At 46.1% G+C, this 72,089-nt stretch overlaps 2 protein-coding genes across 2 annotated transcripts in view; both read right to left on the bottom strand.

Annotated features, from left to right (window-relative positions):
* The window catches only part of LOC147979407 (uncharacterized), a 10,303-nt gene extending 7,922 nt beyond the window's left edge, over positions 1-2,381 (bottom strand). Inside the window, exon 1 of the mRNA XM_087515195.1 lies at positions 2,257-2,381. Coding sequence (XP_087371321.1) covers positions 2,257-2,381 — 125 coding nt within the window. The remainder of the gene's footprint in view (positions 1-2,256) is intronic.
* Positions 2,382-32,520: 30,139 nt separating this feature from the next.
* On the bottom strand, positions 32,521-42,812 carry LOC147979406 (uncharacterized). Its single transcript, XM_087515194.1, has 2 exons — positions 42,688-42,812; positions 32,521-33,121 (listed from the first exon to the last, which is right to left on the bottom strand). Exons 1-2 carry the CDS (start codon positions 42,810-42,812, stop codon positions 32,521-32,523), a joined length of 726 nt encoding a protein of 241 aa, XP_087371320.1.
* Between the last annotated feature and the right edge of the window lie 29,277 nt (positions 42,813-72,089).

Here is a 72,089-nt window from a genome sequence, read left to right as displayed (position 1 = left end):
CCACCGTAAAATACTTATGCTCTTGAGAGAAGCCACTAGTGAAACCTATGGCCCCCGGGTCTATCTTCATCATATTAATATTCCAATACTTAGTTATTTCCTTTGCTTTTTACTTTGCTTTTATTTTACTTTGCATCTTTATCATAAAAATACTAAAAATATTATCTTATCATATCTATCAGATCTCACTCTCGTAAGTGACCGTGAAGGGATTGACAACCCCTTATCGCATTGGTTGTGAGGAGTTATTTGTTTTGTGCAGGTACGAGGGACTCGCGCGCAGCCTCCTACTGGATTGATACCTTGGTTCTCAAAAACTAAGGAAATACTTACGCTACTTTGCTGCATCATCCTTTCCTCTTCAAGGAAATCCAACGCAGTGCTCAAGAGGTAGCAACGCTCGTGCTGATCCGCTGAACATGGATATCAGAGAAGTTCAAACTAATATTACCACTTCTATGTCTGGTTTTGAAACCTCATAATTTTTGCAAAGGGGTTAGCCACTGAGAAGTCATGTATGGGGTTGACACAATGACTTCCGATTACTCTGTCATCTGAAGTTCCAAAATGAAATTCAGCATTTTCCGAGCCTATTCCATTCTGCCGCAGCTGCCGAGAAAGTCGATGATGATAGGCGGTGGCAAGCGGAAGTAGCGAAATGCGGTGGGGTTCGCTGGCAGCCTGGCGGCGGCGAGCTAAGTGGTTGCTGCCGTGATAGGAAGTGCCATGCATAGAGGCGGAGGATCTTGTGCAGGTGTGACTGGGGACCGGAGGGGGTGGCGGGTGGGGTGAGGGTTTTTGTGATGTGGGGATAGTGAGGGTTTTCTTTTTCCTTTTTTGAATTGGGTGGTCTGGGTTTTCTGTCCCACAATGTATTTCGGAGGCAATGGTTTGCTAGAGCCAACCGTGTGTGATTGACGCAACAGGCAAAATGAAATTCATTCCATGCGGTTCCAATTTTGGGAACCGTGTGTGATTGATGTACTACCTCCATCCTGGTTTATTTGTCCCATTTGTAATTTGTACCAAATTTTGACCAAATATTTAACTAAGAAATGTTTATGCATGTCACGAAAAATTATATCATTGAACACTATGTTCAAATACGCATCCAACGAAATAATTTTTGCTGACCTGAACTAACATTTTGTCAGTTAAATCTTTGGTAAAAATTTAATACAAATTACAAAGGGGACCAATTGTTGGTGCAACCAACCCTAGGTCTGTTGCCCAGACTGTGCACAGGCACGGGAACGAGATTGAAGCACCAGCCCTGACCAGAGTTTAAGAATCCCAGAAATTCGAAGGACCAACATGCAGATCAGAGGGACCAAGATCAAACAAGAGAAGCAGGATATCGTCAAGAGAAAATCCTCCTTTTGCCGGGTAAGAGGGCCTGACAAGGGGCGAGGCCACCCCCAGAAACAGACAACCAAAGCACCCTGGCAGGGCCTCCCGGGGCTTACGGAAGCAAAACCACCTCACCAACCACTCTACCACGACCCACGTCGTCGATCGATGCTGTGTCAAGCCACAAAGTGTTTAAGTGGCACCCATTCGCCACATGGCAGCCACTTTCTATAGGGGAAACTCTCAGAAAACACCCGTCGTGTGACGTGTCAAGCGAGCAGGCTCCGAGCTGGCAAGATAGCCCAACAAGCCTTGTCACGCAACCAACGATGTGACATTGAGCGGCGCATTTAATGCACCCTGTCAGCCCGTAGAGTTAGGTATGATAACACTGTTTGCTGTCTTATCAGTTCGTAATGACTACTTTTGCCACTGTGGTAACCCCTTGATCTATAAAAGGAGGCCCATGGTAACCGTACAAAGGGATAGAAGATTGGATAACTCACACCCCCGTACACGCGTAGCCACTTCTGCCTCAAGGCAACCCTGCCGGGCAGGTGTACTATGCTCCGCCACCACCTTTCCACCATCAATCGACCAAAGTAGGAGTAGGGTTTTACGCCTCACGAAGGCCCGAACCTGGGTAAAATTGCCCGTGCGATCTCTGTCGTGCTGCCCCACGCTCGTCTGCTCTTTGTGTAACATGTCGCCCCCTGCCGAACCAGCAAGGGGCCTCCAGGTCCCATAGGTGGCCGTGGTTTCCCGCCACATCTTTGGCACGCCAGGTAGGGGGCTCGCTTGCGCGAACCTGAAGGTGTGTGCAGCGCGTCGACTTTACCAGCGTCTTCATCTTTGACAACGCCATCGACCATGGTGCCCAAGAAGAAACACGGTCCTTCGGCTCACCCAACCACCTTGAAGGCTCCGCCGCTCGCGGCCTCCAGCACTGCGGGGAGAGCGGAGGCACACGAGGACGCGGACGCTGCTGGGGGAATAGTCGTAGCAGGCGGCACCGTCACCACTTCCCCCATGGGCGACGGAGGAGCAAGAGGCGCCGGAGGAGAGTAGCATCGACAACACCCTGACGGCCACGCTCCCTAAGGTACGGGTGAAGGGGTTACTCCATCTGCGCCCCTTTCCCACGCCGATAGGCACAGCCGCAGCAACGACGCCCACACCGTGAATCGCCACCCTCCAATCGCTCCCACCACGGGTGCAGCCACCGCGTGTGCACTCCCTCTGGGACGGGTCGACCAACCGGCTGCGCCCGATGGAGCCACTGGCCATCAAGCGCCTTCGCTGCACCACGACCTAGTGGTCGCCTGCAGCAGCAGCGGGGGCACAGTACTGCCGTTGTCGGCATCGTCAAGAGCCCAGCAATGGCACGGTCGACTTCATCATTTTCCATGCCAAGTCCGGCTTTAGAGGCCATGGCGCGGGCCCAACTGCTACTGAAGTTTCTGCCAGCGGCCGAGCAGATGGATGAATGGTGTGCCTCCATCCAAAGTCGGCTCAGCTTCGCAGAAGCTGGGGGCTCATGGCGAGCTGGCCCACTGCAACCTCCCCAAGCGACAGCAACAGCTCATGCCGCTGACCGCACAGAAGGGGACATCCCCATGGTGCAGTCCCACCATGGCAGCCAGCATGAGCGCAATAGAATCAAGAACCCGACGATGTCTCGATGGCCTCTTCTGACCCTCGATCACGTCCAGGCGAACGACGAACCCCGAAGGATAGGCGGAGAGGGTACATGTGCGTCGTCGTTGAGCACCGCTGTGACGACCTCCGCCGGACCAATGGGTACGGCGGCCCTGGCATCGACGAGCATGTGCTCGGTATTGGTGGGTGCCTACCTTTCGAGGTTGGCTTCCCTGCCTTTACTCGTGAGCTACGGCAAGTCCGTTGGCCGTCCGTTCACACTTTCAAGCCGGAAATACCCAAGAAGTATGACGGGAGGTTGAACCCGGAGGAGTTCCTGAGCATCTACACCATCACTGTTCAGGCTGCCGGGGGAAGAGATGAGAAGGTGTTTGCCAACTACTTCCGTTTGGCCCTCAAGTCCAATGTGAGGTCTTGGCAGATGCACCTACTAGAGAACTCCATTTCGTCATGGACTGACTTGTGCCACGAATTCGTTGGCGCCTTCATGGGTGGCCATCAAGAACCCAGCAGGCCCAGCGACTTGCAGGTTCTTCGACAGAAGGAAGGAGAAACACTCTGTAAGTATTTACAGAGATTCAGCAAAGTTCATAGAAATATCCCAAATATCCATCCAGCAGCCATAATAGCTGCCTTCCAGTCTAATGTGTGCAACCGTCGTATTAATTCCAAGATGAACATACGGTTGCCCAAGACTGTGAAGGATCTTTACACTCTGGTAGATAACTGTGCTCGGATGGAGGAAGGAAGGAAGTTGCCCTAAGAGGAAGATTGCACCAATGTTGATTTAGAGGATGAGGATTAATCAATGATAACCCACAAGTATATGGGATTGCAATAGTTTTCGAGGGTAGAGTATTCAACCCAAATTTATTGATTCGACACAAGGGGAGCCAAAGAATATTCTCAAGTATTAGCAGCTGAGTTGTCAATTCAACTACACCTGGAAACTTAATATGTGCAGCAAGGTATAAATGGAGTGTTCGGTTGCTAAGTGTTAGTAACTCGAAATAAAAGCTACGGTATAAACGGAGACTAGCTAAAGGTGAGCTGACGATATGTGTTGGAAGTGTTTCCAATGTTGATATGATCAAGCATCGCACGCTCCCTCTACCATTGAGATTGGTGTTAAACCTAAATAATGGTTATTTGGTGTTTGCGTTGAGCATAGACATGATTTGATTATGACTATCGCAATACGGTTATTCATTTAAGGAGAATAATTGTTACTCTGTTTATTTGAATAATACCTTCAATGGTCTTGCACCTAAAATGAATGGTTTATTGAATCTCGGTCGTAGTGATACACATGTTCATGCCAAAAGATATAAGATAGTAATGATAGTACCACCTACTTGTGGCACTGCCACGTAAGTCATATCGGTATAAAACACATGAAGAAGCTCCATGTTGATGGATCTTTGGGCTCACTCGTTTTTGAAAAGTTTGAGACATGCGAACCATGTCTATTGGTGTATATGCATGAAGAAACTCCATGCAAATGGACCGTTTGGACTCACTTGATTTTTAATCACTTGAGACATGCAAATCATACCACATGGGCAAGATGACTGAAAGCCTCGTTTTCAGTAAAATGGAACCAGAAAGCAACTTGCTGGAAGTAACACATTTTGATGTGTGCAGTCCAATGAGTGCTGAGGCATGTAGTGGATATCGTTATGTTCTTGCTTCATAGATGATTTGAGTAGATGTTGAGTATATTTACTTGATGAGTCACGAGTCTGAATTATTGAAAGGTTCAAGTAATTTCAGGGTGAAGTTGAAAGATCACCGTGACAAGAGGATAAAATATCTATGATATGATCATAGAGATGAATATCTGAATTACGAGTTTGGCGCAGAATTAAGACATTGTGGAAATTGTTTCACAACTAATACAGCCTGGAACACCATAGTGTGATGGTGTGTCCGAACATCATAACTGCACCCTATTGGATATGATGCATACCATGATGTCTCTTATCGAATTACCACGATAGTTTATGGGTTAGGCATTAGAGACAACCGCATTCACTTTAAATAGGGCACCACGTAATTCCGATGAGATGACACCGTATGAACTGTGGTTTAGAGAAACCTAAGCTGTCATTTCTTAAAAGTTTGCGGCTACGACACTTATGTGAAAAAGTTTCAGGCTGATAAGCTCGAACCCAAAGCGGATAAATGCATCTTCATAGGACACCCAAAACAGTTGGGTATACCTCCTGTCTCAGATCCGAAAGCAATAAAGGATTGTTTCAAGAATCGGGTCCTTTCTCAAGGAAAAGTTTCTCTCAAAATATTGAGTGGGAGGATGGTGGAGACATGATGAGGTTGTTGAACCGTCTCTTCAACTAATGTGTGGCAGGGCACAGGAAGTTGTTCCTGTGGCACCTACACCAATTGAAGTGGAAGTTTGTGATAGTGATCATGAAACTTCAGATCAAGTCACTAACAAACCTCGTGGTATGACAAGGATGTGTACTACTTCAGAGTGGTACGTAATCCTGTCTTGGAAGTCATGTTACTAGACAACAATGAACCTAGGAGCTATGGAGAAGCGATGGTGGGCCTGGATTCCGATAAATGGCTCGAGGCCATAAAATCCGAGAGAGGATCCATGTATGGAAACAAAAGTGTAGACTTTGATAGAACAGCTCGATGGTCGTGAGGCTGTTGAGTATAGATGGATTTTAAAAGGAAGACGGACAATGATGGTAAATGTCACCATTAAGAAAGCTCGACTTGTCGTTAAGAAGTTTCCCGACAAGTTCAAGGAGTTGACTACGATGAGACTTTCTCACTCGTAGCGATGCTAAGAGTCTGTTGGAATTATATTAGCGATTACTGCATTATTTATGAAATCTTGTAGATAGGATGTCAAAACATTGTTTCCTCGACGATTTTCTTGAGGAAAGGCTGTATGTGATACAACCGGAAGGTTTTGTCAATCCTGAAAGATGCTAATAAGTATGCAAAGCTCCAGCAATCCTTCTAAGGACTGGAGTAAGCGTCTCGGAGTTGGAATGTGTGCTTTGATGATGATCAAAGATTTTGGGTTTATACAAAGTTTATGAGAAACTTGTATTTCCAAAGAAGTGAGTGGGAGCACTATAGAATTTCTGATGAATATATGTTGTCGACATATCATAGATCAGAAATGACGTAGAATTTATGGAAAGCATATAGGGTTATTTGGAAAGTGTTTTTCAATGGAAAGCCTGGATTAAGCTACTTGAGCATTGAGCATCAAGATCTATAAGGATAGATCAAAATGCTTAATGGTACTTTCAAATGAGCACATACCTTGACATGATCTTGAAGGTGTTCAAGATGGATCAGTCAAAGAAGGAGTTCTTGCCTGAGTTCTAAGGTATGAAGTTAAGACTTAAAGCTCGACCACGACAGAATAGAGAGAAAGGACGAAGGTCGTCCCCTATGCTTAAGACGTAGGCTCTACAGTATGCTATGATGTGTACCGCACCTGAAGTGTGCCTTGCCATGAGTCAGTCAAGGGGTACAAGAGTGATCCAAGAATGGATCACAGGACAGCGGTCAAAGTTATCGTTAGTAACTAGTGGACTAAGGAACTTTTCTCGATTATGGAGGTGGTAAAAGAGTTCGTCGTAAAGGGTTACGTCGATGCAAGCTTAACACCTATCCGGATAGCTCTGAGTAGAGATACCGGATACGTATAATGGAGCAACAATTTAGAATAGCTCCAAGTAGAACAGTTATTTGGAATAGCTCCAAATAGAACGTGGTAGCTGCCTCTAGGAGATGACATAGAGATTTGTAAAGCACACACAGATCTGAAAGGTTCAGACCCGTTAACTAAAACCTCTCTCACAAGCAACATGATCAAACCCAGAACTCATTGAGTGTTAATCACATAGTGATGTGAGCTAGATTATTGACTCTAGTAAACTCTTTGGATGTTGGTTACATGGTGATCTGACCTGTGAGTGTTAATCACATGGCGATGTGAACTAGATTATTGACTCTAGTGCAAGTGGGAGACTGTTGGAAATATGCCCTAGAGGAAATAATAAATTGATTATTATTATATTTCCTTGTTCATGATAATCGTTTATTATCCATTCTAGAATTGTATTGATAGGAAACTCAGATACATGTGTGGATACATAGACAACACCATGTCCCTAGTAAGCCTCTAGTTGACTAGCTCGTTGATCAATAGATGGTTACGGTTTACTGACCATGGACATTGGATGTCATTGATAACGGGATCACATCATTAGGAGAATGATGTGATGGACAAGACCCAATCCTAAGCATAGCACTAGATCGTGTAGTTCGTATGCTAAAGCTTTTCTAATGTCAAGTATCATTTCCTTAGACCATGAGATTGTGCAACTCCCGGATACCGTAGGAGTGCTTTGGGTGTGCCAAACGTCACAATGTAACTGGGTGGCTATAAAGGTACACTACGGGTATCTCCGAAAGTGTCTGTTGGGTTGGCACGAATCGAGACTGGGATTTGTCACTCCGTGTAAGCGGAGAGGTATCTCTGGGCCCACTCGGTAGGACATCATCATAATGTGCACAATGTGATCAAGGAGTTTATCACGGGATGATGTGTTACGGAACGAGTAAAGAGACTTGCCGGTAACGAGATTGAACAAGGTATCGGGATACCGACGATCAAATCTCGGGCAAGTATCGTACCGATGGACAAAGGGAATTGTATACGGGATTGATTAAGTCCTTGACATCGTGGTTCATCCGATGAGATCATCGTGGAGTATGTGGGAGCCAACATGGGTATCCAGATCCCGCTGTTGGTTATTGACTGGAGAACGTCTCGGTCATGTCTGCATGTCTCCCGAACCCGTAGGGTCTACACGCTTAAGGTTCGATGACGCTAGGGTTATAAAGGAAGTTTGTATGTGGTTACCGAATGTTGTTCCGAGTCCCGGATGAGATTCCAGACGTCACGAGGAGTTCCGGAATGGTCCGGAGGTAAAGATTTATATATGGGAAGTCCTGTTTTGGTCACCGGAAGAGTTTCGGGGTTTATCGGTAACGTACCGGGACCACCGGGAGGGTCCCGGGGGTCCACCAAGTGGGGCCACCAACCCCGGAGGCTTGCATGGTCCAAGAGTGGTGTGGGACCAGCCCCTGCGTGGGCTGGTGCGCCTCCCACAAGGCCCAAGGGGCAGCTAGGAGAAAAAAGGGGGAAACCCTAGGCTTAGATGGGCCTAAGGCCCACCCTAGGGGGCGCCTCCCTCTCTCCCCCTCTTGGCCGCCTCCCCTTTCCCATCTAGGGCTGCCGCCCCCCCCTAGGAGTGGGAACCCTAGAGGGGGTGCAACCTCCTCCCTCTCCCCTATATATAGTGAGGCCTAGGGCTGCCCATAACACGCGATCTGATCTCTGCCTGTTGGTGCAGCCCTCCCTCTCTCTCTCCTTCCTCTTCTGCGGTGCTTGGCGAAGCCCTGCAGGATTGCCACGCTCCTCCGTCACCACCACGCCGTTGTGCTGCTGCTGGATGGAGTCTTCCTCAACCTTTCCCTCTCTCCTTGCTGGATCAAGGCGTGGGAGACGTCACCGGGCTGTACGTGTGTTGAACGCAGAGGTGCCGTCCGTTCGGCACTAGGATCTCCGGTGATTTGGATCACGACGAGTACGACTCCATCAACCCCGTTCACTTGAACGCTTCCGCTTAGCGATCTACAAGGGTATGTAGATGCACTCTCCTTCCCCTCGTTGCTGGTCTCTCCATAGATAGATCTTGGTGACACGTAGGAAAATTTTGAATTTCTGCTACGTTCCCCAACAATACTGGAATTCCCACTTATAAACTCCTGGAACTTTCCGTTTATGCAATCAGGTGTTGGGGATACAGGGGAAGCATAATATATCACCCAAAACTAGCAACTTCTACATCTAGCTGTATCCATCCTTCAACACATAACCAAGAAACTTTGGAAGTCATTTACCTCAACCTTCGAAAAGCATCCGTTATACGAGTTATGGCAATACTCCCAAACTCCCGCCCCAGTACTGGGTGGCGTCGAGGTTATCTCACCAACAACCGCATAAAGGAGATTTTTGATGTCGGCGAAACTCAGGTATTCCAGAACTGCAACGATAAAATTGTGATGACAACACCTCGGAGCTCAACTCCCCGGGACACTGCCACAACCCCTAAATGTCAGGAGGCACCAAGAACAATGTTCTCATCACAAAACCATCGGAAAGATTCCAAGATACCCGTGTGATCCTAATTTTTTTTAGCGAAATTTGAGGAGAGAATAGTCAAAACTCTATGTCAGGATACCTCACTAGAGCGACGAAGGGACTGAGGAGTAAAAAGAATCCTACTCTCCGATATATATAATCCTAAAAGACTCAAAACATTTTTCTAGACTCAACAACGCCAGTGATTCGATCAAGCAGGGGGCTCCTAAGTCGAGGAAGGCTCTGATTACCAACTTGTCACACCCACGATGCGGCTATATCTCCCACGTGTCGGAGCACGACTTAGAGGCATAACCGCATTGTTGGCAATGTCGCAAGAGGGGTAATCTTTACGCATACCATGTACTGAATAAGAAAGAGGTACCGAGTTGGCTTACAATCGCCACTTCACACAACACATGAATATAACATTACATTAGTCAGATACAAACAAGGTCCGACTACGGAACCAAAATAAAATAAGACTACCCCTAATGCAAAAGATCCCCAATCGCCCCGACTGGGCTCCACTACTGATCAACTGGAAACGGAACAACATAACAAACACGGTCTTCATCGAGCTCCTCCTTGAGCTCGGTTGCGTCACCTGCACAGTATCATCGGCACCTGCAAACTGGTTTTGGAAGTAATCTGTGAGTCACGGGGACTCAGCAATCTCACACCCTCGCGATCAAGACTATTTAAACTTATGGGTAGGGAAAAGGTATTAGGTGGAGCTGCAGCAAGCACTAGCATATATGGTGGCTAACTTACGCAAATGAGAGCGAGAAGAGAAGGCAATGCACGATCGTAAACTAGAAGTGATCAAGAAGTGATCCTAAAACTACTTACGTTCAAGCATAACTCCAACACCGTGTTCACTTCCCGGACTCCGCCGAGTAGAGACCATCACGGCTACACACGCATTTGATGCATTTTAGTTAAGTTAAGTGTCAAGTTTTCTACAACCGGACATTAACAAATTCCCATCTGCCCATAACCGCGGGCATGTCTTTCGAAAGGTCAAACCCTGCAGGGGTGTCCCAACTTAGCCCATCACAATCTCTCACGGTCAACGAAGGATATTCCTTCTCCCAGGAAGACCCGATCGGACTTGGAATCCCGGTTACAAGACATTTCGACAATGGTAAAACAAGACTAGCAAAGCCACCCGAATGTGCCGACAAATCCCGATAGGAGCTGCACATATCTCGTTCTCAGGGCACACCGGATTATCCAACGTTCTGGTAGGCCAGCCCAGAGTTGCCCCTGGTGGCCACCGGCAGCTGACAGGTTGGACCAACACTCAGAGGAGCACTAGCCCATGGGTTTAAATAAATATGACCCTTGCGTGTGTAGAACCCAAGGGAAAAAGGCTAGGTGACAAATGGTAAAACCAATGTTGGGCCTTGCTAGAGGAGTTTTATTCAAGGTGAACTGTCAAGGGGTTCCATTATAACCCAACCGCGTAAGGAACGCAAAATCAAGGAACATAACACCGGTATGACGGAAACTAGGGTCGGCAAGAGTGGAACAAAACACCAGGCATAAGGCCGAGCCTTCCACCCTTTACCAAGTATATAGATGCATTAAATTAAATAAGGGATTTTGTGATATCCCAACAAAAACCATGTTCCAACATGGAACAAACTCCAATTTTCACCTGCAACTAGCAACGCTATAAGAGGGGCTGAGCAAAGTGGTAACATAGCCAAACAACGGTTTGCTAGGACAAGGTGGTTAGAGGCTTGGCATGGCAATATGGGAGGCATGATAAATCATGTGGTAGGTATCGCGGAATAGGCATAGCAAAAGAGCGAGCATCTAGCGAGCAAAGATAGAAGTGATTTCAAGGGTATGGTCATCTTGCCTGGAAAGTTCTCCGAGAAGAAGAAAGCTTGATCCTCGAAAGCGTACTCAACGGGTACCTCGAACATGAACTCGTCTCCCGGCTCTACCCAAGCAAGAACACAAGCAAAGGGAACAACCATCAACCATAGTGCAATGCGCAAGCAACATGACGCAAAACATGGCATGATATGCGGGATGTGATATGCAATGCATATACATGTTTCAGAAAGGAAAGATTGAACCTGGCCTCAACTTGGCAAACCAAGAGTGCCTCTGCAAAGATGAGTTGATTTCGGTCGAAAGCGATATAAAGATCACCGGAAACGGATGCACAGTTTGGAAATGGCAAGGAAAACAATAATGGCGCAAAGCTGCAATTAACAGCACGAGGCCATCTAGATGCATCAAGAACAACAAGCTACCACACTTCAACATATCAACAAAACACATGGCAGTGATCCACTCAAGATGCTTGACAAAAGATGAACACTGAGCTACGGCTAATTCACTCAATAACAGGTTCAAACAAGCATGGCAAAAGTGCAAAAGATATCAGGTTTCACTCAGGAATTTAACATCAGGAAGCAATGTTTAGAGCAAGATAACAACATGCTACAGGAACATATCATGGCAAAGCAAGGCATGGCATGAAGCCACTCAAAGCATACAACAAAAGTCCCTTACTGATCATGAGCCAAAAGGGATCAGAAAATACAATGGCAACCATGTGAACATAGCAAGTTTCGTTAACAGATACAGACTTAGCAGAAAACTGGAACATGGCAAAACAGATTCACGTAGGCATGTTTGCGAGTCGATGCACTCACCACAAAGCATGGCATGACAAACTAAGCATACACCCGGCAAGTACACATGGCATAGAAGCTAAACATGGCAAGAACAACCTCATAGCATGCACGGATCAACTACAACAACCTTGGCAAAATTGCTTAACATGTAAACAATCTGCCAGGAACATTTTATAGCAAACGTAGAGCAAGATTGACTCATGCTAGGGTGATCCATAATTGCAAAGAAAGACATGGATGGATAGAGCGTAACATTATCTCAAAATGATCCTTACTGACCTTGCTCAAAAGAGGCATGGATCACTTTGTAGCAACAAGAATACATGGCATAAAAATAACAGCAGGAGAAGGACTTGGTGAAATTAGAAGTCCCTGAAATCAGCAACATCACGACAGCTACTTTGCATGCTTGTGCTAGTCACCACAAAGATCACAAAAATACATGGCATACACCCCTGTAAAGATGGCATGGCATACTTCAAAACACATGTAGAGCTCAAGTTCATAGGAGACACACATTAATCATGGCAAAAATGACAAAAGTCCAATCTCTGATAAGAATCTGGAACTAACATTACATAGCACTCTTGCAATACCATTTAGGGCATCAAGATGAACTCAAATGGACATGGTGCAATGGAATGAAATGAAGTACTCATCGAGACAAACAATTTGATATGCTAGACGCCCAAAACGGAGCCACGGGTGCAGAGTTATGATGGGATGAATATGGCATGAAAACATGCAGATCTGGGGACTTAGAGAAAATTAGACCTCGCGAGAAAATTCAACTCGGGACGGAGACGTGCGGGACGAGGAGATCCAGGGCGTGGGGCACGTTTGGTTCGGATCCCGATGGATCTCGTCCCACCTTGACGGATCTGACCGGATCCGACTCCGAGGAGGGCGGGCGGTCTCCGGCGGGGTCGGCGCGTGCTCCAGCGAGCGGCGCGGGGGCGGTGCCGGTGGAGAGGTGCGGAAGCAGGGCTCGGCAGGCGGGCAGAGGCCGGCGGCGAGCGGAGCAGGCGCGCGGCGCGCGGTGTGCGACGGCGGTGGACGACGCCGGCAAGGCGGCGGCGGAGCCTCGGGCGACGATGGAGGCATGCGCGCGGGAGCGGAGGGCGGCGAGGTGGCGACGGCGCGAGGGCGTGCTGCGGTGGTCCGGCGAGGCAGCGGGGTTTCCGGCGACGTGGGCGGTGGCGGAGCCATGACGGGGCAGGGCGGCGGCGGAGAGCGGGCACGGTGCGGCCCGGTTCGGCCCGGGGCGGGCCGGATCTAGGCCCCGGGTGGCCGATGCAGTGGAGACAACGGCGGGGACACGTGGCGGCTCCTGATTCGCGGATGGGCGGCGGCGCGGACACGTCCGGCGGCGGGGAATTTTGTCCGGTGGTGCGAGGTGGAAGGAGCTAGGGTTTGTACCGCGAAAGTTCGGGGGAAGGCACATATATATAGGTAGAGGGAGCTAGGAGAGTCCAAATGAGGTGTGGTTTTCGGCCACGCGATCATGATCGAACGACCGAGATGATGGAGGGGGTTTAGGTGTGTTTTGGGCTACTTTGGAGGGGTGTTGGGCTGCAACACACACGAGGCCTTTTCAGTTCCTCGGTTAGCCGTTGTAGTATCAAACGAAGTCCAAATGGCACGAAACTTGACAGGCGGTCTACCGGTAGTGAACCAACGCTGCTTGGCAAGTCTCGGTCCAATCTAAGAACGCTTAACACCTGCACATGAAAAGAGGCAAAAGGGGACACTGGATGACATAGGAGCGCCGGATTGCAAAACGGACAACGGGGAAAATGCTCGGATGCATGAGACGAACATGTATGCAAATGCGATGCACATGATGACATGATATGAAATGCATGACACGTAAGAAAATGACAAGGCAACAACAGCTTATAACTGGAAGACACCTGGCATATCGGTCTCGGGGCGTCACAATCTACTACTATTACTCCACACATCGACCGCTATCCAACATGCATCTAGAGTATTAAGTTCAAAAGATAAGAGTAATGCATTAGGCAAGATGACATGATGTAGAGGGATAATCTCAAGCAATATGATATAAACCCCATCTTTTTATCCTCGATGGCAACAATACAATACGTGTCGGTTCCCTTTCTATCACTGGGACCGAGCACCGCAAGATTGAACCCAAAGCTAAGCACTTCTCACATTGCAAGAAAGATCAATCTAGTAGGCCAAACCAAACTGATAATTCGAAGAGACTTGCAAACATATCAAATAATGCATATAAGAATTCATAGAAGAATCAAATATTGTTCATAGATAATCTTAATCGTAAACCCACAATTCATCGGATCTCGGCAAACACACCGCAAAAAGAATTACATGGATAGACCTCCAAGAACATCGAGGAGAACTCTGTATTGAGATCCAAAGAGAGAGAAGAAGCCATCTAGCTAATAACTATGGACCCGAATGGTATGTGGTAAACTACTCACACATCATCAGAGAGGCTATGGTGTTGATGTAGAAGCCCTCCGTGATCCAATCCCCCTCCGGCAGATCACCGAAATAGGTCCCTAGATGGGATCTCACGGGTACAGAAGGTTCCGGCAGTGGAAAAGTGGTTTCATGGCTCCCCTGGATGTTTTCAAGGTATAAGTGTATATATAGGTGAAAGAAGTTGGTCGGTGGAGCTGCGAGGGGCCCATGAGGGTGGGGGCGCGCCTGGCCCCCTTGGACGCGCCGCCCTACCTCGTGGCCTCCTCGCTGCTTCCTTGACGTCCACTCCAAATCTCCTGGATCACGTTTGTTCCAAAAAAGAGCCTCACGAAGGTTTCATTCCGTTTGATATTCCTTTTTATGAAACACTGAAATAGGCAAAAAAAACAAATTGCACCGGGCTTTCGGTTAATAGGTTTGTCCCAAAAATAATATAAAAGTATATAATAAAGCCCATAAACATCCAAAACAGATAATATAATAGCATGGAACAATAAAAAATTATAGATACGTTCCCCAAGCTTAATTCCTGCTCGTCCTCGAGTAGGTAAATGATAAAAACATAATTTTTTATGTCGAATGCTACCTAACATAATTTTCAATGTATTCTTTTTATTGCGGCATGAATGTTTAGATCTGAAAGATTCTGGACAGAAGTTTAATATTGACATAAAAATAATAATACTTCAAGCAATGCTAACCAAGCAATCATGTCTTATCAAAATAACATAGCCCAAGAAAGCTTATCCCTACAAAGTCATATATAGGCCATGCTTCATTGTCATCACACAAAATGCTCTCATCATGCACAACCCCGATGACAAGCCAAGCAATTGTTTCATACTTTAGTCTTTTCAAAAAATTTCAACTTTCACGCAATATATGAGCGCGAGCCTTGCGTAGCAATATGGGTGGAATAGAATATGGTGATGGAGGTTGTGTGAGAAGTTAAAAAGGGAGAAAGTCTCACATTGACGCGATTAATCAACGGGCTATGGAGATGCCCATAAATTGATGTCAATGCAAGGAGTAGAGATTGCCATGCAACGGATGCACTAGAGCTATGAATATATGAAAGCTCAACAAAAGAAACTAAGTGGGTGTGCAACCAACTTGCTTCCTCACGAAGACCTAGGGCATTTGAGGAAGCCCATTGTTGGAATATACAAGCCAAGTTCTATAATGAAAAATTCCCACTAGTATATGGAAGTGACAACATAAGAGACTCTCTATCATGACATAAAAGATTTCAGATAAGAATCAAATATTGTTCATAGATAGACTTGATCATAAACTCACAATTCATCGGATCTCGACAAACACACCGCAGAAAGAGTTACATCTAATAGATCTCCAAGAAGATCGTGGAGAACTTTGTATTGAGATCCAAATAGAGAGAAGAAGCCATCTAGCTAATAACTAGGGACCCGAAAGTTTGAAGTAAACTACTCACACATCACCGGAGAGGCCATGGAGTTGATGTAGAGGACCTCCGTGATCGATGCCCGCTCCGATGGAGCTCCGGAAAAGGTCCCAAGATGGGATCTCTTGGGTACAGAAGGTTGCGGCGGTGGAAATAGGGTTTCACGGTGCTCCTGGATGTTTTCAGGGTATATGGGTATATATAGGAGGAAGAAGTAGGTCAGTTGAGCCATGAGGGGCCCACGAGGGGGGAGGACTCACCCAGGGGGGTAGGCGCGCCCCCTGCGTCGTGGACTTCTCGTTGATTACTTGACGTCCACTCCAAGTCCTCTGGATCATGTTTGTTCCAAAAATAACTCTCCCGAAGGTTTCATTCTGTTTGGATTCCGTTTGATATTCCTTTTGTGCGGAACACTGAAATAGGAAAGAAAACAGCAATTTGGACTGGGCCTTGGGTTAGTAGGTTAGTCCCAAAAATAATATAAAAGTGTAAAATAAAGCCCATGAACATCCAAAACAGATAATATAATAGCATGGAACAATCAAAAATTATAGATACGTTGGAGACGTATCAGATCCTAAAGGCTTTACTTGGCACAAACACTAATTGAAACATAAAAACACAATCATAGCAGAGGATAGATGATTTATTTATTACTAAACAGGAACAAAAAGCAAGGAACAAAAATAAAATTGGGTTGCCTCCCAAAAAGCGCCATCGTTTAACGCCCCTAGCTAGGCATTGATAATTTCAATGATGCTCACATGAGAGACAAGAATTGAAGCACAAAGAGAGCATCATGAAACATGTGACACACGCATCTAAGTCTAACATACTTCCTATGCATAGGCATCTTATAGGCAAACAAATTATCATAGCAAGAAAAGCTAGCATATGCAAGGAAGCGGAAAGAAACAATAGCAATCTCAACATAACAAGAGGTAATTTAGTAACATGAAAATTTCTACAATCATATTTTCCTCTCTCATAATAATTACATGTGGGATCATAAGAAAATTCAACAAAATAGCTATCACATAAAATATTTTCAACACGATCCACATGCATGCAAAGTTGACACTCTTCCAAAATAGTGGGATTAACATTAAATAAAGGCATGACCTCTCCAAACCCACTTTTATCAAAAATTGCATAAGATTGAACATTCTCCAAATACGTGGGATCTAAAGTTGACACTCTTCCAAACTCACTTTCATTATTATCAATCTTATATTCATCATGGGGCTTAAATAATTTTTCAAGATCATAAGAAGAATCACCCCAATCATGATCATTGCAACACACTAGGAAAAGGGCTAAAGATGAAATTGACACTAATGGCGCACCAGAGAAGTGGTGCGCCACTACTATATACTAATGGCGCACCATGTGGAGATGCTCCATTAGTGTGGAAGACACTAATGGCGCACCAGGCACACGGTGCGCCACTAGTAACAAAATGTTTATTTTTCATTTTTTCAAACATACTAATGGTGCATCCGGGCAGAGTGCGCCATTAGTAGTTAGAACTACTAATGGCGCACCAGCCATAGAGTGCGCCACTACTGTATTTTTTTTTACTTTTTTGCAAAACTACTAATTGCGCACCGTTGCATAGTGCGCCATTACTAGTTTAAACTAGTGATGGCGCACTGTGCCACGGTGCGCCATTAGTATAATTTTTTTTTACTTTTTTGCAAAACTACTAATGGCGCATGTCTGTGTGGTGCGCCATTAGTATGTTGGGTTACTAATGGCGCATGGCTGTGTGGTGCACCATTAGTAACCTGGGACCAGCTAGCTATATTTGGACAGCCACACCTACACACTCACTTTCCCCACTTCATTTCCCCCACCTCCTTCTCTAAGCTTGTCGGCTGCCTCCTCCACCTCACCTCATTTGCACCATAGATTCATCAAAATTAAGTGTTGAAATTACCTTTTTTTGATAGGTAAGTAAGGGGAAAGCTATCTTCATGTTGTAGATCTACTTTTTTTCTCCCTAGCTCGCTCCAACAACGTGCACATGCACTTTTTGTGTCCTAGCTAGATCTATGTATGTTTGTGGTGTTGCATATGTTTGTGGTGTTGCATATATGTTTGTGTTTGCAGGTACCGGTATTTGAAATGCGATAGTTGCCAATATTTTGCTGGAATGTTGATTCATTTCCGTTTCGGCAAGAATTTTGGCACTATGCATTCTTTTTGGTCCTATTTTTAGGGAAAGTCATGCCAAATTTTTTCTTGGTTCTAAAATATTGTTTTGCTCTACCCCGTAGGCGACCATGGTCCGCACGATGACCGAAGGCATCGTGAATAGCTTTTTGAGCTCCGCGAAGGCCGAGATGCTTCAAAAGAACGAGACGGAGATAAGATATCCGTGTCGAAGATGCAAGCTGAAGAGCCTTATTGCGGACCCGGATTCCGGGCAGGTGCGGGACCACCTGCTCTTGCGTGGTTTCATGGATGGCTATCGGTGGCTAGGTGACGAAGATGACTATGAAGTCGTCCATGGGGGCCGGGCAAGAAATGAGGAAGGGCAGCAAGACAACCACCGCAGCTCGGGTGGGCGAGAAGACGAAGAATCTCCAGGACATGATCACGACGATGATGCTGTACACAGTCATCATGTAGAAGATGCCAGACATGATGATGAGGAAGATGCCGGAGCAGATGAAGGGCATGATCGTGAAGATCTAGATGCCGGAGGAGCAGACAACGATGGACCATCGATGGGCTGGGTGCAGGACCCTCATATTCAGGAGCTGCTTCTCAAGAAGATGGATAACGCAAGAGCTGCTGGCCAAGAGAAAGCCAAGCTGGATCAACTGGAGATAGACGCGGTTACTCCATTGTATGAAGGATGCAGACCCGAGGATACCCGCCTGAAAGTAACGCTCATGGCTTTGGAGATGAAGGTAAAACACAAAATGACCGACGCATGCTTTGATGAGAACATGTCATTCTGGCACGAACATCTTCCCAAGGGGAACAAGTGCCCGACCAGTTTTGAGGAGGCAAAGAAAGTCGTGTGTCCTTTGGATTTACCGCACGTGAAATACCATGTGTGCATGAACAATTGCATCATTTATTGGGGCGAGCACACAGAGTCTACCATATGTCCTGTGTGCGGCATCACTTGATACAAGAAGAGGAAGAAAGCTCCTCGAAAAGTGGTGTGGTACTTTCCGATCACTCCTCGTCTGTAGCGGTATTTCGCGGACCCTAAGGTAGCAAAGCTCCTGCGTTGGCATGCGGATAGGGAGGAGAAGAAGCGAGAAGATGACGCAAATGATCCGGAGATAAATAAAAAAGACAAGATGCTGAGTCACCCTAAGGATGGGAGCCAGTGGCAAGCGTTGAACTTCGAACACCCAGAATTTGGGAAGGATCCAAGGAACATCGTGCTGGGCGTGAGCACCGATGGAGTCAATCCGTTTGGCAGCCAGAGAAGCACACATAGCACCTGGCCTGTGTTTGTGTGGATGTACAACCTTCCCCCTGGTTGTGCATGAAGAGGAAGTACATTCACATGAGTATGCTAATTGAAGGGCCGAAACAACCAGGGAACGACATCAATCTGTATCTAGGGCTGCTGAAAGAGGAGCTAGACACGCTGTGGAAAACGCGAGCCAATATGTGGGACGCCGCAGAGAAAGAATATTTCCCTATGAGAGCCGCACTGCTCACGACGGTGCAGGACTATCTCGGTTATGGATATCTCGCGGGGCAGGTGGTCCACGGATTTTCCGGATGCGTCAAGTGCATGGATGACACAACGTATCGCCAGTAGATAGAGATCCCGGGTCTTCGAAAACCGTGTTCATGGGACATCGAAGGTGGCTTCGCGACGATGACCCGTGGAGGAAATGCAAGGATCTATTCGATGGTGAAACCGAACTCCAAAGACTCCCGCGTATGAGGAGCGGCGAGGAAATAGATGGGCTGTTGAAAAATTGGAAAGATTTCCCACTGCCGGGAAAGAAGCAAAAGGCGCCAGAGCCGGGAAAGAAGTGAAAGGCGCCAGAGCCGCTGCTGAAGGTATGGAAAACAAGGTCTGTTTTCTGGGACTTGCCGTACTTGAAGATCCACCGTGTGCCTCACAGCCTTGATGCCATGCATATCACAAAGAACGTGTGCGAGAATCTGCTTGGTACCCAACTCAACATGCCAGAGAGGACCAAAGATGGGCCGAAAGCAAGGGCAGACTTGAAATCAATGGGCATCAGGCAGGAGCTTCACGCTAATGATGATGATGATGATGATGATGATGATGAGGCGAAGCAGGACACAGAAAGTCATCGCAAAGGCAAAAAGTCCAAGAAGACCGGAAATGACTACCCTCCCGCGTGCTTCACTCTAAATCAGGAGGAGATCGAGCAGTTTTTCACCTGCCTCCTAGGAGTAAAACTTCCTTATGGTTACGCGGGGAAGATAAGCAGATACCTAGACCCAGCGAAGCAGAAGTTCAGCGGGATGAAGTCTCACGACTATCACGTGCTGATGACACAGATACTTCCAGTTGCAATCCGTGGGATCATGGACGCGCACGTCCGTGAAACGCTATTTGGCCTATGCAACTTTTTCGACGTCATATCTCGGAAGTCGGTTGGCATGAGGCAACTCAGAAGGCTACAGGAAGAGATCGTGGTGATACTATGCGAGCTTGAGATGTACTTCCCGCCCGCATTCTTCGACGTTATGGTGCATCTGCTGGTCCATATCGTGGAGGATATCATCCAACTCGGGCCGACGTTCCTGCACAGCATGATGCCATTCGAAAGGATGAATGGTGTCATCAAAGGATACGTTCGCAACATGTCACATCCAGAGGGAAGTATAGCCAGGGGCTTTCTGACCGAAGAGTGCATCTCCTACTGCACGAATTATCTAGGCATCGAGAACCCCGTTGGTCTGCCCGTCAACAGGCACCTCGGCAGGCTCGCTAGATGGGGTCACCGTGAGGGTTGCCGCGAAATGCATGTCGACTTCGAGGGTCGACTCGCCGAATTTGAAAGAGCAAACCTAGTCACGCTACAACACATAGACGTGGTCGATCCTTGGGTGGTAGAGCACAAAACCTTTATTGAGAAGACGTACAATGACCGAGGCCAACAGAGGACGGACGGAGATATAATCAAAGAGCACAACTCATGTTTCACGTGTTGGTTCAAGCAGAAGCTTCTGTCGTACCCTTTACATGAGGATTCTTCCGCGGAAGAACAACTCATATTCGCCTTGTCATAGGGCGCCGAGCACAACCTGATGACCTATGAGGCGTACGATATGAATGGCTACACATTCTACACCGAGGACAAGGACATGAAGAGCGATGGTTATCAGAACTCCGGGGTAACAATGGAATCCTACACCGGTAACGACAAGGACAGATACTACGGAAGGATCGAGGAGATCTGGGAGCTGAGCTATGCTGGAGAGAAGGTCCCGATGTTCCGTGTCAGATGGGCCAAGAACGTCCTAAAAGAAGACCGGTATTTCACCACCATGGTTATACCCGAAGCCAAATCCAAGACCGCGGGCGCAAACGTCACATCGAAAAATGAGCCATGGGTACTGGCTTCCCAAGTGGACCAATGCTTCTTCATTACTGACCCGTCAAAGCCCAGTTGTGTTGTCGTGAGGAGAGGCAAAAGGAAGATCATTGGAATGGATGGAGTAGCCAATGAGCAAGACTTCGACAAGTACGGTGACCCGAAGATCGAACATGACGACGACGATGAAGTAGTAGCAGCATACACCACAAGAAGAAGCAGGACCACCGGACGTCCGCTCCACAGAAGAACTCCATTTGCGAAAAAGAAGGGCAAGAAGATTATGAACAGATAGCTAGCTAAGATCGACTGTATTTAAATCGTAGTCTTCATTTCTCGGTTGTATTTCATGGGCACTTTTTGATATCATGAATATTTTTAAATTTCATGTGCACTTTTTGAATTCATGAATATTTTTTCAAATTTGATGATATTTTTTCATAATCAATATGATAAAATATTGAATATTCATGAGGACACTCGATCTCGATCCCCCTCCATCTCGATCTCGATGCCCCTTTATCTCGATTGCTAGCCCCCTCCATCTTGATCTCGATCCCACCCGCACCCTCCCCCACTAGCTCCACCGCCGCCGACGACCCACCGCACCCTCCCCCGCTCCACCGCCGCCGACGAGCACCCCCCGCACCCTCCCCCGCTCCATCACCGCCGACGAGCACCCCCCGCACCCTCCCCGCTCCACCACCGCCGACGAGCACCCCCCGCACCCTCCCCCGCTCCACGGTGAGCTCCGCCTCCTCTCCCCTCTTCATTTTAAAAAATAAAAATAAAAAAGTGTAGACTACAATTGTTGTTAAACAACAATTATTATTGTTTTTATAAAAAAATATTACTGTTTCATATTCATATTCATTTTCTAAAAATTAATTACATGCAACAAAAAATATAAAAAAATTACTTATGGCGCACCTCTGGCTGGTGCGCCATTGCTATATATAAAAAAAAGATTACTAATGGCGCAGCTCTTCCGAGTGCGCCATTCCTATGTAAAAAAAAGATTACTAATGGCGCACCGACCGTGGGTGCGCCATTAGTAAGATTCCCCCCTAGTTAATTCCCTCCCTCTCGCCAGATCCCCTTCGTCACTCTCCCTCGCCAGATCCACTTCCCCCCACTGCCCCGACCCACGCCGCCGCCGCCCCCGCGCCTCCATCTCCGTCGCCTCCCCCAGTCAGCCCCTACCCTGCCCCCCATCGCCGTCCGCTCCCAATCCACCCCCTCCCTCGCCTTCACCGCACCCACCCACCCCCTCCCTCGCCTTCCCAGCCCTCGAAACCCTAGAAACCCATGACGCTCCACCGTGCCTTCTCCGCTCGAGCTCCACCGTGCGAGGCGACAGGCAAGGCGGCGGGCAGAATCTGCTTCAACACCGGGCCGGCGAGCCGCGGAACCAGGGCGCGACGGTGCTCGACCCCTCCACCCCCCCTCCACCTCTTCTTCCTCAGGTCGCCGTTGTCTTCCTCAACTCCGGCCACCTCTGTTGCTACTAAGCTGTCGCAGGGCCTCCTTGCGCCTCCCCGGTGAGCTCCGGCTCCTCTCCCCTCTTCCTTCTCGCAAACACTCTGTTTGTCCAGCAAATCGGCGATGGACAGAAGCAGCGGTGGTGCCGGAGTTGAGTTCAGTTAGTAGAACTAGCGCTAGTTCCTTCCGTGATCTTGTAGGCCAAGAGGTGGGTCTCTGGTGAAGCTGGAATTGCAGAAGCTTTCACCTGAGTTAGCCTGAATGTGATGTGGTCGATGTTGAGATGTCTCCTCTATGTAGTCTATAGGTTGTTCTACTTTTAGGTACCGTGGGCTATGAAGTGAACTTGCCGGGTTTAACCATCTGACCTCTTATGTATATATTAGTATCTAAGATCAGCAGACATTAGTCAATTTGTGCGCCTGGTTAGTGACTTGTGGAGTTGGCCCGGTTAATGCTTTGCTCTGTGATGCAAGATGTTAGGCTCTGGCACTTTACAGAGTTTTTTGTGAAATCCCTAACTGTGAGTCTTGCTAGTGATCTAATTGTGATAATCCTGCTCACATCCCCACTTGCAACAGAGGCAGGCAATGCCTCTATATGCTCTGTTTTACTGCCTAGCTAGAGCACAAACCTAGCCCCAGTTGTGTATTCCCAATTGCTAGTGGTCTAACTGATGTTTCCCTAGTTGGGTGAGACTGACCTGTCTCTTTCTTGGAGGAGACAGATCAAACAAGTGTTGTCAGTTTTTGTTTGAACTTCAAAGAGTGTTGTGACTTGGCTCTTAATAAAAAGAGTGTTGTCAGTTTTTGTTTGAACTTTGTTTGACTGGAGGAAATTACTCTTAAATGCTAGTCCTATTCTGATTTTTCTTGTCCTGAGTTACACTGAAGATATTTTTCTGATAATATTATAAAAACTGTCTAGTGTGTGTTCAACTTGTATCTTCTAGCTTAAGTTTAACTTGTCCTGAGTTACACTCAAGTTATAATGTGTTTAACTTGTAGATTCTAGCTTAAGTGAGTAGCCAATACTGTAGTCAGTAGCTTAACTTGTTGAACTACTGCTAGTTAGTTGTACTGATATTAAATGATGCCTGAAATGATGTATCATGTATCTTTAGCATGATCTGTTTCAGATAATAAATGATGCTTGAAATGAATTCTTGTGTAATTGAAGGCTCGCTATGTTGTTGCACCCAGCTATTTTCTGTTTCCTCATTTGGATTACTCAGTTATTTAGTTTATTATTACTTGGGAAAAGTACTGTGAGAAAAAAATGATTATCTACATTGCATTCTTAAATGTTGTACTTGGGCACAATACCTTTTCATCCATCATTTACACTGTGAATCCAATACTAGTTGCCCATGCTGATTATTTCACTTCAAACAGGCCACCTAGTGGCACAAAGCTCCATCAGAAACAGAATCAAAGATGGCCATGCCATGCTTGGGAGTAGCAGAAGTGACATGGAGCAGTGTAGTGGCATGGCCATTGACCTGTGGCTGGCATCTAGACACCACATACATACATATAGAGGCACATTGACTATTAATATGGCAAGTACTGTGTCAAGTACTCCATGTGTTTTTGTTGGCAGTTTATCATGAAATTGCAGGTACCCCGAGAGGCCCTTGAGTTTGTCGGAATGTCGATTAACTTCCGTTCCGGCAAATTCGGGTACTCCATATGTCCTATTTTCAGCAAAGGTCATGCTGAATTTTTCCGTGAATTTTAGCATGACTTTGCTAAAAATAGGACATATGGGGTACTTGCGATTAATGCATGGGCCGGGGTATCTTAGTACTTAGTTAAGTAGGATCAACTGCCCCGCCATTCTTGCTACATTAAACCATAGGTGGCAATAGAGCCAAGTGATCAGGCCCAACTTAGAATTCTCCTTAGCATCGATAAACCCTAGATGATAAACCCAACATAGGTGGCAATAGAGCCAAGTGATTAGTGCCAAGTGATTAGGCCCAACCTAGGGTGCCTTGGCTTGGGCTTTTAGGGTGCCTCGGCGTCGACAAACCCTAAATGATAAAAGCTTAGCTTTTAGGATGCCTCGGTGTCGACAAACCCTAAATGATGAGACCATGATCTTGTTCCTTGACAATAACCAACTTTTTGACCAAACTTTTTTCCTATTTAGAAAGAAACATGCCCCACAACGATGAGGCCGGCGGTTCGGGCGGCAAGAAATTCTAGGAGCTGTCCCAAGAGTTGGAGGAAGAACCTCACCGCTATGAGGACGCCACGGAAGACACCGATCCTGACTACACAACCCCTAGTGGAGTCGGGGATGACACCACTGATGATGGCGCCACGGATGCCACCACTGATGATGGCGGCGCACACACAGATGGCAGCCAACCGAAGAGGCAACGAAAGGACCGGCGCCCGAACGTGCTCAGCACCGTCAGGGAGGAATTTACTGAAGTGAACTCCGACGGGCATCCGACGGCACCCAAACACATAGTCAAGGGGTACTCGGTTCAGCTCGGGTGCATTCTCCGGAGCACCTCCTCAATCAACACCGAGAACCTAAGGCATAAGGACCGAGGGAATTTTCGCAGCCGCCTCTTCACGAAGCTGCATGAACGATACAAGTTCCCAGCTGAGTTCGCAAACACACGCCTCTCGAGGAATAAAGTGAACGGTGCCGCCCTCATGAGGATGAGCACGGCCCTATCTACCTGGAATAGCACGGTGAAGGCAATGATTGACAAAGGTGATAGTTATGAGAAGATCAAGGCGAAATATCCTTTGATTAGCGAAGATGACTACAAGGAGTTCAAGATCAAGTGCAAGAGCCCCGCAACCTCCGAATCAAGTTAGTGGGGGAAAGAAATGTGGCAGTTGAACATAGGGGTCCACCAACTCGGTCCCGGCGGTTACAGAGTGGCGGAGCCTATATGGGACAAGGAGGACGCGGAGCGTGTCGAGCAAGGCCTACCGCCCTGCTTCGAGAAATACTGTGACAAGCAGACCAGGAACTTTCTCAGGGCCCGGTACAAGGAGGACCCGGTAACAAACGAGCTTACCACGGATCTGAAGACCAAGGCGCTTGAGCTTGTTCTGGTAAGGAATACACCCCCACATAATTAGCTCCATATGGTTGCATTCTAATTAATCCCCAATATTTCTAAATGGTTCATGTTCCTTCCGCAGGACAAAGAAAGCAGTAGCGCGGGGTCGTCTCAGAGCTCCCCTTTCGACACCCCTTTGAGCAGGGTGTTGAACATAATGAAAAACAAGGATAACTCAGTAAGCCAACGTCAGCTGGTCGTGTGGCCGGCAAAGGCTTGTCCACAAAATGGTCATCATACTATACCCCTGGTGGGCGAAAGGAGAAAAAGACCAGCTCGGAAAGCCAGTTGCACGAGGTTGAAGCACTCAACGCGCAAGTGGCGCGGATTTCGGAGATGGTCCAAGAGCAAGTACAACAACAACTGGGATCGACGCTCACCGGCATTATTCCTACCTTGATTCAAGGGATAACGACGTGGATTGCGGGTGGCCAACAGGGGCCGCCCCCGATTCCCAGCTTCACGGCCAGCAACTCGCACAACGCACAGGCGGCGCCATTGGTGTCTCCGGCGACGGTGGTATTGGTGTCTACGGCGGCGGCGGCATTGGTGTCTCCGACGGCGGTGGTATTGGTGTCTCTGACGCCGGCATTGGAGCTTAATGCACCCGGGTGTACGCCGACCGGCACCTCGCCAGCAAGCGGCCCCTCCGTCAGTTGCACGCCCGCCGTTGACGGTGCCTCGACATTAGCCGAGCTCGATGGCATCACGGTAACTAAGCCTCTCGGCCGAGGACTTCATCTCCTTGCCTTTGACTGGGCATCCCTGACGCCTTACATGTTTTCGCAGGGCACCGCCGACGTTCCTTGCACTCTCCTACACTTCATGGGCGGCGAGTTGGTCGATGTCGCCAAGGGAAGAATCGTTCAACCGAGCAACCCCGTGTTCCATGGTAATCCAATGCCACCCACAATGTATAGGGTTGAAGTGGTTCGGGTGCTGCCAGGCTGCGACGAGCTGTTACCTCCGATTCGACCCGCTGGGGCCGACGAAGAAGATGAGATGATCCTCAGCGCTTGCATAAGTTGGCCCCTGCTTTGGCCAAAGAGCCAGATTCGTTTGGGGGCGGGGGACACCACCCCACAGACAAGACCGCCAGTCGTGCTGGCGCCAAGCCATGCCAAGAATGCCGCAACGCTACCAGACATGCCGGACATCCCTATGGCACAGGATCCGGACATGCATATGGCACAAGATCCGGACGACGACGACAACGGTACATTTACCAGCGTCGATAAGTACTTTGCCGAACATGGGTACGATGACGAGTTCTGCGGGCCTCCTTCTCAAGAACCCAACCAAGACGACCGCGATCTAGCTGGTACGTCGGAGAAACCCAGTTGCAACAGGCGTCGTCTTGCGTTCAGTTCTCAGGAGACGCCTCTAGCTGCCGCCTTCACCGAGCCTCAGATAGCTGAGGTGCGAAATATTATCAGCCCCAACACGCTCAAGAAGGCGGTCCTTGAGAAGAACTCGGTCCCATTACAACAGATCAAGAAGAAGAGCCGGAAACGGCAGACTAAAAAGGGCGCCGGTGCGAGCCAGCCGGCACCGAGTACGATCCGTGCTCAGGACGGGCCACCTTCACCTAAGGATATCTCGAGGAGGGTGCATGTGGCGGGTAGGGCGATGCTACCGAAAAATATGCTCAATGCTGCAACCGGTGCTATGCGGAGTCTGCACGACAGTGTTCTTTCTTTGGAGAAGCGGCGTCTAAGAGAGAATGATGTGGCATACCCGGTTTTCGTGGCCAAGGTGCCATAGGGCAAGGGCTTTGTGGATGGTGACATCGGGGGTACAATCGTCCTGCGGTTTGATGACATCTTTGCTATGTTTAACCTTCATCCGCTGCACTACACCTTCGTTCGGCTGTTTTCGCTGAGTATGGAGATGCCGATCATTAGAGAAAAGACCCCGGACATCATGATCGTCGACCCCTTCTACATGCGTGCCAAGCTCTTGAGCAGCGCTGGGGACCGCCAAGTCGCGAGTTCACACCTCGAAGACGTCATTCTGGCAAACCCAGATAAGGATAACTTCCTTGTGGCTTACTTTCCTGAGTAAGTCATCCCTTAACTGCCCCGTAACATATGATTTCTTAGATTTCGATCGTTCTTTTTTTTCTAACATTCCGTGTTCTGTGCAGTGACACACATTGCACACTCATCCTCTTAAGCCCGAAATATTCCATGGCCACGTATTTTGACCCCAACCGTAACTCCAAGATAGACTACACAAATATCAAGAAAGTTCTTGATGATGTTCTCCCCAGCTATGCCTAATCTGGAGGCACCTTCACCAGGGCAGTTCGTAAGTACGGCAAGCACGTGTTCGCCCACAATACGACGTTCTGCTGCGTCAAGCAGCCGCCTGGCGGTCAGAAGGATGCCTACTATGCCCTCCATCACATGCGGGCGATCGTAAGGGACCATCATCACCTCTGCTACCAAATAATCTCAAAGATTGGGCCGCGAGCTTGTCGGCAATCCAAGACGCGGACATCAGACAAGAATTCTTTCGCATCCAGTCGGAGTTTGCGGACATCATCCATCAAGATGTCCTTCATACCTCGGGGCAGTTCTACCTCAGATATCAACCGTCCAACAGGGAGATAGACGGAACGCTACAAATGCAGGCTGACAACGCCCGTGATTTCATGACCATCACGACAGACGGCGGCTTCATCCACGCTCCGGTCCCATGAGTCGAGTCGACAGTAGTGATGCTATGTGTAGTTCTGAAACATTGATTGGCTCATGTTGTAATTAAACTTCAATGAACTTGTATGTCTCTTTGGTTTGGACAGCCGTTCAACTTAGATGTAATCGATGTTATTTATTAGTAGGGCCATGAATCGTGCTATTAATGTCATGTCTTGCTTTTCTCTTCCGATCCTTTTGTTGCATACTTATATATTGCTTATGTAGGTATTGTCTGTTGTTTGGCTTGTGCATAGAGATGCCGTCGTATGTCGTGTACAAGGGTAAGGTTCCCGGAGTCTACGACAACTGGGAGGAGTGTCGGAGACAGGTTCACCATTTCAGCGGTAACAGTTACAAACGGTACACCACTAGGGCGGAGGTAGAATCTAGATACGCCCGCTATCTAGCGGGAGAGAGGAGGGAGTGTTGGAGGAACCGGATGAAGACCAGTTTCATCGCAATGATGCTCATCGTGATGACCGCAACTCTCTTCTATGTTATGGTAGTTTAGATGATCGATATCGACTTGTAATGTGAAGACAAACTCGATACTCGTGGTCTCGAGACTTGTAATGTTTTATCTTTCTTTGGTCTTTTGAATTCGGAGACTAATATGATGGATTGTATTCGGAGACTAATATTCTATTGTATTCGATGAATCTGCTGTTGCTGTGTGCTACTGTCTATATTCTGTCAAATAATATATTTTGTAACCTGTGCAAAAATCAGAAAAGTAAAAAAAATAAAACCTAATATTCATACTAATGGCGCATCACTACAGAGTGCGCCATTAGTATGCCAAAGTATACTAATGGCGCATCACCAAACAGTGCGCCATTAGTATGCCAAGTATACTAATGGCGCATCCATCCGCAGTGTGCCATTAGTGTGCCAAAGCACATGGTTAAATATGGCCCCTGTGAGGCATACTAATGGTGCATGGTGTTATATACTAATGGCGCACTGGGTGGTGCGCCATTAGTATACCAGATACTAATGGCGCATCAGTGGTGCACCATTAGTAATAAATACTAGTGGCGTGATACTAATGGCACACCAGTGATGCGCCATTAGTAGGCAAAACTGGTGCACCATTAGTAGGCCTTTTCCTAGTAGTGCAAGAAGTAGTGGACATAGCAAAACTAGCATCCCCAAGCTTAGGGTTTTGCATATTATTAGCACAATTGACATTCATAGAATTTATAATAACATCATTGCAATCATGCTTTTTATTCAAAGATCTATCGTGAATCACTTTATAACGCACTTCATCACGATTTTTAGATTCACGAATTTCAAGCAAAACTCCATAAAGATAATCTAGTGCACTCAACTCACTAGCTATTGGTCATCATAATTGGATCTTTTAAAAATATTAGCAAGAGGATGAGGATCCATAACAATAGATATTTAGCAAGTGTAGATCCAAGCTAATAGAAGCCACATAGTAACACGAGCAAACAGAAGGGCAAACGGAAGAGGGCGCATAAAACAACAAAGGTGAAGTGGGGGAGAGGAGAACGAGAGCAAATGGCAAATAATGTAATGCGAAGGATAAGAGTTTGTGATGGGTACTTGGTATGTCTTGACTTGTGCATAGATCTCCCCGGCAACGGTGCCAGAAATGGCTAGTTGTCGGGAGATCAAATCTCGACTTGACTTGGTGCAAATATCCCCGACAACGGCGCCAGAAATCCTTCTTGCTACCTCTTGAGCATGCATTGGTTTTCCCTTGAAGACGAAAGGGTGATGCAGCAAAGTAGCGTAAGTATTTCCCTCAGTTTTTGAGAACCAAGGTATCAATCCAGTAGGAGACTACACGTAATTCACCTATTACCTGCACAAACAAAGAAGAACCTCACAACCAACGCGATAAAGGGGTTGCCAATCCCTTCACGGTCACTTACGAAAGTGAGATCTGATAGAGATAATAAGATAAATATTTTTGGTATTTTTGTTGTATAGATGAAAAGTAAAGATTGCAAAATAAATAGTAAACTAGAATTGGAGACCGGAAACTTATATAATGTAAAGTAGACCCGGGGGCCATAGGTTTCACTAGTGGCTTATCTAAAGATAGCATATATTACGGTGGGTGAACAAATTACTTCCGAGCAATTGATAGAAAAGCGCATAGTTATGACGATATCTAGGCATGGTCATGAACATAGGCATCACGTCCGTGTCAAGTAGACCGAGACGATTCCTCATCTACTACTATTACTCCACACATCGACCGCTATCCAGCATGCATCTAGAGTATTAAGTTCAAAAGAACAGATTAACGCATTTGGCAAGATGACATGATGTAGAGGGATAAACTCAAGCAATATAATATAAACCCCATCTTTTTATCCTCGATGGCAACAAGACAATACGTGTCGGTTCCCTTTCTGTCACTGGGATCGAGCACCACAAGATTGAACCCAAAGCTAAGCACTTCTCCCATTGCAAGAAAGATCAATCTAGTAAGCCAATCCAAACTGATAATTCGAAGAGACTTGCAAAGATATCAAATCATCCATATAAGAATTCAGAGAATAATCAAATATTTTTCATAGATAATCTTAATCATAAACCCACAATTCATCGGATCTTAGCAAACACACCGCAAAAAGAATTACATCGAATAGATCTCCAAGAACATCGAGGAGAACTTTGTATTGAGATCCAAAGAGAGAGAAGAAGTCATCTAGCTAATAACTATGGACCCGAATGGTCTGTGGTAAACTACTCACAGATCATCGCATAGGCTATGGTGTTGATGTAGAAGCCCTCCGTAATTGAATCCCCCTCCAGCAGATCGCCGGAAAAGGTCCCCAGATGGGATCTTACGGGTACAGAAGGTTGCAGTGGTGGAAGAGTGGTTTCGTGGCTCCCCTAGATGTTTTCAGGGTATAAGAGTACATATAGGCAAAAGAAGTAGGTCAGTGGAGCTGCGAGGGGCCCACGAGGGTGGGGGCACGCCTGGCCCCCCTGGGCGCGCCGCCCTACCTCATGGCTGCCTCGCTGCTTCCTTGACGTCCACTCCAATTCTCCTGGATCATGTTTGTTCCAAAAAAGATCCTCACGAAGGTTTCATTCCGTTTGGATCCCATTTGATATTCCTTTTCTGCGAAACACTGAAATAGGCAAAAAAATAGCAATTTGCACTAGGCTTTCGTTTAATAGGTTAGTCCCAAAAATAATATAAAAGTGTATAATAAAGCCCATAAACATCCAAAATAGATAATATAATAGCATGGAACAATCAAGAATTATAGATACATTGGAGACGTATAAGTGTGCGATGCGGGGCATACAGTTCAGTTAAATGAACTGTTTGCGATGAGGCAGAACAAAAGAAATGGGCAGCCAGGTGAAGGCGTGTGCAATATACGGCATACAGTAAACTCAGATAAACTATTTGTGATGAGGCGGAACAATAGAAACGGGTTGCCGGATGAAGGTGTGTGCGATATATGACATATAGTTCGTTCGGATGAACTGTTTGCGTTGAGCCAAGACAATAGAAATGGTTCAACTTAACAAGATGTGTGTGATACACGGCAAATAGTTCTGTAATTGGAAATGTGTGGGAAGACCGATAACAACACAGATGATTCCTTTTAACAAGTCATGTGTGTTGTGAGCAAACGATTGCTGGTATACAATTGTGAGTGATTGATGAAATCATCACCGACGGGTTCCATTGTTTAGTCCGTGTGCGATGTGATTTGCTCTGTCTACAGAGCATCAACATATATACTTAAAAATACATCATTGCAAAACCAAATTAAGCATAAATTACACAAGTGACTACACACATAACATTTCCACACACCAATGTAAGCAATTACATGCATACTAAAGTAGTAGAAACGAGGATCCAATCATCTACTTATTTTTGCAACGACGCTTGCCATTGCTCTGCTTCTAGCTGGACCGCTAGCCGTTTTGGGGAAGGAGGCACTTCCTCATGTCAACGATCTGCATGTACATGTCGTGGCTCGTGTATGCCTCTTTGGCCGCATACACAACGTGTGATTTGTCAAGTTTCTCCATCCAGGCCGTGTGCCAGACACGCTTGTCCTTGTTGCGGGAATCCTTCATGTTTCTGTAGTAGAGGTCGATGATGGGCTCGGTGAGGTGAACTAGTGAGTCCTTCTCATGCTCCTTGCTACCACATATCTTGTATTGGCCCTGGATGTCGACAAGATTCTGGAAGGCGATGCCTGAATTCTTGAGCACCTTTACAGCGTTGGTGATGTCCACCGTAGTGAACATGTAGTGGGGGATGTTGACAAACCTGGCAAAATGCTTGGAAGGCCTTGTGGCCAAGCAGTAGTGGTAGACAAGGACGTGGTTGCGCACACACATATGGGCGACGACGACCTTGGGACGAGACCCGACACGAGCGTGGGTGTACTCAAGGTCGATCCCAATGACCTTGTACTTCTCCTTGGCAAGCAATAGCTCCATGATGTGGATGGAGTGCTCCACCAAGAACGGGTAGTTGGTGTACACCACCGATAGCTTCGTGAACCTTCTGTGGGTGTCCACCACAACATTCATGGTGAACTGCTGCTCATCGTCAACAGCCACTCGAAACGCCATAGGAGCCACGTAGGATACCCTCTAAAAATTTTTCGTGCTAGGTGTGCTTCTTGCAATGGTGGGGCGCGATTGAAAGGTTGAAGAGACACAAGGGTTAAATGGCCGATGTAATAAATGGGGGCCAGCCGGCCCATAATTGTCATGCCTTGTCATGGCATTCATAGCGGAGGATTCCGGCGCACGCTTGACAACACCGCACCGCACGCGTTTCGTTTGACCACGCGTGGGCTCGAAGAGGCGCCAAATGTATCATCGATGAGCCTGTTCCCGCGCTACCGCGCAGTTTACCGTGCAAGCTTCCCGCCTGGCTAGTTTAGGCGTCAGCTAGAAGAGGGACAAATCATGGGCGTTTATTGGCAAAAAGCTTTGTATAAGCAAAGTGTGTGGAATGACTTTGGTCATAAGTTTACCCGTGGGTGATGAGGTCAAAGTTACACAGAAGGGTGATGATGGACACTTGAGTGCGATAATTAATTCTGCCCTCTACAGGGCACACGGTTGAAGAAATCAACTATGTGCAATAATATCAAAGATCATAGTCGAGTTAGCTATACATATCGTGTGCTATGAGATCGACTAGGTAAACAAATTCGAGAATGGTTAATAAAATCTAAGTCCGTTGCATATTAAGGTCAAAATAGTGCTACTAATATATGAGTCTCATACGATGCCATTTCCGCGATTATACCACAAAAGCTCGAAATATTACAAGGTTCAAATTCCAGAGTTATATGGCTCAAATTCGAAGACTACAAGGTTCAAACTGATATTAGAAATGAAATTCAGCTCATCAGTAGCAAATGCTTGATACGTCTCCAACGTATCTATAATTTTTGATTGCTCCATGCTATATTATCTACTGTTTTGGACATTATTGGGCTTTATTATCCACTTTTATATTATTTTTGGGACTAACCTATTAACCGGAGGCCCAGCCCAGAATTGTTGTTTTTGCCTATTTTAGGGTTTCGAAGAAAAGGAATATCAAATGAAGTCCAAATGGAATGAAACCTTCGGGAACGTGATTTTCTCACCGAACAAGATCCAGTAGACTTGGACCCTACGTCAAGCAACCAACAGGGAAGCCACGAGGTAGGGGCACGCCTACCCCCCCCCCCCCCGGTGCGCCCTCCACCCTCGTGGGCCCCCTGTTGCTCCACCGACGTACTCCTTCCTTCTATATATACCTACGTACCCCCAAACGATCAGATAGGAGGCAAAAACCTAATTCCACCGCCTCAACCTTCTTTATCCATGAGATCCCATCTTGGGGCATGTTTCGGAGCTCCACTAGAGGAGGCATCCATCACAGAGGGCTTCTACATCAACACCATAGCCTCTCCGATGAAGTTTGAGTAGTTTACCTCAGACCTTCGGGTCCATAGTTATTATCTAGATGGCTTCTTCTCTCTTTTTGGATCTCAATACAATGTTCTCCCCCTTTCTTGTGGAGATCTATTCGATGTAATCTTCTTTTTGCAGTGTGTTTGTTGAGACCGATGAATTGTGGGATTATGATCAAGATTATCTATGAACAATATTTGAATCTTCTCTGAATTCTTTTATGTATGATTGGTTATCTTTGCATTCTCTTCGAATTATCAGTTTGGTTTGGCCTACTAGATTGATCTTTCTTGCAATGGGAGAAGTTCTTAGCTTTGGGTTCAATTTTGCGGTGTCCTTTCCCAGTGACAGTAGGGGCAGCAAGGCACATATTGTGTTGTCGCCATCGAGGATAATAAGGTGGTTTTTTTTTATCATATTGCATGAATTTATCCCTCTACATCATGTCATCTTGCTTAAGGCGTTACTCTGTTTTCATGAACTTAATACTCTAGATGCATGCTGGATAGCGGTCGATGAGTGGAGTAATAGTAGTAGATGCAGGCAGGAGTCGGTCTACTTGTCTCGGACGTGATGCCTATATACATGATCATACCTATATATTCTCATAACTATGCTCAATTCTGTCAATTGCTCAACAGTAATCCGTTCACCCACTATAAAATACTTATGCTATTGAGTGAAGCCACTAGTGAAACCTATGGCCCTCGGGTCTGTCTTCATCATATTAATCTTCCAATACTTAGTTATTTCCTTTGCTTTTTTACTTTGCTTTTATTTTACGTTGCCTCTTTATCATAAAAATACCAAAAATATTATCTTATCATATCTATCAAATCTCACTCTCGTAAGTGACCGTGAAGGGATTGACAACCCCTTATCGCATTGGTTGCGAGGAGTTATTTGTTTTGTCGAGGTACAAGGGACTCATGCGCAGCCTCCTACTGGATCGATACCTTGGTTCTCAAAAACTGAGGGAAATACTTACGCTACTTTACTGCATCATCCTTTCCTCTTCAAGGAAATCCAACACAGTGCTCAAGAGGTAGCAAGAAAGATTTCTGGCGCCGTTGCCGGGGAGGTTCATGCAAGTTAAGATTTGACTCCCAACAACGAGCCATTTCTGGCGCCGTTGCCGGGGAGTCTACGCAAAAGTCAACATACCAAGTACCCATCACAAGCCTTATCTCCCGCATTACATTATTTGCCATTTGCCTCTTGTTTTCCTCTCCCCCACTTCACCCTTTCCGTTTTATTTGCCCTCTGTCTCTCTATCCTCCCTCTCTTTCTCTATTTGCCTCTTTTCGCTCGCTTTTCCCTCGCCATGTCGGAACCAAAAAGAATTGGGGGTTCTCTCCCAAGTTCTAGTGCTTTAGACAATCCTGCTATCTTATCTAAAATCATAAATTGGAATGCTATGGAAAAACTTGCCAGAGTTATCAATGGGAACCTTAGTAATTTTGATGAAGATGATTCTAGAATTTTTCGTTATTTACTTGATCAATCTTTGAAAGATGCTTGGGATAGGCTGTTAAGGATCCGGGCTAGCTATGTACCCCAATATCAAATTGAGGTTTACTTAAAAGGCTTTTATGTTGGGCTGCCCTCTTCATTCAAACAAGTTTTAGATGCTATTTTCGAGGAGGGTTTTCTTGAAGGGGACCCTATAGATACCTATAAGAGTATGAAAACTATATTTGGGCACCCCATTAACGAGAAATCTGAAATCACATCTCTTTTGCTTTCTTACCAAAACGAATCTCTTAAAGAGATAAAAGCTAGCCTAGACGCCAATTTCCGCAACATTCTTAATCTTTCTTCTACCATTAATGGACATGTACTTTGTCAAAATACAAAAATTAATTCCATAGGTAACAAGTTTGCTCTCTTTTTCCCTAAAACCAAAGATGGCAATACCTAGATCTATCCTTGCTTTTTATGCCTAGCTAGGGGCGTTAAACGATAGCACTTGTTGGGAGGCAACCCAATTTTATTTTTATTCCTTGATTTTTTCTCCTGTTTAGTAATAAATAATTTACCTAGCCTCTATTTTGGTTGTGTTTTTTGTGTTTAATTAGTGTTTGTGCCAAGTAGAACCGTTGGGAAGACTTGGGGAAAGTCTTGTTATCTTGCTGTAAAAAACAGAAACTTTAGCACTCACGAGAACTGCTGCCATTTTTATTAAGAAAGTGCTATTTAGTTAATTATTTCTTAAGATGATTAATAGGTAAATTCCTCACGTCCAGAAATTTATTTTAGAATTTTTGGAGTTCCAGATCTTGCGCTAGCTACAGATTACTACAGACTGTTCTGTTTTTGACAGATTCTGTTTTTCGTGTGTTGTTTGCTTATTTTGATGAATCTATGGCTAGTAAAATAGTTTATAAACCATAGAGAAGTTGGAATACAGTAGGTTTAACACAAATATAAATAAAGAATGAGTTCATTACAGTATCTTGAAGTGGTCTTTTGTTTTCTTTCGCTAACGGAGCTCACGAGATTTTCTACTTTAAGTTTTGTGTTGTGAAGTTTTCAAGTTTTGGGTAAAGATTTGATGGATTATGGAATAAGGAGTGGCAAGAGCCTAAGCTTGGGGATGCCCATGGCACCCCCAATATAATCTAAGGACACCTAAAATCCAATGCTTGGGGATGCCCCGGAAGGCATCCCCTCTTTCGTCTACTTCTATCGGTAACTGTACTTGGAGCTATATTTTTATTCACCGCATGATATATGTTTTGCTTGGAGCGTCTTGTATGATTTGAGTCTTTGCTTTTTAGTTTATCACAATCATCCTTTCTTTACACACCTTTTGAGAGAGCCATACATGATTTGGAATTTGTTAGAATACTCTATGTGCTTCGCTTATATCATTTGAGTTATATAGTTTTGCTCTAGTACTTCACTTATATTTTTTGAGCACGGTGGTGGAATTGTTTTATAGAAACTATTGATCTCTCATGCTTCATTAGATTATTTTGAGAGTCTTAAATAGCATGGTAATTTGCTTAAATAATCCTAATATGCTTGGTATTCAAGAATAGTAAAAACTTTCTTATGAGTGAGTTGAATGCTATGAGAAGTTTGATGCTTGATAATTGTTTTGAGATATGAAGATGGTGATATTAAAGTTGTGCTAGTTGATTAGTTGTGAATTTTAGAAATACTTGTGTTAAAGTTTGTGTTTCAGGTAGCATGCATGTATGGTGAACCGTTATGTGATGAAGTCAGAGCATGATTTGTTTTTTGATTGTCTTCTTTATGAGTGGCGGTCGGGGACGAGCGATGGTCTTTTCCTACCAATCTATCCCCCTAGGAGCATGCATGTAATACTTTGCTTTGATAACTTGTAGATTTTTGCAATAAGTATATGAGTTCTTTATGACTAATGTTGAGTCCATGGATTATACACACTTTTCTTCCTTCCAGCATTGCTAGCCTCTCTAATACCGCACACCTTTCGCCAGTATCATACACCCACCATATACCTTCCTCAAAACAGCCACCATACCTACCTATTATGGCATTTCCATAGCCATTCCGAGATATATTGCCATGCAACTTTCCACCATTCCATTTATTATGACACACTCCATCATTGTCATATTGCTTAGCATGATCATGTACTTGACATCGTATTTGTGGCAAAGCCACCATTCATAATTCTTTCATACATGTCACTCTTGATTCATTGCATATCCCGATACACCACCGGAGGCATTCATATAGAGTCATATTTTGTTCTAAGTATAGAGTTGTAATTGTTGAGTTGTAAGAAAATAAAAGTGTGATGATCATCATTATTATAGCATTGTCCCAGTGAGGAAAGGATGATGGAGACTATGATTCCCCCACAAGTCGGGATGAGACTCCGGACGAAAAAAGAAGAAGAAAAGAGGCCATAAAAAGGATAAAAGGCCCAAATAAAAAAATGAGAGAAAAAGAGAGAAGGGACAATGTTACTATCCTTTACCACACTTGTGCTTTAAAGTAGCACCATGATGTTCATGATAGAGAGTCTCTCATTTCGTCACTTTCATATAGTAGTGGGAATTTTTCATTATAGAACTTGGCTTGTATATTCCAATGACGGGCTTCCTTAAAATGCCCTAGGTCTTCATGAGAAAGCAAGTTGGATGCACACCCACTTAGTTTCTTTTGTTGAGCTTTCATATACTTATAGCTCTAGTGCATCCGTGCATGGCAATCCCTACTCACTCACATTGATATCTATTGATGGGCATCTCCATAGCCCGTTGATACGCCTAGTTGATGTGAGACTATCTTCTCCCTTTTTGTCTTCTCCACAACCACCATTCTATTCCACATATAGTGCTATATCCATGGCTCACGCTCATGTATTGCGTGAAGATTGAAAAAGGTTGAGAATGTCAAGAGTATGAAACAATTGCTTGGCTTGTCATCGGGGATGTGCATGATTTAATACTTTGTGTGGTGAAGATAGAGCATAGCAGACTATACGACTTTGTAGGGATAACTTTCTTTGGCCATGTTATTTTGAGAAGACATGATTGCTTTGTTAGTATGCTTGAAGTATTATTATTTTTATGTCAATATTAAACTTTTGTCTTGAATCTTTCGGATCTGAATATTCATACCACAATTAAGAAGAATTATATTGAAATTATGCCAAGTAGCATTCCACATCAAAAATTCTGTTTTTATCATTTACCTACTCGAGGACGAGCATGAATTAAGCTTGGGATGCTTGATACGTCTCCAACGTATCTATAATTTTTGATTGCTCCATGCTATATTATCTACTATTTTGGACATTATTGGGCTTTATTATCCACTTTTATATTATTTTTGGGACTAACATATTAACCAGAGGCCCAGCCTAGAATTGTTGTTTTTGCCTATTTTAGGGTTTCGAAGAAAAGGAATATTAAACGGAGTCCAAATGGAATGAAACCTTCGGGAACATGATTTTCTCATCAAAGAAGATCCAAGAGACATGGACCCTACGTCAAGCAACCAACAGGGAAGCCACGAGCTAGGGGGTGCGCCTACCCCCCCAGGCGCGCCCTGTTGCTCCACCGACGTACTCCTTCCTCCTATATATACCTACGTACCCCCAAACGATTAGATACAGATCCAAAAACCTAATTCCACCGCCGCAACCTTCTGTATCCATGAGGTCCCATCTTTGGGCCTATTCTGGAGCTCTGCCGGAGGGGGCATCCATCACGGAGGGCTTCTACATCAACACCATAGCCTCTCCGATGAAGTGTGAGTAGTTTACCTCAGACCTTCAGGTCCATAGTTATTAGCTAGATGGCTTCTTCTCTCTTTTTGGATCTCAATACAATGTTCTCCCCCTCTCTTGTGGAGATCTATTCGATGTAATCTTCTTTTTGTGGTGTGTTTGTTGAGACCGATGAATTGTGGGTTTATGATCAAGATTATCTATGAACAATATTTGAATCTTCTTTGAATTTTTTATGTATGATTGGTTATCTTTGCAAGTCTCTTCGAATTATCAGTTTGGTTTGGCCTACTAGATTGATCTTTCTTGCAATGGGAGAAGTGCTTAGCTTTGGGTTCAATCTTGCGGTGTCCTTTCCCAGTGACAGTAGGGGCAGCAAGGCACGTATTATATTGTTGCCATCGAGGATAACAAGATGGTTTTTTTATCATATTGCATGAATTTATCCCTCTACATCATGTCATCTTGCTTAAGGTGTTACTCTGTTTTCATGAACTTAATACTCTAGATGCATGCTGGATAGCGGTCGATGAGTGGAGTAATAGTAGTAGATGCAGGCAGGAGTCGGTCTACTTGTCTCAGACGTGATGCCTATATACATGAGCATACCTAGATATTCTCATAACTATGCTCAATTCTGTCAATTGCTCAACAATAATTCGTTCACCCACCGTAAAATACTTATGCTCTTGAGAGAAGCCACTAGTGAAACCTATGGCCCCCGGGTCTATCTTCATCATATTAATATTCCAATACTTAGTTATTTCCTTTGCTTTTTAATTTGCTTTTATTTTACTTTGCATCTTTATCATAAAAATACTAAAAATATTATCTTATCATATCTATCAGATCTCACTCTCGTAAGTGACCGTGAAGGGATTGACAACCCCTTATCGCATTGGTTGTGAGGAGTTATTTGTTTTGTGCAGGTACGAGGGACTCGCGCGCAGCCTCCTACTGGATTGATACCTTGGTTCTCAAAAACTAAGGGAAATACTTACGCTACTTTGCTGCATCATCCTTTCCTCTTCAAGGAAATCCAACGCAGTGCTCAAGAGGTAGCAACGCTCGTGCTGATCCGCTGAACATGGATATTAGAGAAGTTCAAACTAATATTACCACTTCTAAGTCTGGTTTCGAAACCTCATAATTTTTGCAAAGGGGTTCGCCACTGAGAAGTCATGTATGGGGTTGACACAATGACTTCCGATTACTCTGTCATCTGAAGTTCCAAAATGAAATTCAGCATTTTCCGAGCCTATTCCATTCTGCCGCAGCTGCCGAGAAAGTCGATGATGATAGGCGGTGGCAAGCGGAAGTAGCGAAATGCGGTGGGGTTCACTGGCAGCCTGGCGGCGGCGAGCTAAGTGGTTGCCGCCGTGATAGGAAGTGCCATGCATAGAGGCGGAGGAGCTTGTGCAGGTGTGAATGGGGACCGGAGGGGGTGGCGGGTGGGGTGAGGGTTTTTGTGATGTGGGGATAGTGAGGGTTTTCTTTTTTCTTTTTTGAATTGGGTGGTCAGGGTTTTCTGTCCCACAATGTATTTCGGAGGCAATGGTTTGCTAGAGCCAACCGTGTGTGATTGACGCAACAGGCAAAATGAAATTCATTCCATGCGGTTCCAATTTTGGGAACCGTGTGTGATTGATGTACTACCTCCATCCTGGTTTATTTGTCCCATTTGTAATTTGTACCAAATTTTGACCAAATATTTAACTAAGAAATGTTTATGCATGTCACGAAAAATTATATCATTGAACACTATCTTCAAATACGCATCCAACGATATAATTTTTGCTGACCTGAACTAACATTTTGTCAGTTAAATCTTTGGTCAAAATTTAATACAAATTACAAAGGGGACCAATTGTTGGTGCAACCAACCCTAGGTCTGTTGCCCAGACTGTGCACAGGCACGGGAACGAGATTGAAGCACCAGCCCTGACCAGAGTGCAAGAATCCCAGAAATTCGAAGGACCAACATGCAGATCAGAGGGACCAAGATCAAACTAGAGAAGCAGGATATCGTCAAGAGAAAATCCTCCTTTTGCCGGGTAAGCGGGCCTGACAAGGGGCGAGGCCACCCCCAGAAACAGACAACCAAAGCACCCCGGCAGGGCCTCCCGGGGCTTACGGAAGCAAAACCACCTCACCAACCACTCTACCACGACCCACGTCGTCGATCGATGCTGTGTCAAGCCACAAAGTGTTTAAGTGGCACCCATTCGCCACATGGCAGCCACTTTCTATAGGATAAACTCTCAGAAAACACCCGTCGTGTGACGTGTCAAGCGAGCAGGCTCCGAGCTGGCAAGATAGCCCAACAAGCCTTGTCACGCAACCAACGATGTGACATTGAGCGGCGCATTTAATGCACCCTGTCAGCCCGTAGAGTTAGGTATGATAACACTGTTTGCTGTCTTATCAGTTCGTAATGACTACTTTTGCCACAGTGATCACCCCTTGATCTATAAAAGGAGGCCCATGGTAACCGTACAAAGGGATAGAAGATTGGATAACTCACACCCCCGTACACGCGTAGCCACTTCTGCCTCAAGGCAACCCTGCCGGGCAGGTGTACTATGCTCCGCCACCACCTTTCCACCATCAATCGACCAAAGTAGGAGTAGGGTTTTACGCCTCACGAAGGCCCGAACCTGGGTAAAATTGCCCGTGTGATCTCTTTCGTGCTGCCCCACGCTCGTCTGCTCTTTGTGTAACATGTCGCCCCCTGCCGAACCAGCAAGGGGCCTCCAGGTCCCATAGGTGGCCGTGGTTTCCCGCCACATCTTTGGCACGCCAGGTAGGGGGCTCGCTTGCGCGAACCTGAAGGTGTGTGCAGCGCGTCGACTTTACATGCATCTTCATCTATGACAACGCCATCGACCATGGCGCCCAAGAAGAAACACGGTCCTTCGGCTCACCCAACCACCTTGAAGGCTCTGCCGCCCGCGGCCTCCAGCACTGCGGGGAGAGCGGAGGCACACGAGGACGCGGACGCTGCTGGGGGAATAGTCGTAGCAGGCGGCACCGTCACCACTTCCCCCATGGGCGACACAGGAGCAAGAGGCGCCGGAGGAGAGTAGCATCGACAACACCCTCACGGCCACGCTCCCTAAGGTACGGGTGAAGGGGTTACTCCATCTGCGCCCCTTTCCCACGCCGACAGGCACAGCCGCAGCAACGACGCCCACACCGTGAATCGCCACCCTCCAATCGCTCCCACCACGGGTGCAGCCACCGCGTGTGCACTCCCTCTGGGACGGGTCGACCAACCGGCTGCGCCCGATGGAGCCGCTGGCCATCAGGCGCCTTCGCTGCACCACGACCAAGTGGTCGCCTGCAGCAGCGGGGGCGCAGTACTGCCGTTGTCGGCATCGTCAGGAGCCCAGCAATGGCACGGTCGACTTCATCATTTTCCATGCCAAGTCCGGCTTTAGAGGCCATGGCGTGGGCCCAACTGCTACTGAAGTTTCCGCCAGCGGCCGAGCAGATGGATGAATGGTGTGCCTCCATCCAAAGTCGGCTCAGCTTCGCAGAATCTGGGGGCTCATGGCGAGCTGACCCACGGCGACTTCCCCAAGCGACAGCAACAGCTCATGCCGCTGACCGCACAGAAGGGGACATCCCCATGGTGCAGTCCCACCATGGCAGCCAGCATGAGCGCAATAGAATCAAGAACCCGACGATGTCTCGACGGCCTCTTCTGACCCTCGATCACGTCCAGGCGAATGACGAACCACGAAGGATAGGCAGAGAGGGTACATGTGCGTCGTCGTCGAGCACCGCTGTGACGACCTCCGCCGGACCAATGGGTACGGCGGCCCTGGCATCGACGAGCATGTGCTCGGTATTGGTGGGTGCCTACCTTTCAAGGTTGGCTTCCCTGCCTTTACTCGTGAGCTACGGCAAGTCCGTTGGCCGTCCGTTCACACTTTCAAGCCGGAAATACCCAAGAAGTATGACGGGAGGTTGAACCCGGAGGAGTTCCTGAGCATCTACACCATCACTGTTCAGGCTGCCGGGGGAAGAGATGAGAAGGTGTTTGCCAACTACTTCCGTTTGGCCCTCAAGTCCAATGTGAGGTCTTGGCAGATGCACCTACTAGAGAAATCCATTTCGTCATGGACTGACTTGTGCCACGAGTTCGTTGGCGCCTTCATGGGTGGCCATCAAGAACCCGGCAGGCCCAGCGACTTGCAGGTTCTTCGACAGAAGGAAGGAGAAACACTCTGTAAGTATTTACAGAGATTCAGCAAAGTTCATAGAAATATCCCAAATATCCATCCGGCAGCCATAATAGCTGCCTTCCAGTCTAATGTGTGCAACCGTCGTATTAATTCCAAGATGAACATACGGTTGCCCAAGACTGTGAAGGATCTTTACACTCTGGTAGATAAGTGTGCTCGGATGGAGGAAGGAAGGAAGTTTCCCTAAGAGGAAGATTGCACCAATGTTGATTTAGAGGATGAGGATTAATCAATGATAACCCACAAGTATATGGGATTGCAATAGTTTTCGAGGGTAGAGTATTCAACCCAAATTTATTGATTCGACACAAGGGGAGCCAAAGAATATTCTCAAGTATTAGCAGCTGAGTTGTCAATTCAACTACACCTGGAAACTTAATATGTGCAGCAAGGTATTTAGTAGCAAAGTAATATGATAGTAGTGGTAACAGTGGCAAAAGGTAATGGTAGCAAAAGTAATATTTTTGGGTTTTATGGTGATTGTAACAGTAGTAGCGGAAAAGTAAATAAGTGAAGAACAATATATAGAAAGCTCGTAGGCAATGGATCGGTGATGGAGAATTATGCCGGATGCGATCGATCATGTAACAGTCATAACCTAGGGTGACACAGAACTAGCTCTAGTTCATCAATGTAATGTAGGCATGTATTCCGAATATAGTCATATGTGCTTATGGAAAAGAACTTGCATGACATCTGTTGTCCTACCCTCCCGTGGAAGCGGGGTCCTAATGGAAACTAAGGGATATTAAGGCCTACTTTTAATACAGTACTGGACCAAAGCATTAACACGTAGTGAATACATGAACTCCTCAAACTACGGTCATTACCGGTAAGTATCCCAATTATTATCACTTCAGGGTTAATGATCATAACACATAATAGGTGACTATAGACTTGCAAGATAGGATCAAGAACTCTCATATATTGATGAAAACATAGTAGGTTCAAATCTGAAATCATGGCACTCGGGCCCTAGTGACAAGCATTAAGCATAGCAAAGTCATAGCAACATCAATCTCACAACATAGTGGATATTAGGGATCAAACCCTAACAAAACTAACTCGATTACATGATAAATCTCATCCAACCCATCACCGTCCAGCAAGCCTATGATGGAATTACTCACGCTCGGCGGCAAGCATCATGAAATTGGTGATGGAGGCAGGTTGATGATGACGAGGGCGACGGATTCCCCTCTCCGGAGCCCCGAACGGACTCCAGATCAGCCCTCCTGAGAGAGTTTAGGGCTTGGCGATGGCTCCGTATCGTAAAATGTGATGAATCCTTCTCTCTGATTTTTTCTCCCCGAACACGAATATATGGAGTTGGAGTTGAGGTCGGTGGAGCATCTGGGGGCCCACGAGGCGGGGGGCGCGCCCCCCACCCTCGTGGATAGGTGGAGGCCCCCCTGACGTGGATTCTTCTTCCAGTATTTTTATATATTCCAAAATAATTCTCCGTTGATTTTCAGGACATTCCGAGAACTTTTATTTCTGCACAAAAATAACACCATGGCAATTCTACTGAAAACAGCGTCAATCCGGGTTAGTTCCATTCAAATCATGCAAGTTAGAGTCCAAAACAAGGTCAAAAGTGTTTGGAAAAGTAGATACGACGGAGACATATCAACTCCCCCAAGCTTAAACCTTTGCTTGTCCTCAAGCAATTTAGTTGATAAACTGAAAGTGATAAAAAAAACTTTTACATACTCTGTTTGCTCTTGTTGATGTAAATATGTAAAGCCAGCATTCAAGTTTTCAAGCAAAGATTATGAACTAACCATATTCACAATAACACTTTGGTCTCATGTTCACTCATATCAATGGCATAATCAACTAGCGAGCAATAATAGTAAATCTCGGATGACAACACTTTCTCAAAACAATCATAATATGATATAACAGGATGGTATCTCTCTAGCCCTTTCTGAGACCGCAAAACAAAAATGCAGAGCACCTTTAAAGATCCAGGACTGACTAGACATTTTAATTCATGGTAAAAGAGATCCAGTCAAGTCATACTCAATGTAAACTAACAGTAATGGATGCAAATGAAAGTCGTTCTCTCCAACTGGTGTTTTTTTATAAGAGGATGATGACTCAACATAAAAGTAAATAGATAGGCCCTTCGCTGAGGGAAACAGGGATTTGTAGAGGTGCCAGAGCTCGGTTTTGAAATAGATATGAATAATATTTTCAGCGGTATACTTTCATTGTCAACATAGCAACCGAGAGATCTCGATATCTTCCATGCTACACACATTATAGGCGGTTCCCAAACATAATGGTAAAGTTTATACTCCCCATCCACCAGCAAGCATCAATCCATGGCTTGCTCGAAACAACGAGTGCCTCCAACTAACAAGAGTCCCGGGGGAGTTTTGTTTGCAGTTATTTTGATTTGATTTGCATAAAGCATGGGGCTGGGCATCTCGGTGACTAGACCTTTTCTCGTGAGTAAGGAGTGGAATCCACTCCTCTCGTGAATAACCCGCCTAGCATGGAAGATACAGACAGCCCTAGTTGATACATGAGCTATTCGAGCATACAAAACATAATGTTTATTTGAAGGTTTAGAGTTTGGCACATACAAATTTACTTGGAAGGGCAGGTAGATACCGTATATAGGTAGGTATGGTGGACTCATATGGAACAACTTTGGGGTTTATGGAATTGGATGCACAAGCAGTATTCCCGCTTAGTACAAGTGAAGGCTAGAAAAAGACTGGGAAGCGACCAGCTAGAGAGCGACAACAGTCATGAACATGCATTAAAATTAATTAACACGGAATGTAAGCATGAGTAGGATATGATGCACCATGAACATAAATATCGTAGAGGCTACGTTGATTTTGTTTCAACTACATGCGTGAACATGTGCCAAGTCAAGCCACTCGAGTCGTTCAAAAGAGGATACCACCCTATCATACCACATCACAACCATTTTAATAGCATGTTGGCACGCAAGGTAAACCATTATAAGCTCCTAGCTAATTAAGCATGGCATAAGCAACTACAATCTCTAATTATCATTGCAAACATTTCTTCATAATAGGCTGAATCAGGAACGATGGACTGATCATATTTACAAAAACAAGAGAGGTCGAGTTCATACTAGCTTTTATTGTCTCCATAAGTTCATCATATAATCATCATTATTGCCTTTCACTTGCACGACCAAATAGTGTGGATAATAATAATAGTGCACGTGCATTGGACTAAGATGGAATCTGCAAGCATTCAATTCAAGAGAGAAGACAAGGTAATATGGGCTCTTTGTTAGATCAACAATAATGAATATGAGAGCCACTCAACATTTTCATTATGGTCTTCTCCTCTCAACCCCCAAAGAACAAGAAAAAGAACAAAACTATTTACACGGGAAAGCTCCCAACAAGCAAAAGAAGAACGAGAAATCTTTTTGGGTTTTCTTTTTAATTACTACTACAAGCAAGAAAGTAAACTAACTAAAAGCTACAACTAATAAATAAAAATTCTTAAGGTTTATCAAACACACAAGAAGAAAGCATAAAAAGGGAAAATAAACTAGCATGGATGATATAGTGAAAAAGTATGAGCACCGACAACTAGCATGAGTGTGTGAACATAAATGTAATATCGGTGAGAAATACGTACTCCCCCAAGCTTACGCTTTTGGCCTAAGTTGGTCTATGGCCACGGCTGGCCTGGCGGATATCCAAAGTTGTAGCTGGGGTCGTACTGAGATGCAGCGACAATTGCCTGATGAGCTGCAGCTTGGAGGCGAGCTATCTCCGCCCTCCTCTTGTACTCGGTCGCCTCCCCCCTGGTTATAAAATATCGCCCCTTTGCCTAAAAGTCAAAGAAAGTAGGAGCAGGGAGGGGGACATGATAGGTGCGTCGTCTGTCAAAGATTAGTCGGTACTGGAGGAACTGATCATTCCTCTCAACAAACTGATGACGAACCATAGCCTCATAATCTAAATAAGAAGGAGGCTACTCAATATCATCTCAACGTATGGGTATCTCAAGAAAGTTAGCTATACGATTTGCATAAATTCAACCAAAGAAATCTCCATGAATACGATTATTATGCAACCTACGTGCAACAATGGCCCCCAATTTGTATTTTCTATCTCCTAAAACAGCGCTTCTGAGAACGCTAAGATCAGGCACACACATGTGACATGCTTCATCTTTACCATTAATGCATCTACCTATGAAGAGAGAAAAATAATGTATAGCAGGAAAATGATTGATCCCTATGTTAGCTTGCGTCACATCCCTAGATTCCCCCATAGTTATACTAGCAAGAAAATAACTAAATTCAGATTTGCGAGGTTCACTAACATCACCCCATTGTGGAAGTTTACAAGCAGTGGTAAAATCTTCTAAGTCCGTTGTATAAGATTTATCATAAATATCAAACAGGACAGTGTGAGAATTACGTGAAGATGAAAATTTGAACCTTCTCACAAAGGAATCAGTTAGGTGATAGTATTGGCGGCACTTATCTGCCTCGAATCTCTCAAGATCAGCATTACGCACATATGCTTCAAATTCCTCCTTGATTCCTGCTCGAACCATGAAGTCCTCTGACGGCCATTCACAGGGCCGCACTTGAGCATCCCTTGGTGGTTCCTCATCCGCGTCGCGTATTGCGAGTCTGGGTCCTTGCTTCCTTGAAGAACCACCTTGGTACATTTTCCTAAACATATTTCTTCCTCTGAAAAATTTCTGAAATTTTTAGTAACTCAAAATAAAAGTGAACCAAACTCAACAATATTGATACCAACTACTCCTACAAGTGCCTAGAGGCAATATCATGCATCAAAATTACTTTTAACCACATAAATTTGACACGCAAGCTCAAGAACAGGGTCACCTAAGCAGCAAAAAATTGCAATGAATAAAGCACTAGAACAAAAAGTAATTGGACCATTGGAGGAGTCCCATACCAAAGAACAATCCCCCAAAGCAGTTTTGTGAATGGATCCTTGAGCTAGGAGATTGAAAATGGCAACAAGATGAGCTTGAACTCGGGTTTGAGCTGGTTGGTGATTTTTGTGGGAGGAAGAAGGAGTGTGTGGTAGCTCGAATAAGTGGAGGGGAGCCATCGTGGGTCACGAGGCAGGGGGCGCGCCTAGGGGGTGGGCATGTCGTGGACCATCGTGGCCAGGTGCTTGCCCCCCAGTTGTGTTCTCAGTGCCAGATATTCTCAAATATTCCAGAAAAAATCATATTTAAATTTCAGGGCATTTGGAGAGCTTTTATTTTCGGGGTATTTTTTTATTGCATGGATAATTCAGAGAACAGACAGAAAAAAAAACTATTTTTGCTTTATTTAATATAAATAACAGAAAGTAAAAAGAGGGTACAGAGAGTTGTCTTTTCTAACTTCATCCATCTCATGCTCATCAAAAGGAATCCACTAACAAGGTTGATCAGGTCTTGTTAACAAACTCATTTCGAGTAACATGGAACCGGAGAAATTTCGAATAACACTATGTTACCTCGACGGGGATAAGCATGTCCCCAACAATAAGAATATCTTATTTCTTCTTGACAGTAGGAAGAGAAAATTCAAAACCTCCAATAGTAATTGTTGAAATTTTTCCAATAGGATTAATACTGTGGAATTGAGGTTGTTTCCTCGGAAAGTGTACCGTATGCTCATTACCATTAACATGAAAAGTGACATTTCCTTTGGTGCAATCAATAACAGCCCCTGCAGTATTCAAAGAGGGTCTTCTAAGAATAATAGACATACTATTGTCCTCGGGAATATCAAGAATAACAAAGTCCGTTAAAATAGTAACATTTGCAACCACAATAGGCACATCCTCACAAATACCGACAGGTATAGCAGTTGATTTATCAACCATTTATGAAGATATTTCAGTAGGTGTCAACTTATTTAAATCCAGTCTACGATATAAAGAGATAGGCATAACACTAACACCGTCTCCAAGATCACATAAAGCAGTTTTAACATAGTTTCTTTTAATGGAGCATGGTATAGTTGGTACTCTTGGATCTCCAAGTTTCTTTGCTATTCCACCCTTAAAAGTATAATTAGCAAGCATGGTGGAAATTTCAGCTTACGATATCTTTCTTTTATTGGTAACAATATCCTTCATGTACTTAGCATAAAGATTCATTTTAAGCATATCAGTCAAACGCATACGCAAAAAAATAGGTCTAATCATTTCATCAAAGCGCTCAAAATACTCGTCATCCTTTTTCTTAGATGGTTTAGGAGGAAAAGGCATGGGTTTCTGAACCTATGGTTCTCTTTCTTTACCGTGCTTCCTAGCAACAAAGTCTCTCTTATCATAACGTTGATTCTTTGATTGTGGGTTATCAAGATCAACAGCAGGTTCAATCTCTACATCATTATCATTGCTAGGTTGAGCATCAACATGAACATCATCATTAACATTATCACTAGGTTCATGTTCATTACCAGATTGTGCAGCATCAGAGATAGAAATATCATTGGGATTCTTAGGTGTGTCTGTAACTGGTTCACTAGAAGCATGCAAAGTCCTATCATTTTTCTTTTTCTTCCATTTAGAAGGACTAGGTGCATCAACGTTATTTCTCTGAGAATCCTGCTCAATTCTCTTAGGATGGACCTCAGGATACAAAGGTTCCTGAGTCATTTTACCACCTCTAGTCATAACTCTAATAGCATTATGATTTTTCTTACTATTTAATTCATTGAGCAAATCATTCTGAGGTTTAAGTACTTGTTCTACTTTAGTGGTAACCATAGAAGCATGTTTACTAATAAGTTTAAGTTCACCTTTAACACTAGCCATATAATCACTCAAGTGTTCAATCATATACGCATTATCTTTCAATTGTCTACCAACATAAGCATTAAAATCTTCTTGCTTAACCATGGAGTTATCAAATTCATCTAAGCATTGGCTAGCAAACTTAGTAGGAGGGATTTCAGCTTTATCATATCTATAGAGAGAATTTACCTTCACTACCTGTGTTGGGTTATCAAGACCATGTGTTTCTTCAACAGGCGGTAAATTAAGACCATGTATTTCTTCAATAGGAGGTAAATTCTTAACATCTTCAGCTTTAATACCTTTTTCTTTCATAGATTTCTTTGCCTCTTGCATACCTTCAGGACTGAGAAATAGAATACCCCTTTTCTTTGGAGTCGGCTTAGGAGTTCGTTCAGGAAGTGTCTAATTATTTTCATTGATCAACATATTATTCAATAGAATTTCAGCTTGATCAACTGTTCTTTCCTTGAAAGCACAACCAGCACAACTATCCAGGTAATCTCTGGAGGCATCGGTTAGTCCATTATAAAAGATATCAAGTATTTCATTTTTCTTGAGAGGATGATCAGGCAAAGCATTAAGTAATTGGAGAAGCCTCCCCCAAGTTTGTGGGAGACTCTCTTCTTCAATTTGCACAAAGTTATATATTTCTCTTAAAGCAGCTTGTTTGTTATGAGCGGGGAAATATTTAGCAGAGAAGTAATAAATCATATCCCGGGGACTACGACGGAGACGTATCAATCAACTAGTCAGAAGAAGAGCAAGAAGCACACTAAGAAGCGAAGAGATAAGGCAGTGATGACTATTAAAGGATCGGGTATGCCTAGTACTGGCAAGAAGGCCAAAGCTGAGGCCCCGGGCAAGGAAGCTGCCGTGTGCATTGACTGCCGGGAAGCCGCTACTGTCGATGAAGCCGGGAAAGGTGACGGGCCGTACTGCAAGATTCATCAGACCAAGGGCCACAACCTTCAAGAGTGTTATCAAGTTGAGCAGCTTGTCAAGAAACAGAGGGCAGAGTATGAGAGACCTGATAAGGAGAAAGGTCAGAATGTTGCTGGCAGTAAGGGCCGAGGATGTTGGCATTCTGGGACCGGGGGTACCCGTACATGCCTACTTGCCCACGGCGTGGCGCCACCAGTGGCCTGGTACGGCCCAGTTCCAACAACAACGACCCAAGACCCTCGTGAGGGGGCCGAGCCTCGCGAGGCGGACGACACTAAGACATCCATGGGGGCAGCCTCGCTAGGATGGCTCCTGAGGAGCGGAGATATCTAGGCAGGGTGCACCTCACGAGGTTCACATGACGTGAGCATGACGACCAAGGCCAGGCGGGCGCCAGCGGGCGCAGTGTACCAGTTTCCTCTTTGGTGCTAAGGAGGCAAGCGCAGGCACGGAGTCCCAAGGAATCGGGCAAAGGTTTCCATATCAGTGCAACAAGACCAAGACCGCCTGGACGGTAGGACGGAGGTCATCGTGGAGCCCACGACGGCGTCACCACCAGAGCCTTTGCAGGCGAAGACTACTTTTGTCAGGATAACTTGTACTAGTTTTCTCCTTTCGAATTTGGCCATTATTGGATCCCTTCCTGCCTACATTTGGGAAGAGGACTAAGGCCACTATAAATAGGACTTAGTCACCACCATAGGGGGGACAGATCATTCAGACCATACTCACACCCACCAGCTCATCTAGCTCAAGAACACCTCACCTTCCGAAGCTGTTCATCCACTGTACTAGGTCATCCTCAGCCCCTCGAGGCAATCCACCACAAAGCTGGAGTAGGGTATTACACCGTAAGGTGGCCCAAACTAGGATAAATCTCCCTGTCTCTTGTTCTTTGGGTCTGTCGAGCTAGGCCGTGGGATCGTTAGTGAGTGAGCTAGGGAGAGAGTGTTCTTCGTGCGCACCCTAGTGTTCGAACCTCTCAAGGGTTTGCGCAGCTCTGAATCCTCCATTTGGTGTGCCAGGTAGGGGTGCGATGAAACCTCTCTTCCGTCGATCGACGCACCACCACACCACCGCTTCCATGGTAGACGCTCGTCGAGCCCGTGCTAAGCGCCGAGCCGCTCTCGCTGCCTGCGTCACCCAGACGGCGCCCGTCGGTGTGCCTCCCTGCCGCTCTCCATCACCAGCTGCCAACACCGCCACCGGCCCGTCGGGGAACGAGCAGCAAGTTTCGTCACTGCACCCCTCTGTGCAGCAGAATGGACGCACCGCCACCCCGTCACTGACTCCGGCCGGCTTATCATCCCATGATCGTCGTGGGCCGCGGACACACACGCTGCGCTGCTCATGGAACGCGAGCTCTTGTGCTACCACCCAGTCGACGACCTCTATGAAAACTGGCTGGACCACATCGTCGAGCTCGTCGGCACCGCCGGGCGCTCTCTTGCATCGTCCCTCTTGCTGCCTTGTCCGCCTCCTGCTGTGGGCAACATAGCCCATGGAGCGCATCCACCACCTCCCCGTCAAGACATAGCCCTCGGACCAAGATGCGCGGCCCCGTGGCATGACCCGCCGCACAAGGCGCCCGCGCGTGAAGAAGGAAGCTGCCAGGATGTCCAGTGTCCGCAAGAAGACGCTCCTGCACTCCCGGCACCACCACATCAAGACCACGCACCGCCTGCAGCGGCGGTGCGTGGATACCAAGACCAGGGTCCACCTCCACGACGGACTCCAGTGACCACAGCGGGCTGGCGTGCCTTCACCCCTGAGTTATGTAGCATCGTCTGGCGAGGCAAGTTCAAGTCTGACATGCCTTTGTGTTACGACGGCACCCCCTCCCCTGTGGAGTTCCTGCGGCTCTACGAGCTAAGCATTGAGGTGGCCAGCGGTGATGAGAAGGTCATGGTGAACTAGTTTCCCCTGGCCCTCAAGGACGGCGCACACTCATGGCTCCTGAACCTGCCTGTGGGATCAATCTCCTCCTGGGGCGAGATGCATGAGCGTTTCGTCGCCAACTTCCAAGGCACTCGTGACCACCCACCTGCCGCGAGTGACCTGCGACACATCAAGCAACAGCCTGGGGAAAACCTATAGAAGTACATCCAATGCTTCAAAAGCGTTCGCCTCAAGATCCCAAGGTTTCTGACGAAGCCATCATCTTGGCATTCTCCGATGGCGTCCACAATGCCAAGATGAAGGAGGAGCTCGCCATCCACGAGGACTTGGGCACGGCCCTGGAGATGTTCAACATGTCTACCAAGTGCGCGAGTGCTGAGGAGGGGTGCCTCTCCCTCCTCGAGCTCCCGGCTGCCGACCCAGAAGATAAGAAGGCCAAGACCAAGGACGTGAAGTGCAAGGGTGTGGCCGTGCTCGCGGCTGAACCAGAGATGAAGCGCGGCCGCGACCACACCGAGTCATCCAAGGGCAGCCGCCCATTCTGCGCCTTCCACAACGTACACATCCACAACACCAATGACTCCCAGGAGCTCCGGGACATCCGTGACGGGCGCTTTGGTCGACGCCCCGAGCGCAACGACCGAGGCTATGGTCACAGAGGAGGCAGAACTGGAGGATGTCGGGATGACCGCGGCCCCCGCCAGGAGTGGCGCGACCAGCCTCATGAGGACCGCTGGCAAGGCTAGCCTAGTGAGGGCGCCTGGAGAGACCAGCCTCGTGAGGACCGTCCTGAGGGCAACGCCGGCCTTCCTCCGCTGCCACCACCACCAAGAAGGAACAACGACCACCACCAAGACGAAGGGGCTGGGGGGCTTCCGGGAGCCTCGCGCCATCGCCTGCATCTTGGGTGGCGCTCAGGCCCCAGCCTCCCACCGCATGTTCAACTAGTTTTCTCGCGAGGTGAACGCAACCCTCCCCAGACTTGAGGCCACACATCCGCTCAGGTGGTCCAAGTGCACCATCACCTTCAGGTCGTCCTACCAGCTCATGTGCACGGCAACTGCCGGCGCTCTCCCAATGCTCTGCTCGCTCGTCATCAGCAATGTCCTTGTCACCAAGACCCTCATCGATGGCAGTGCGGGGCTCAACGTTATTTCCATCAAGACATTCGACCGCCTCCAAGTGCCATACAATCAGCTGCAGCCCACCAAGCCCTTCTCAGGAGTGACCGATGGCTCCACCACCCCGATAGGGAAGATTCGCCTCCCTATCTGCTTTGGCCAGCGGGACAACTTCCGCACCGAGCTCATCAACTTCGACGTCACCCACATCCGTCTGCTGTCTAATGCCATACTTGGATATCCGGCCCTGGCCAAGTTCATGGAGGTGACCCACCACGGCTACAACGTCCTCCAAATGCCAGGAAGCTGTAGCGTCATCACGGTCGCCTGCGAGGAGAAGGATGCGGTGTGCTCCCTTGAGTGCGCCTAACAGGCTGCGACAGTTGAAGATCTAGACAATGAAGGTGCCATCTACCCTCCTGAGGCAGTCCCCAAGAAGAAGAAGCAGCTGCCCCATGAAGGGCCTCAGGAGAGCGGTGTCTCTAGTGGCACCACCTCAGGACCAGCGCCCACGGATGGGGCACCTCCCTCTGTTGCATAGGAAGGCGTGCCCGACACCCTCCTCAGGCTGGGCTCGGGGGCTTTCTTCTGGAGGGCCTCTATCCTAGCCAATGTCACGAGGGAGGCGCTCAGGCGTCACGTGGAGGCATGCTTCACCGCACGCTTCCCTCACGAGGGCACTAGGCACAAGGTGCCAGGTGCTCATGAGTTCATCACCAAGCCAACCGAGGAGCTTCAAGAGGCGAGAGCCATGTGTGGTGACCATCGCCTACCACCTAGCGCAGCCCCTTGTCCTGGCGAGGACAACGAGCTGCACATCTGCATCAACGTCCCCAGGCTCAATAAAGCTACAGCCCAGGAGCGCTTCTGGCCGTCGCGCGCTGGCCGGTGTGAGGGCCCACCTCACAGCTACGTTCACATGCCTTTCGGCCTGCCGAGTGTGGCTACTGCCTACCAGCGTTGCTTGCGGAGCATCGTGACTGTTCAGGAGGCCAGGTACCACGCGGTCCTAGTGGAGGCAGCGATGGTTCTCCATGAACCCCCCGAGCCTTCAGAGCATCCCGAGGTGCAAGACCAAGGCGGCTCATGAGGGGCGACCCCTCGAGGGCACATCCTCAGCCACTTCAACCTATCTCCAGCAACCGCACCAGGTTACATTTTCTAGTTTACTCAGTTGGGGGCTGTAACACCCCCAATGCGGCTATATCTCCCATGTGTCGGGCCACGACTTAGAGGCATGGCCGCATGGTAGGCATGTCACAAGAGGGGTAATCTTTACACATCCCATGTACTGAATAAGAAAGGGATAAAGAGTCGGCTTACAATCGCCAAATCACACAGTACATAAATAGTTCATACATCATCCAAGGTACAATCAAATTCTAGATCACCCCAAATAAAGAAAGACCACCCCAAATTCTAGATCCACGGTCGTCCCAACTGGGCTCCACTACTGATCATCCGAAAAAAACATAGTAACGGCCCGAATCCTCGTCGAACTCCTACTTGAGTCCGGTAGCGTCCCCTGCACTGGCATCATCAGCACCTGCATATGTTTGGAAGTAACCGTGAGTCACGAGGACTCAGCAATCTCACACATGCGAGATCAAGCCTATTTAAGCTTATGGGTAGAAAAAGGTAGTGAGGTGGAGCTGCAGCAAAGCACTAAGCATATATGGTGGCTAACTTACGCAAAAGAGAGCGAGAAGCGAAGCAACGCAACTGTCGAGAAGTTAATAAGTGATCAAGAAGTGATCCTGAAGCTACTTACGTTCAAGCATAACAGGAGACAGTGTTCTCTTCCCGGAGTCCGCCGAAAAGAGACCATCCCGGCTACACACGCGGTTGATTCATTTTAATTAACTTAAGTATCAAGTTCTCTACAACCGGATATTAACAAATTCCCATCTGCCCGTAACCGCGGGCACGACTTTTGAAAGTTCAAAACCCTGCAGGGGTGTCCCAACTTAGCCCATCACAAGCTCTCACGGTCAACGAAGGATATTCCTTCTCCCATGAAGACCCGATCTGACTCGGAATCCCGGTTACAAGGCATTTCAACAATGGTAAAACAAGACCAGCAAAGCTGCCCGAATGTGCCGACAAATCCCGATAGGAGCTGCACATATCTCGTTCTCAGGGCACACCGGATGAACACTATGTACAACTAAAACCAACCCTCAAGTTTCCCCGAGGTGGTGCTGCAAGTGGATCTGTTTGTGGTGAAACTCAGAGGAGCACTGGCCCGGGGGTTTAAAATAAAGATGACCCTTGATTCCGCGGAACCCAAGGGAAAAGGCTTAGGTGACAAATGGTAAAACAAAGGTTGGGCCTTGTTGGAGGAGTTTTATTCAAGGCAAACTGTCAAGGGGTTCCATAACACCCAACCTTGTAAGGAACACAAAATCAAGGAATATAACACCGGTATGACGGAAAACTAGGGTTGCAAGAGTGGAACAAAACACCAGGCATAAGGCCGAGCCTTCCACCCTTTACCAAGTATTTAGATGCATTAAAGTAAATAAGATATAATTATGATATTCCAACAATATCCATGTTCCAACATGGAACAAACTTCATCTTCACCTGCAACTAGCAACGCTATAAGAGGGGCTGAGCAAAAGTGGTAACATAGCCAAACAACGGTTTGCTAGGGAAGGTGGGTTAGAGGCTTGACATGGCAATGTGGGAGGCATGATTTAGCAAGTGGTAGGTAGCGTTACATAGCAATAGAGTGAGCAACTAGCAAGCAAAGATAAAAGTGATTTCGAGGGTATGGTCATCTTGCCTGCAAAGTTCTCAGAGTTGTCAAAAGCTTGATCCTCGTTAGCGTACTCAACAGCTTCCTCGGTCACGTACTCATCTCCTGGCTCTACCCAAAACAAGAACACAAGCAAAGGACCAACAATCAAGGTAAAGAAGTTCTCAGGAATAACAGTGATGCCCTTGGCGGAGATGATATGACCAAGGTAAAGAACTTCGTGAAGCCAGAACTCACACATGGAAAACTTCGCATAGAATTGATGCTCTCTGAGTTTGTCCGGTACCGATCTCAAATTCTTGGCATGATCCTCCTTATTCTTGGAAAATACCAAGATATCATCGAGATATACCAGGACGAAATCAGTTGTGTAAGGGTTGAAGATGAAGTTCATCATGCGAGAGAACATTGGAGGAGCATTGACAAGGCCGAAAGACATGACAATATATTCATAAGAACCATAGCTTGTTCTGAATGCTGTCTTGGGAATATCTTGTTCACGGATGTGAATCTGATGATAACCCATACGGAGGTCAAGCTTGGAGAAAACTTGAGCACCTTTAAGTTGCTCGAATAGCTCATTGATGTTGGGAAGTGGACGCTTGTTCTTTATTGTTTTCTTGTTCAATGGACGGTAGTCGACACAGAGTCGTTCCGTTCCGTCCTTCTTCTTGAAAAAAAGAACACCACAACCCCATGGAGATGAACTCGGTCTGATCAGACCCATACGCTCTTGTTCATCGTGTTGTTTCTTCAACTCCTCTGGTCCAAGCTTGTAGGGACGTTTGCAAACATGTTCCGTGCCAGGCTCAAGATCGATAACCAATTCAACTAGCCGGTGTGGAGGCATTCCTGGAAGCTCTTCTGGAAAGACATCTTGATATTCACAAACAACTGGAATCTGAGAGATGGCTTTCAACTCGCCCTTCTCATCGAGAGAAAACAGTCGAATGGTATCTTCACGAGCGGCATAGATGATCACATCCTCAGAAGAGTGTGTTAATTGAATTCGCCTAGCGGCACAATCAAGATGAGCCTTGTGCTTAGAAAGCCAGTCCATGCCGAGAATTAGATCAATATCCGAGTCACCAAGAACAATTGCAGAAGACATAAATTTATAGTCGCCCATCTTGATAATGGAATCCCGAACGAATACTCAAGAAGTCATTTGTCGAGCCGGAGAAACAATAGGCAATGGTCTCCGCAATACTTGAGTAACCAAATCATGCATAGCCACAAAAGGTCTTGAAATGAAAGAATGCGATGCACCACTATCAAATAAGACTTCTGCAGGAATATCATTAACAGGAAGGTTACCCGTGATCACTTCTGAAGAATCCTCTGCCTGAGCTGCGTTCATCATGTTGACCTTAGCATGCTTGGGATTATGCATCACCACTGCATTGCTAGAAGATCTCACAGGAGGAGGAGGCGGAAGGCGCCTTTGGTTGACTCATTTGTTTGCATAGTTCCCTTTCTGCTGACACTTGTTGCTAGTAACCCCTTAGAGCGGACGGTGATAAGGAGCACTTGACCTTGGAGTGTGAGACTGAGCTTTGTTCTGATAGACTGGGTTGGGTGGGTGGGAAAATCCATTGCCACCTTTGCTCTTCTGCTGATAAGGCTGACGAAATGGAGGAGGAGGAGGCAACCAGAACTTCTGTTGCTTAGCTGCCACTTGTGATGAAGAAGAAGATTGAACTACATCCCTGACTCTCTTCTTAGATGCCTCACACTTGAGCTGAGCAGCTTCTTGCTTTAGTGCCATTTTGTAGAATTCATCAAACTTAGTCGGCTCAAGAAGCACGAGAGCTAATTTGCAGATCTTCTCTGAGGCCACCTCTGAATTGATAAATCATACTCTTTTCAACAGGGATGTCTTGTTTAGCGAAGCGAGCACGTTTCTGAAACTGGATATTGTATTGATACACGGACATGCTGCCTTGCTTGAGATTGCGGAACTCCTCACGCTTGCTCTCAGCAACACTTGGTGGGATGCGATGAGCTTTGAAGTCTCGGCGGAAATCATCCCAGGTAATCACACGACCTCCTCTGGAATCTCTGTATTGTTGATACCATTGAGCAGCTTGGTCTTTGAGTTGAAACGAAGCAAACTTGACAAACTCCTCAGGCCTGACATTGCTACACTCAAAATGTTTGCACATATCCATGACCCAGTCGTCGGCGTCTGTGGCCTCATTACAGTTGCTGAAGGACTTCGGCTGGTTTGCGAGGAACTGGTTGAGGGTAGCAAACTGAGGCTGATTGTTGCCTTGGCCTTGATTTCCTTTGTTGCCTTGCCCTTGGTTGCGCTCTTGCAATAGTTGCAAAAGCATCTGAGTGTTGGCGTTGGTGGCTGCCATGACAGCTTACCATGCCTCCGGAGGTGGAGGTGGTGGTGGAGGGTCCGGATTCTGGCGTGTTGGAGGAGCCATCCTGAAGAGGTTGACATCCGTTAGCGTCTTGAAAAACAGATATTCAAGCTAAATCAATGGATCGAAATTGCAACATATAGCCTTAACATTCAAACAAGAATGAACGAATGAATTCCAAAGTAAATCATCACACTTCCATTAAGTTGAGAAGCCACATAGATAAAGGTAGATGAATAAAGCAACACGGTATGGATATGAACAAATAAGTGGTAAGGATTACCCAATCACAAACCAAATATCTACGGTAAGAAATACTAGAGCTACATGAATTCCCAGCTATAAAACTCCCGAAACATTCTGGTTGTGCAATCAGGTGTTGGGGATACAGGGGAAGCATAATATCTCACCCAAAACTAACAAATCCTACATCCAGTTGTATCCATCCTTCAACACATAACCAAGAAACCTTCGGAAATCATTTACCTCAACCTTGGAAAAGCATCCGTTATATGACTTATGGCAATACTCTCGAACTCCCGCCCCAGTACTCGGTGGCGTTGAGGTTATCTCATCTACAACTGCATAAAAGAGATTTTCGATGTTGGCGAACTCAGTTATTCCATAATTGCAACGATAAAATTGTGATGACAACACCTTGAAGCTCAACTCCCCAGGACACTGCCACAACCCCTAAATGTCAGGAGGCACCAAGAACAATGTTCTCGTCACAAAACCATCGGAACGATTCCAAGATACCCGCGTGATCCTAAAATATTTTTCGTGAAATTTGAGGAGAGAAGAGTCAAAACTCTATGTTAGGAGACCTCACCAGAGCGACGAAGGGACTGAGGAGTAAAAAGAATCCTACTCTCTGATATATATAATCCTAAGACTCAAAACATTTTGTTCTAGACTCAACAACATCAGCGATTCGATCAAGCAGGGGGCTCCTAAGTCGGGGAAGGCTCTGATTACCAACTTGTAACACCCACAATGCGGCTATATCTCCCACGTGTCGGGCACGACTTAGAGGCAGAGCCGCATGGTAGGCATGTCGCAAGAGGGGTAATCTTTACACATCCCATGTACTGAATAAGAAAGGGATAAAGAGTCGTCTTACAATCACCACTTCACACAATACATAAATAGTTCATACATCATCCAAGGTACAATCAAAGGTCCGACTACGGAACCAAAATAAAGAAAGACCACCCCAAATGCTAGATCCCCGATTGTCCCAACTGGGCTCCACTACTGATCATTCGGAAAAGACACGTAGTAATGGCTCGAATCCTCGTCGAACACCCGCTTGACTTCGGTAGCGTCCCCTGAACTGGCATCATCGACACCTGCATTTGTTTGGAAGTAACCGTGAGTCACGAGGACTCAACAATCTCACACCCGCGAGATCAAGACCATTTAAGCTTATGGGTAGAAAAAGGTAGTGAGGTGGAGCTGCAGCAAAGCACTAGCATATATGGTGGCTAACTTACGCAAAAGAGAGCGAGAAGAGAAGCAATGCAACGGTCGAGAAGTTAATAAGTGATCAAGAAGTGATCCTAATGCTACTTACGTTCAAGCATAACACGAGACTGTCTTCTCTTCCCGGACTCCGCCGAAAAGAGACCATCACGGCTACACACGCGGTTGATTCATTTTAATTAAGTTAAGTATCAAGTTCTCTACAACCTGATATTAGCAAATTCTCATCTGCCCATAACCGCGGGCACGGCTTTCGAAAGTTCAAAACCCTGTAGGGGTGTCCCAACTTAGCCCATCACAAGCTCTCACGGTCAACGAAGGATATTCCTTCTCACATGAAGACCCGGTCAGACTAGGAATCCCGGTTACAAGACATTTCGACAATGGTAAAACAAGACCAACAAAGCCTCCTGAATGTGCCGACAAATCCTGATAGGAGCTACACATATCTCGTTCTCAGGGCACACCGGATGAACACTACGTACAACTAAAACCAACCCTCAAGTTTCCCCGAGGTGGCGCTGCAAGTGGCTCTGTTTTGGACCAACACTCAGAGGAGCATTGGCCCGGGGGTTTAAAATAAAGATGACCCTTGAGTTTGCGGAACCCAAGGGAAAAGGCTTAGGTGGCAAACGGTAAAACCAAGGTTGGGCCTTGCTGGAGGAGTTTTATTCAAGGCGAACTGTCAAGGGGTTCCCATAACACCTAACCACGTAAAGAACGCAAAATCAAGGAACATAACACCGGTATGACGGAAAACTAGGGTGGCAAGAGTGGAACAAAACACCAGGCATAAGGCCGAGCCTTCCACCCTTTACCAAGTATATAGATGCATTAAAGTAAATAAGATATAATAATGATATCCCAACAATATCCATGTTCCAACATGGAACAAACTTCACCTTCACCTACAACTAGCAACGCTATAAGAGGGGCTGAGCAAAAGCGGTAACATAGCCAAACAACGGTTTGCTAGGGAAGGTGGGTTAGAGGCTTGACATGGCAATATGGGAGGCATGATATAGCAAGTGGTAGGTAGCGCGACATAGCAATAGAGCGAGCAACTAGCAAGCAAAGATAGAAGTGATTTCAAGGGTATGGTCATCTTGCCTGCAAATTTCTCAGAGTTGTCGAAAGCTTGATCCTCGTTAGCGTACTCAACAGGTTCCTCGGTCATGTACTCGTCTCCTGGCTCTACCTAGAACAAGAACACAAGCAAAGGACCAACAATCAATCACGGTGCAATGCACAAGCAACATGATGCAAAACATGGCATGATATGCAAGACATGATATGCAATGCATATGCGTGCTTTGGATGGGAAAGAATGAACAAGGCATCAACTTGGCAAACCAAGTGTGCCGCTGGAAAGATGAGATGATTTCGGTCGAAATTGATATAAAGATCACCGGAAACAGATGCACGGTTTGCAAATGGCAAGCAAAACAAGAATGGCACAATCCTACGATTAATAGCACGATGCCATCTAGAATGCGACAAGAAACTAAGCTACGGCACACCAACATAACAGCAAAGAATATGTAAGTGATGTACTCAATATTCTTCACAAAACATGAACAGTGAGCTATGGCTAAATCACATAAGAGCAGGTTCAAACAAGCATGGAAAAAGTGCAAAAGATATCAGCTTCACAGACTTAGTGAAAATTCTAACATGCCAGAAATAACATCAGGAAGCCATGTCTAGAGCAAGCAAACAACATGCTAAAGGAACATATCATAGCAATACAAGGCATGGAATGATTCTTCTAAATGCATAGAACAAAAGTCTCTTACTGAACATTAGCGAAAAGGGCACAGAAGATATAATGGCACCCATGTAAACATAGCAAGTTTTATTAACAGTTTCAGACTTAGCAGAAATCAGAGCATGGCATAAAAAGAATTATGAGGTATATTTGCAAGCTCAAATCACTCACCACAAGGCCTTGCATGAAAAAACAAGCATACCAACAGCAAGATGATATGTTCATGAAGCTAACCATGGCAAGAGCAAGTTCATAACATGCATGGATCAATAGCAACAACCATGGAAAAATTGATTAACATGTAGACAATCTGCCAGGAACATTTCATAGAAAAAGTAGCTCAAGAACAAGATATGCTAGGCACTCCATAATTGCAAACAGGGGCATGGATGGATAGAGCATAACCATATGTTCAAAACACCCTTACTAAAGTATCTCAAAACAAGCATGGATATCACTGTAAAATCATGTTTACATGGCATAAAAATAATAGGAGGAAAAGGACTTAGCAAAATCCTAAGCCTCTAAAAACAACAATATCACGAAGGCTACTTTGCATGCTTGGTCTAGTCACCACATTGATCAAAAAAATACAAAGCAAGCACCCCTCTAAAGATGGCACGGCATAGTTCAAAACACATGTAGAGCTCATGCTCATATGAAGCACACAACAAATGTAACAAAAATGACAAAACCTCATAATCTGATAAGTAATAGAAGTAAACATTGTATTGCACTCTTGTATCAATGATTAGGGCATCAAGATGAACTCAAACAATCATGCCACAATGGAATGAAATGCAGAGCATCTCATAATGAACATTTTCATATATCATATGCATCAAACGGAGCTACGGTCATGGAGATATGAGGCAATGAACAGGGGTACAAAATGTTGGGGGGAAAAGGACTTAGAAGAAATATACCCTCCAGATCTAAGATCTTGGGTTCATGGCACAGTTCCCGAGGTTCGCCGGAAGACGTCGCCGGAGTAGGAGGGGGTGGTCATCGGCGCTTGCGGACGAGGAGGGGGTTCGCCGGAGGAGAGGCCGGGGACGGCGTTGGAGCGGATGGAGGTGCGGCGGCGAGGCGCTCTCGGCGGCGGGCCTCATGGTGGCGCCGCGGTGGCGCAAGGGCGGCGAAGGCGCGGTCGCTGCGGATCTCAGCAAGCGGGCGGACAAAGGCGGCGGCCGGCGTGCAGGGAGGCGCGGGGAGGCGCCGGTCGGGTGGCGCGGACGCGCGGGCCGCGGGGGCTGGCCTCGGGCCTGGCGGGCTGGAGGCGTGGGGACGGGGCAGAGCCACGTGGTGGGCGCCGGTTGGGCGAGGCGGAGGCGGCGGACGTGTTCGGCGCCGGCGGACGCGTCCGGTGGCGGCGGGATAGGCTAGGCTAGGGTTTCAACCGCGAAAAATGGAGGGGGTCGCATATTTATAGCTAGGAGGAGGTAGGAGTGTCCAAATGAGGTGTAGTTTTCGCCCACACGATCGTGATCCGACGACAGAGGACATGGAAGTGGTTTAGATGGGTTATTGGGCCGTTTTGGAGGGGTGTTGGGCTGCAACACACAAAAGACCTTTGCGGTTACCCGGTTAACCGTTGGAGTATAAAACGGACTCCAAATGGAATGAAATTTGACAGGCGGTCTACCGGCGGTGTACTAAGGCCACTTGACAACTCTCGGTCCATTCCGAGAACGTTTAACACCCGATCACAAAAAGAGGCAAAATGGGTGTGCCGGTGCACGTGGGAGTGTCGGATTGCAAAACGGACAACGGGGAAAATGCTCGGATGAATGAGACGAACACGTATGCAAATGAGATGCACATGATGACATGATATGAAATTCATGACATGAACAAAATACAAAACGAAGACAAAAAACCCAACCAGGAAGGGAATCTCATAACTTAAAGCTGAAAATGGCAAGAGTCGGAGTTACAAATACGGCAAGTTACATCCGGGGTGTTACAACACTCGACCACTACGAAAGGATCTCATCCCGAGATCTAGGACTGAAAGAACTCCGGATATTCAGAACGGAGGTAGTCCTCACGTTCCCAGGTGGCTTCTCGGTTGGAATAGTGTGACCACTTCACTTTTAGGAATTTGATTGACTTGTTGCGAGTCTTGTGCTCAGTTTCTTCAAGAATAGCAATGGGATGCTCATGATAAGACAAATCTTCTTGGAGATCAATCTCTTCGAAGTTGATGGTGTGCTCAGGAGTCTTGAAGCACTTGCAAAGATGTGACATGTGAAACACATCGTGCACGTTTGCGAAGTTGGACGGAAGTTCAAGTTGATAGGTGAGGTCGCCTCTCTTCCCAATGATCTTCAAAGGACCCACATATCTAGGAGCAAGCTTCCCTTTGATACCAAAGCGAAGAGCAACTTTCATTGGAGAGACACAGAGGTAGACATGGTCTCCGATCTCGAAAGCCAAGTCACGGTGCTTGCTATCATAGTAACTCTTCTCGTGTGATTGCGCGGCTTTGAGATTTTCACAGATGACTTTACACATTTCTTCAGCCTCTGTGATCAAGTTGTTGCCAAAAAGTTGGCGTTCACCAGTCTCTGACCAATTGAGAGGTGTACGACACTTTCTGCCATAGAGAATCTTAAATGGGGCCTTGCCCGAACTGGCTTGGAAACTGTTGTTGCAGGAGAACTCGGCATATGGAATACAATCTTCCCATTTCATACCAATGGAAATGACACAAGCCCTGAGCATATCTTCAAGGATTTGATTGACTCGCTCGACTTGGCCACTAGTTTGAGGATGGAAGGCTGTGCTGAAGTGACTGTTGGTGCCCATGGCCTTCTGGAAGGAGTCCCAAAACTTAGAAGTGAAGATGCTACCACGATCTGAAGATATCAATTGCGGAATGCCGTGCAAAGAGACAATCCTGGAGGTGTATAGCTCTGCCAGCTAAGCTGCTATGATAGATTCTTTGATTGGAAGGAAATGAGCCACTTTAGTAAGCTTGTCAATGACAACGAAGATAGCATCATTTCCACATTTGGACTTGGGAAATCCAGTCACGAAGTCCATCTCGATATGATCAAACTTCCATTCTGGATTAGCAAGAGGTTGGAGGAGACCAGCTGGCCGTTGGTGTTCTGCTTTCACCCTTCTGCAGACATCACATTCATTCACGAATTGAGCGATCTCTCGCTTCATTCGAGTCCACCAATATGACTGCTTGAGGTCATGGTACATCTCCGTACTTCCAGTATGAATGGATAGAAGGGAATTGTGCACCTCATTCATAATGACTTTCCTTAGATCACCTTTAGGAACCACAATTCAATCCTCGAAGAAAATAGTGTCTTTGTCATCAATGCGATAACACTTGTATTTGGGTTGGCTCTTGGCAATCCCATTTTTCACCTTCTTCACCATGGAATCCAGGAGTTGTGCATCACAAATTTGATCTTCCAAAGTAGGAGAGACTATGAGGTTGGCAAGAAAGCCTTGAGGAACAACTTGGAGATTCAGTTTACGGAAAGCTTCACAAAGGTCCGATTGGAAGGGCTTGAGAATTAAGCTGTTGCAGTAAGCCTTCCTGCTCAAAGCATCTGCAATGACATTGGCCTTGCCTGGAGTATATTCAATACTCGGATTGTATTCTTGAATCATTTCGACCCAAAGAGTCTGTCTAAGGTTGAGGTTGGGTTGAGTGAAGATGTACTTGAGGCTCTTATGATCTGTGAAGATGTCCACTTTCCTTCCCAATAAGAGATGTCTCCATGTTAATAGAGCATGGAGAATTGCCGCCAACTCGAGGTCATGAGTGGGGTAGTTCCTTTCGTTAGGCTTCAACTGACAAGAGGTATAGGCCACATATTTCTTCTCTTGCATTAACACAACACCGAGAGGTATAGGCCACTTCATTGCTGGAAGGTCTCACAGGAGGAGGAGGCGGAAGGCGCCTTTGGTTGAAGCATTTGTTTGCATAGTGCCCTTTCTCCTGACACATGGTGCAAGTAACCTCTGAGAGTCGACGGTGATAAGGAGCACTTGACCTTGGAGTATGAGACTGAGCTTTGTTTTGCTAGTCTGGGTTGGGTAGGTGGGAAGATCCATTGCCACCTTTGCTATTCTGCTCATAAGGCTGACGAAACGAAGGATGAGGAGGCAACCCGAACTTCTGTTGCTTAGCATCCACTTGTGATGAAGAAGAAGATTGAACTGCATCCCTCACTCTCTTCTTAGATGCCTCTCACTTGAGCTGAGCAGCTTCTTGATTTGTTCCATGTTGTAGAATTCATCAAACTTAGTCAGCTCAAGAAGCACGAGAGCTAATTGTAGATCTTCTCTGAGGCCACCTCTGAATTGATAAATCATACTCTTTTCATCAGGGACTTCTTGTTTAGCAAAGCGAGCAAGTTTCTGAAACTGGATATTGTATTGATACACGGACATGCTGCCTTGCTTAAGATTGCGGAACTCCTCATGCTTGCTCTAAGCAAAACTTGGTGGGATGTGATGAGCTTTCAACTCTCAGCGAAAATCATCCTCGGTAATCACACGACCTCCTATGGAATCTCCGTATTGTTGATACCACTCAGCAGCTTGGTCTTTGAGTTGAAACGAAGCAAACTTGACAAAGTCCTCAGACATGTCATTGCTACACTCAAAATGTTTGCACATGTCCATGAGCCAGTCGGTGGCGTCTGTGGCCTCGACACAGTTACTGAAGGACTTTGGCTGGATTGTGAGGAACTCGTTGAGGGTAGCAAACTGAGGTTGATTGTTGCCTTGGCCTTGATTTCCTTGGTTTCCTTGCCCTTGGTTGCGCTCTTGCAAGAGTTGCAAAAGCATCTGAGTGTTGGCGTTGGTGGCTGCCATGACAGCTTGCCATGCCTCCGGAGGTGGAGGTGGTGGCAGATGGTCCGTATTCTGGCGCGTTGGAGGAAACATCCTAAAGAGGTAGACATCCGTTAGCATCATGAAAAATAGATATTCAAGCTGAATCAATGGATCGAAATTGCAACATATAGCCTTAATATTTGAACAAGAATGAATGAATGAATTCCAAAGTAAATCATCACACTTCCATTAAGTTGAGAAGCCACTTAGACAAACGTAGATGAATAAAGCAACAAGGTACGAATATGAACAAACAAGTGGTAAGGATTACCCAATCACAAACCAAATATCTACGGCTACATGAATTGATGCTCTCTGAGTTTGTCCAGTACCAATCTGAAATTCTTGGCATGATCCTCCTTATTCTTGGAAAAGACCAAGATATCATCAAGATATACCAGGATGAAATCATTTGTGTAAGGGTTGAAGATGAAGTTCATCATGCGAGAGAATGCTGGAGGATCATTGACAAGGCCGAAAGACATGACAGTATATTCATAAGAACCATAGCTTGTTCTGAATGCTGTCTTGGGAATATCTTGTTCACGAATGCGGATCTGATGATAACCCATAGAGAGGTCAAGCTTGGAGAAAACTTGAGCACCTTTAAGTTCCTCGAATAGCTCATTGATGTTGGGAAATGGATACTTGTTCTTTATTTTGACGTTGTTCAATGGACGGTAGTCGATGCAAAGTCGTTCCGTTCCATCCTTCTTCTTGACAAAAAGAACACCACAACCCCACAGAGATGAACTCGGTCTGATCAGACCCATACACTCTTGTTCATCGAGTTGTTTCTTCAACTCCTTCAACTCCTCTGGTCCAAGCTTGTAGGGACATTTGCAAACAAGTTCCGTGCCAGGCTCAAGATCGATAATGAATTCAACTAGCCGGTGAGGAGGCATTCCTGGAAGCTCTTCTGGAAAGACGTCTTGATATTCACAAACGGACTGGAATATGAGAGATAGCATTCAACTCCCCCTTCTCATTGAAAGAAAACAGTCGAATAGTATCATCACGAGCGGCATAGATGATCACATCCTCAAAAGAGTGTGTTAATTGAATTTGCCTGGCAGCAAAATCAAGCTGAGCCTTGTGCTTAGAAAGCCAGTCCATGCCGAGAATTAGATCAATATCCGAGTCACCAAGAACAATTGGAGAAGACAGAAATTTATAGTCGCCCATCTTGATAACGAAATCCCGAACGAATACTCGAGAAGTCATTTGTCGAGCCAGAGAAACAATAGGCAAAGGTCTCGGCAATACTTGAGTAACCAAATCATGCATAGCCACAAAAGGCCTTCAAATGAAACAATGCGATGCACCAGTATCAAATAATACTTTTGAAGGAATATCAGTAAGAAGAAGGTTTCCCATGATCACTTCTGTAGAATCCTCTGCCTGAGCTGCGTTCATCATGTTGACCTTAGCATGCTTGGGATTATGCTTCACCACTGCATTGCTAGAAGATCTCACAGGAGGAGGAGGAGGCGGAAGGCGCCTTTGGTTGAAGCATTTGTTTGCATAGTTCCCTGTCTGCTGACACTTGTTGCTAGTAACCCCTAAGAGCGGACGGTGATAAGGAGCACTTGACCTTCGAGTGTGAGACTGAGCTTTGTTCTGATAGAATGGGTTGGGTGGGTGGGAAGATCCATTGCCACCTTTGCTCTTCTGCTGATAAGGCCGACGAAGCGGAGGAGGAGGAGGCAAGCAGAACTTCTTTTGCTTAGCTGCCACTTGTGATGAAGAAGAAGATTAAACTACATCCCTGACTCTCTTCTTAGATGCCTCACACTTGAGCTGAGCAGCTTCTTGCTTTAGTGCCATGTTGTACAATTCATCAAACTTAGTCGGCTCAAGAAGCACGATAGTTAATTGCAGATCTTCTCTGAGGCCACCTCTGAATTGATAAATCATACTCTTTTCATCAGGGATGTCTTGTTTAGAAAAGTGAGCAAGCTTCCGAAACTGGATATTGTATTGATACACGGACATGCTGCCTTGCTTGAGATTGTGGAACTCCTCATGCTTGCTCTAAGCAAAACTTGGTGGGATGTGATGAGCTTTGAAGTCTCAGCGAATATCATCCTCGGTAATCACACGACCTCCTATGGAATCTCCGTATTGTTGATACCACTCAGCAGCTTGGTCTTTGAGTTGAAACGAAGCAAACTTGACAAAGTCCTCAGACATGTCATTGCTACACTCAAAATGTTTGCACATATCCATGAGCCAGTCGGTGGCGTCTGTGGCCTCGACACAGTTACTGAAGGACTTTGGCTGGTTTGTGAGGAACTCGTTGAGGGTAGCAAACTGAGGTTGATTGTTGCCTTGGCCTTGATTTCCTTGGTTTCCTTGCCCTTGGTTGCGCTCTTGCAAGAGTTGCAAAAGCATCTGAGTGTTGGCATTGGTGGATGCCATGACAGCTTGCCATGCCTCCGGAGGTGGAGGTGGTTGCAGATGGTCCATTTTCTGGCGTGTTGGAGGAAACATCCTAAAGAGGTAGACATCCGTTAGCATCATGAAAAACAGATATTCAAGCTGAATCAATGGATCGAAATTGCAACATATAGCCTTAATATTTGAACAAGAATGAACGAATGAATTCCAAAGTAAATCATCACACTTCCATTAAGTTGAGAAGCCACTTAGACAAAGGTAGATGAATAAAGCAACAAGGTATGGATATGAACAAACAAGTGGTAAGGATTACCCAATCACAAACCAAATATCTACGGCTACATGAATTGATGCTCTCTGAGTTTGTCCAGTACCAATCTGAAATTCTTGGCATGATCCTCCTTATTCTTGGAAAAGACCAAGATATCATCAAGATATACCAGGATGAAATCATTTGTGTAAGGGTTGAAGATGAAGTTCATCATGCGAGAGAATGCTGGAGGAGCATTGACAAGGCAGAAAGACATGACAGCATATTCATAAGAACCATAGCTTGTTCTGAATGCTGTCTTGGGAATATCTTGTTCACGAATGCGGATCTGATGATAACCCATACAGAGGTCAAGCTTGGAGAAAACTTGAGCACCTTTAAGTTCCTGGAATAGCTCATTGATGTTGGGAAATGGATACTTGTTCTTTATTTTGACGTTGTTCAATGGACGGTAGTCGATGCAAAGTCGTTCTGTTCCATCCTTCTTCTTGACAAAAAGAACACCACAACCCCACGGAGATGAACTCGGTCTGATCAGACCCATACGCTCTTGTTCATCGAGTTGTTTCTTCAACTCCTTCAACTCCTCTGGTCCAAGCTTGTAGGGACGTTTGCAAACAAGTTCCGTGCCAGGCTCAAGATCGATAATGAATTCAACTGGCCGGTGAGGAGGCATTCCTAGAAGCTCTTCTGGAAAGACGTCTTGATATTCACAAACGGACTGGAATATGAGAGATAGCATTCAACTCGCCCTTCTCATTGAGAGAAAACAGTCGAATAGTATCATCACGAGCGGCATAGATGATCACATCCTTAGAAGAGTGTGTTAATTGAATTTGCCTGGTAGCACAATCAAGTTGAGCCTTGTGCTTAGAAAGCCAGTCCATGCCGAGAATTAGATCAATATCCGAGTCACCAAGAACAATTGGAGAAGACAGAAATTTATAGTCGCCCATCTTGATAACAAAATCCCGAACGAATACTCGAGAAGTCATTTGTCGAGCCATAGAAACAATAGGCAAAGGTCTCGGCAATACTTGAGTAACCAAATCATGCATAGCCACAAAAGGCCTTCAAATGAAACAATGCGATGCACCAGTATCAAATAATACTTTTGCAGGAATATCATTAACAAGAAGGTTTCCCATGATCACTTCTGTAGAATCCTCTGCCTGAGCTGCATTCATCATGTTGACCTTAGCATGCTTGGGATTATGCTTCACCACTGCATTGCTAGAAGATCTCACAGGAGGAGGAGGCGGAAGGCGCCTTTGGTTGAAGCATTTGTTTGCATAGTTCCCTGTCTGCTGACACTTGTTGCTAGTAACCCCTAAGAGCGGACGGTGATAAGGAGCACTTGACCTTCGAGTGTGAGACTGAGCTTTGTTCTGATAGACTGG

The sequence above is a fragment of the Triticum urartu genome, chromosome 3A, assembly GCF_056163025.1.
Source record: "Triticum urartu cultivar PI428250 chromosome 3A, HENAU_Tu73, whole genome shotgun sequence".
Taxonomy (NCBI): domain Eukaryota; kingdom Viridiplantae; phylum Streptophyta; class Magnoliopsida; order Poales; family Poaceae; genus Triticum; species Triticum urartu.
This window is presented reverse-complemented; position numbering and strand designations above follow the sequence as displayed.

What these genes read in the sequence shown, in the direction of transcription:
- LOC147979406 (XM_087515194.1), bottom strand. Translation starts at nt 42,812, where the DNA reads ATGGGGGAAGTGGTGACGGTGCCGCCTGCTACGACTATTCCCCCAGCA. An exon ending in AGAGCCTTCAAGGTGGTTGG is followed by an intron (nt 33,122 to 42,687) that starts GTGAGCCGAAGG and finishes GGACACCCACAG; the next exon opens with AAGGTTCACGAAGCTATCGG.